At 47.1% G+C, this 64,307-nt stretch overlaps 2 protein-coding genes across 2 annotated transcripts in view; one reads left to right on the top strand and one right to left on the bottom strand.

The window, feature by feature from the left end:
* Positions 1 to 7,235: 7,235 nt before the first annotated feature.
* Positions 7,236 to 58,255, bottom strand: LOC121554516 (condensin complex subunit 3; the record flags this gene model as incomplete). The annotated part of the gene is given in 19 exon segments (XM_045213914.1): positions 7,236 to 7,403; positions 7,534 to 7,696; positions 7,991 to 8,172; positions 11,375 to 11,611; positions 13,433 to 13,552; positions 29,125 to 29,235; positions 30,424 to 30,618; positions 36,944 to 37,033; positions 39,066 to 39,189; positions 39,586 to 39,726; positions 41,358 to 41,507; positions 43,397 to 43,589; positions 48,559 to 48,643; positions 48,744 to 48,889; positions 50,416 to 50,548; positions 50,550 to 50,645; positions 56,516 to 56,740; positions 57,341 to 57,458; positions 58,122 to 58,255. Coding segments are annotated over 19 exon segments (2,796 nt in total), but the record flags the coding sequence as incomplete, so codon positions are not given.
* Positions 58,256 to 61,319: 3,064 nt separating this feature from the next.
* Positions 61,320 to 64,307, top strand: part of LOC121562754 (protein FAM184B) — a gene marked incomplete at its 3' end in the record, with an annotated part of 42,957 nt that continues 39,969 nt past the window's right edge. The window contains exon 1 of the mRNA XM_045213917.1: positions 61,320 to 61,836. Within this exon, the coding sequence (XP_045069852.1) occupies positions 61,681 to 61,836 (156 nt within the window). The remainder of the gene's footprint in view (positions 61,837 to 64,307) is intronic.

Genomic DNA, 64,307 nt, shown 5'->3' with positions numbered 1-64,307 from the left:
TTTTTAAACTTTTATTTCACCTTTATTTAACCAGGTAAACCAGTTGAGAACAAGTTCTCATTTACAACTGCGACCTGGCCAAGATAAAGCAAAGCAGTGCGATAAAAACAACAACACAGAGTTACATATGGGGTAAAACAAAACAAAAATCAAAAAAAATACAACAGAAATACAATTAATATACAGTGTGCAAATTTAGCAAGTTATGGAGGTAAGGCAATAAAATAGGCTATAGTGCAAAATAATTACAATTTAGTATTAACACTGGAATGATGTGCAAGAGATGATGTGCAAATAGAGATACTGGGGTACAGATGAGCAAAATAAATAACAATATAGGGATGAGGTAGTTGGGCGGGCTAATTTCAGATGGGCTGTGTACAGGTGCAGTGATCGGTAAGGTGCTCTGACAACTGATGCTTAAAGTTAGTGAGGGAGATAAGTGTCTCCAGCTTCAGAGATTTTTGCAATTTGTTCCAGTCATTGGCAGCAGAGAACTGGAAGGAATTGCGGCCAAAGGAGGTGTTGGCTTTGGGGATGACCAGTGAGACCTGCTGGAGCGCATACTACGGGTGGGTGTTGCTATGGTGACCAATGAGCTAAGATAAGGCGGGGATTTGCCTAGCAGTGATTTATAGATGGCCTGGAGCCAGTGGGTTTGGCGACGAATATGTAGTGAGGACCAGCCAACAAGAGCGTACAGGTCACAGTGGTGGGTATTATATGGGGCTTTGGAGACAAAACGGATGGCACTGTGATAGACAACATCCAATTTGCTGAGTAGAGTGTTGGAGGCTATTTTGTAAATGACATCGCCGAAGTCAAGGATCGGTAGGATAGTCAGTTTTACGAGGGCATGTTTGGCAGCATGAGTGAAGGAGGCTTTGTTGCGAAATAGGAAACCGATTCTAGATTTAACTTTGGATTGGAGATTCTTAATGTGAGTCTGGAAGGAGAGTTTACAGTCTAACCAGACACCTAGATATTTGTAGTTGTCCACGTACTCTAGGTCAGACCCGTCTAGAGTAGTGATTCTAGTCGGGTGGGCGGGTGCAAGCAGCGTTCGGTTGAAGAGCATGCATTTTGTTTTACTAGTGTTTAAGAGCAGTTGGAGGCTACTGAAGGAGTGTTGTATGGAATTGAAGCTCGTTTGGAGGTTTGTTAACACAGTGTCCAATGAAGGGCCAGATGTATACAAAATGGTGTCGTCTGCGTAGAGGTGGATCTGAGAGTCACCAGCAGCAAGAGCGACGTCATTGATATACACAGAGAAAAGAGTTGGCCCAAGAATTGAACCCTGTGGCACCCCCATAGAGACTGCCATAGGTCCAGACAACAGGCCCTCCGATTTGACACATTGAACTCTATCTGAGAAGTAGTTGGTGAACCAGGTGAGGCAGTCATTTGAGAAACCAAGGCTATTTAGTCTGCCAATAAGAATGCGGTGGTTGACAGAGTCGAAAGCCTTGGCCAGGTCAATGAAAACGGCTGCACAGTACTGTCTATTATCGATCGCGGTTATAATATCATTTAGGACCTTGAGCGTGGCTGAAGTGCACCCATGACCAGCTCGGAAACCTAATTGCATAGCGGAGAAGGTACGGTGGGATTCGAAATGGTTGGTGATCTGTTTGTTGACTTGGCTTTCAAAAACTTTTGAAAGGCAGGGCAGGATGGATATGGGTCTGTAACAGTTTGGATCTAGAGTGTCACCTCTTTGAAGAGGGGGATGACCGCGGCAGCTTTCCAATCTCTGGGGATCTCAGACGTTACGAAAGAGAGGTTGAACAGGCTAGTAATAGGGGTTGCGACAATTTCGGCGGCTAGTTTTAGAAAGAAAGGGTCCAGATTGTCTAGTCCAGATGATTTGTAGGGGTCCAGATTTTGCAGCTCTTTTAGAACATCAGCTGTCTGGATTTGTGTGAAGGAGAAGCGGGGGGGGCATGGGCAAGTTGCAGCGGAGGGTGCAGAGCTGGTGGCCGGGGTAGTGGTAGCCAGGTGGAAAGCATGGCCAGCCGTAGCAAAATGCTTGTTGAAATTCTCGATTATTGTAGATTTATCGGTGGTGATAGTGTTTCCTAGCCTCAGTGCAGTGGGCAGCTGGGAGGAAGTGCTCTTATTTTCCATGGACTTTACAGTGTCCCAAAACTTTTTGGAGTTAGTGCTACAGGATGCAAATTTCTGTTTGAAAAAGTTAGCCTTTGCTTTCCTAACTGCTTGTGTATATTGGTTCCTAACTTCCCTGAAAAGTTGCATATCACGGGGGCTATTTGATGCTAATGCAGTACGCCACAGGATGTTTTTGTGCTGGTCAAGGGCAGTCAAGTCTGAGGAGAACCAGGGGCTATATCTGTTCTTAGTTCTGTATTTTTTGAATGGGGCATGTCTATTTAAGATTGAGAGGAAATTACTTTTAAAGAACAACCAGGCATCCTCTACTGACGGAATGAGATCTATATCCATCCAGGATACCTGGGCCAGGTCAATTAGGAAGGCCTGCTCGCTGAAGTGTTTTTGGGAGCGTTTGACAGTGATGAGGGGTGGTCGTTTGACCGCGGACCCGTTACGGACGCAGGCAATAAGGCAGTGATCGCTGAGATCCTGGTTGAAGACAGCGGAGGTGTATTTAGAGGGTAAGTTAGTCAGGATGATATCTATGAGGGTACCCATGTTTACGGATTTAGGGTTGTACCTGGTAGGTTCGTTGATAATTTGCGTGAGGTTGAGGGCATCTAGCTTGGATTGTAGGATGGCTGGGGTATTAAGCATATCCCAATTTAGGTCACCAAGCAGTACGAACTCTGAGGATAGATGGGGGGCAATCAATTCACATATGGTGTCCAGGGCACAGCTGGGGGCTGAGGGGGGTCTGTAGCAAGCGGCAACAGTGAGAGATTTATTTCTGGAAAGGTGGATTTTTAGAAGTAAAAGCTCAAACTGTTTGGGCACAGACCTGGATAGTATGATGGAGCTCTGCAGGCTATCTCTACAGTAGATTGCAACTCCACCCCCTTTGGCAGTTCTATCTAGACGGAAAATGTTATAGTTGGGGATGGAAATTTCAGAATTTTTGGTGGCCTTCCTAAGCCAGGATTCAGACACTGCTAGAACATCAGGGTTGGCGGAGTGTGCTAACGCAGTGAATAACTCAAACTTAGGAAGGAGGCTTCTGATATTTATGTGCAGAAAACCAAGACTTTTACGGTTACAGAAGTCAACAAATGATAGCTCCTGGGGAGTAGGAGTGATACTGGGGGCTGCAGGGCCTGGGTTAGCCTCTACATCACCAGAGGAACAGAGGAGGACTAGAATAAGGATACGACTAAAGGCTTTAAGAACTGGTCTTCTAGTGCGTTGGGTACATAGAATAAAGGGGGCAGTTCTCCGGGCGTTGTAGAAAAGATTCAGGGCATTATGTACAGAAAAGGATATGGAAGGATATGAGTACAGTTCAGGTAATCCTAAGTGTTGGGTAACAATGAAAGAGATAGCGTCATTGGAGGCATCGATTGAGCCGGTCTCGGCGTGTATGGGGGGAGGAACAAAGGAACTATATGAGACAGTTTGAGAGGGACTAGGGGTTCTACATTGAAATTGTATAATAAGAACTAACCCAAACAGCAATAGGCAAGGCATAATTGACATGGGAGAGAGGCATAAAGCAGTCACGTGTTATTAGAGAGAGCTAAGACACAACTGGAAATAGCGATAACGTTTGGGCTAAGACTAAACAGAATAAACAGGACAGAGTACCGTGTAAAGGAACAGTCCAGCAGGCATCAGCTGTGCAGCTGAGTGATCATAAGGTCCAGTGAACAGCAATATGTGAGTCCGAGAGCAGTTCAAATTGGTGCTTCAGCACAGCTAGCAGGGAGCTAGCAGGCTAGCTCAAGGCTAACTGGTGCTTGCTATATGGCAATGGTAATGGTAATCAGCCAACAACAGGTTGCAGCTAGCTAGCTGGTTGTGATGATCCGGCGCTAGGGTCCAGTGATTCCGGCAGAAAGTCCAATAAGCTATGGGTCGATAGCACGCTGGGTCGATAGCACGCTGTGCAGACTGGCCGACGAATTGTCCAGGCTAGCTAGAGCTGGCTGGTGGATAGTGTAGGCCACGGACAATGGTGAAGACGCTAACGGTGACTAATAACAGGTAGCCATTTAGTTGCAGCTAGCTAGCTGGTTGTGATGATCCGGCGCTAGGGTCCAGTGATTCCGGCAGAAAGTCCAATAAGCTATGGGTCGATAGCACGCTGGGTCGATAGCACGCTGTGCAGACTGGCCGACGAATTGTCCAGGCTAGCTAGAGCTGGCTGGTGGATAGTGTAGGCCACGGACAGTGGTGAAGACGCTAACGGTAACTAATAGCAGGTAGCCAATTCAGATTGCGGCTACACACGTTTCAGCTTACGGTTCTTGATGAAAGTTATAAAGAAATAATAGAATCCTTTCCACGTTGGGTGAGGCGGGTTGCAGGAGAGTATATTTAGTTAAAGAATGAAAGTAAAAAAATTGAGAAATATAGACAAAAAAACAAGAAACGGGATATTTACACAGGACGAAAAAATAAAAGCGACCGTACTGCTACGCCATCTTGGAATGTAGCAGTGGGTCTGTTGCCGTCAGTACTGACCTCCGGACTGTACCTGTGTAATGTGTTGTAGCAGTGGGTCTGTTGCCGTCAGTACTGACCTCCGGACTGTACCTGTGTAATGTGTTGTAGCAGTGGGTCTGTTGCCGTCAGTACTGACCTCCGGACTGTACCTGTGTAATGTGTTGTAGCAGTGGGTCTGTTGCCGTCAGTACTGACCTCCGGACTGTACCTGTGTAATGTGTTGTAGCAGTGGGTCTGTTGCCGTCAGTACTGACCTCCGGACTGTACCTGTGTAATGTGTTGTAGCAGTGGGTCTGTTGCTGTCAGTACTGACCTCGGACTGTACCTGTGTAATGTGTTGTAGCAGTGGGTCTGTTGCCGTCAGTACTGACCTCCGGACTGTACCTGTGTAATGTGTTGTAGCAGTGGGTCTGTTGCTGTCAGTACTGACCTCCGGACTGTACCTGTGTAATGTGTTGTAGCAGTGGGTCTGTTGCTGTCAGTACTGACCTCCAGACTGTACCTGTGTAATGTGTTGTAGCAGTGGGTCTGTTGCTGTCAGTACTGACCTCCAGACTGTACCTGTGTAATGTGTTGTAGCAGTGGGTCTGTTGCTGTCAGTACTGACCTCGGACTGTACCTGTGTAATGTGTTGTAGCAGTGGGTCTGTTGCCGTCAGTACTGACCTCCGGACTGTACCTGTGTAATGTGTTGTAGCAGTGGGTCTGTTGCCGTCAGTACTGACCTCGGACTGTACCTGTGTAATGTGTTGTAGCAGTGGGTCTGTTGCCGTCAGTACTGACCTCCGGACTGTACCTGTGTAATGTGTTGTAGCAGTGGGTCTGTTGCCGTCAGTACTGACCTCCGGACTGTACCTGTGTAATGTGTTGTAGCAGTGGGTCTGTTGCTGTCAGTACTGACCTCCGGACTGTACCTGTGTAATGTGTTGTAGCAGTGGGTCTGTTGCTGTCAGTACTGACCTCCGGACTGTACCTGTGTAATGTGTTGTAGCAGTGGGTCTGTTGCTGTCAGTACTGACCTCCGGACTGTACCTGTGTAATGTGTTGTAGCAGTGGGTCTGTTGCTGTCAGTACTGACCTCCGGACTGTACCTGTGTAATGTGTTGTAGCAGTGGGTCTGTTGCTGTCAGTACTGACCTCCGGACTGTACCTGTGTAATGTGTTGTAGCAGTGGGTCTGTTGCCGTCAGTACTGACCTCGGACTGTACCTGTGTAATGTGTTGTAGCAGTGGGTCTGTTGCCGTCAGTACTGACCTCCGGACTGTACCTGTGTAATGTGTTGTAGCAGTGGGTCTGTTGCCGTCAGTACTGACCTCCGGACTGTACCTGTGTAATGTGTTGTAGCAGTGGGTCTGTTGCCGTCAGTACTGACCTCCGGACTGTACCTGTGTAATGTGTTGTAGCAGTGGGTCTGTTGCCGTCAGTACTGACCTCGGACTGTACCTGTGTAATGTGTTGTAGCAGTGGGTCTGTTGCCGTCAGTACTGACCTCCGGACTGTACCTGTGTAATGTGTTGTAGCAGTGGGTCTGTTGCCGTCAGTACTGACCTCCGGACTGTACCTGTGTAATGTGTTGTAGCAGTGGGTCTGTTGCCGTCAGTACTGACCTCCGGACTGTACCTGTGTAATGTGTTGTAGCAGTGGGTCTGTTGCTGTCAGTACTGACCTCCAGACTGTACCTGTGTAATGTGTTGTAGCAGTGGGTCTGTTGCTGTCAGTACTGACCTCCAGACTGTACCTGTGTAATGTGTTGTAGCAGTGGGTCTGTTGCTGTCAGTACTGACCTCCGGACTGTACCTGTGTAATGTGTTGTAGCAGTGGGTCTGTTGCTGTCAGTACTGACCTCCGGACTGTACCTGTGTAATGTGTTGTAGCAGTGGGTCTGTTGCTGTCAGTACTGACCTCCGGACTGTACCTGTGTAATGTGTTGTAGCAGTGGGTCTGTTGCTGTCAGTACTGACCTCCGGACTGTACCTGTGTAATGTGTTGTAGCAGTGGGTCTGTTGCTGTCAGTACTGACCTCCGGACTGTACCTGTGTAATGTGTTGTAGCAGTGGGTCTGTTGCCGTCAGTACTGACCTCCGGACTGTACCTGTGTAATGTGTTGTAGCAGTGGGTCTGTTGCCGTCAGTACTGACCTCCGGACTGTACCTGTGTAATGTGTTGTAGCAGTGGGTCTGTTGCTGTCAGTACTGACCTCCGGACTGTACCTGTGTAATGTGTTGTAGCAGTGGGTCTGTTGCTGTCAGTACTGACCTCCGGACTGTACCTGTGTAATGTGTTGTAGCAGTGGGTCTGTTGCTGTCAGTACTGACCTCGGACTGTACCTGTGTAATGTGTTGTAGCAGTGGGTCTGTTGCTGTCAGTACTGACCTCCGGACTGTACCTGTGTAATGTGTTGTAGCAGTGGGTCTGTTGCCGTCAGTACTGACCTCCGGACTGTACCTGTGTAATGTGTTGTAGCAGTGGGTCTGTTGCTGTCAGTACTGACCTCCGGACTGTACCTGTGTAATGTGTTGTAGCAGTGGGTCTGTTGCCGTCAGTACTGACCTCCGGACTGTACCTGTGTAATGTGTTGTAGCAGTGGGTCTGTTGCTGTCAGTACTGACCTCCGGACTGTACCTGTGTAATGTGTTGTAGCAGTGTCACCAGGTCTCTTCTCGTGTTGCCGTCAGTGCTGAGCTCCAGGCTGCTCAGCGTTTTGGCGTAGAGACGGACTTCAGGAGCTGACGGGTCCTTCAGCATCTCACCACACACACGCACCGCCAGGTAGTCATGGACACACACGTCCTACACACACACACACACACACACGCACACCGGAGTGGTTAAAAAACGAGTTTTAATGACTACAACCTAAGTGTATGTAAACTTCCGACTGTATTGTATAGATGTTGTAATGAAGTTCTGTTCATGTTACCTGTGGGTCTCCAGGCTTTATGAGAGAGCTGGGCCGGGTCAGCTCGACGAGCAGCTCCGCTACATTACCGACGTCCACCTCAGCCAGCGGAGACGTAGCCGGAGCATTCAGCAGGGTCTGTAGGGTCGGCAGGAAACACTCCTCCACACACTCCTGGTGGGCCCTGAACACACACACACACACACACACACACACACACAGTCAGGACACACACACACACACACAGTCAGGACACACACACACAACGGCACATCAGAGTACAGTGGGGGAAAAAAGTATTTAGTCAGCCACCAATTGTGCAAGTTCTCCCACTTAAAAAGATGAGAGAGGCCTGTAATTTTCATCATAGGTACACGTCCGTGTAAAGGAAAGAATGAATGGGTCCATGTATCGTGAGATTTTGAGTGAAAACCTCCTTCCTTCAACCGCAGTGCGGCTAGGTGTGTGTGTGTCGTACCGGCTCTCCCGGGCGTACAGCTGGAAGAACACGCCGAGGCAGTGGCGTAGTCTGGTGTCGTCCTCGGTGACGGGGTTGTACCATAGCAACACCAATCGGGAGAGGAGCTTGGCGCTGGAGATCCGCCCGGAATACATCAACTTGGCCAGACCCTCCGCTGCCTCTGTACGTAGCTCAGACACCTGATACAATACAGAGTCACAGATACACACAGAGTCACAGATACACACAGAGTCACAGATACACACAGAGTCACAGATACACACAGAGTCACAGATACACACAGAGTCACAGATACACACAGAGTCACAGATACACACAGAGTCATAAATACACACACACAGAATCATAAATACACACACACAGAATCATAAATACACACACACAGAATCATAAATACACACACACAGAATCATAAATACACACACACAGAATCATAAATACACACACACAGAATCATAAATACACACACACAGAATCACAAATACACACAGAGTCACAGATACACACAGAGTCACAGATACACACAGAGTCACAGATACACACAGAGTCACAGATACACACAGAGTCACATACACACACAGAGTCACAGATACACACAGAGTCACAGATACACACAGAGTCACAGATACACACAGAGTCACAGATACACACAGAGTCACAGATACACAGAGTCACAGATACACAGAGTCACAGATACACACAGAGTCATAAATACACACAGAATCATAAATACACACACACAGAATCATAAATACACACAGAATCATAAATACACACACACAGAATCATAAATACACACAGAATCATAAATACACACAGAATCATAAATACACACAGAATCATAAATACACACACAGACACAATCATAAATACACACACACACAGACACAATCATAAATACACACACACACAGACACAATCATAAATACACACACAGTCATAAATACACACACAGTCATAAATACACACACACACTGCAGGCTCTAGTTTGATCTTATCTTGGTTATTGTCCAGTCATGTGGTCCAGTGCTGCAAAGAAATACCTAGTTAAGCCGCAGCTGGTCCAGAACAGAGCAGGACCTAGTTAAGCTGCAGCTGGTCCAGAACAGAGCAGGACCTAGTTAAGCTGCAGCTGGCCCAGAATAGAGCAGGACCTAGTTAAGCTGCAGCTGGTCCAGAATAGAGCAGGACCTAGTTAAGCTGCAGCTGGCCAAGAACAGAGCAGGACCTAGTTAAGCTGCAGCTGGTCCAGAACAGAGCAGGACCTAGTTAAGCTGCAGCTGGTCCAGAACAGAGCAGGACCTAGTTAAGCTGCAGCTGGTCCAGAACAGAGCAGGACCTAGTTAAGCCGCAGCTGGCCCAGAACAGAGCAGGACCTAGTTAAGCTGCAGCTGGCCCAGAACAGAGCAGGACCTAGTTAAGCTGCAGCTGGCCCAGAACAGAGCAGGACCTAGTTAAGCTGCAGCTGGCCCAGAACAGAGCAGGACCTAGTTAAGCTGCAGCTGGCCCAGAACAGAGCAGGACCTAGTTAAGCTGCAGCTGGCCCAGAACAGAGCAGGACCTAGTTAAGCTGCAGCTGGCCAAGAACAGAGCAGGACCTAGTTAAGCTGCAGCTGGCCCAGAACAGAGCAGGACCTAGTTAAGCTGCAGCTGGTCCAGAACAGAGCAGGACCTAGTTAAGCTGCAGCTGGTCCAGAACAGAGCAGGACCTAGTTAAGCTGCAGCTGGTCCAGAACAGAGCAGGACCTAGTTAAGCTGCAGCTGGTCCAGAACAGAGCAGGACCTAGTTAAGCTGCAGCTGGTCCAGAACAGAGCAGGACCTAGTTAAGCTGCAGCTGGTCCAGAACAGAGCAGGACCTAGTTAAGCTGCAGCTGGCCCAGAATAGAGCAGGACCTAGTTAAGCTGCAGCTGGTCCAGAATAGAGCAGGACCTAGTTAAGCTGCAGCTGGCCAAGAACAGAGCAGGACCTAGTTAAGCTGCAGCTGGTCCAGAACAGAGCAGGACCTAGTTAAGCTGCAGCTGGTCCAGAACAGAGCAGGACCTAGTTAAGCTGCAGCTGGTCCAGAACAGAGCAGGACCTAGTTAAGCTGCAGCTGGCCCAGAACAGAGCAGGACCTAGTTAAGCTGCAGCTGGCCCAGAACAGAGCAGGACCTAGTTAAGCTGCAGCTGGCCCAGAACAGAGCAGGACCTAGTTAAGCTGCAGCTGGTCAAGAACAGAGCAGGACCTAGTTAAGCTGCAGCTGCCCCAGAACAGAGCAGGACCTAGTTAAGCTGCAGCTGGTCAAGAACAGAGCAGGACCTAGTTAAGCTGCAGCTGCCCCAGAACAGAGCAGGACCTAGTTAAGCTGCAGCTGGCCCAGAACAGAGCAGGACCTAGTTAAGCTGCAGCTGGCCCAGAACAGAGCAGGACCTAGTTAAGCTGCAGCTGGCCCAGAACAGAGCGGCACGTCTTGCTCTTCATTGTAATCAGAGGGCTGATATAAATACTATGCATGCCCGTCTCTCTTGGCTAAGAGTTGAGGAGAGACTGACTGTGTCACTTCTTCTTTTTATAAGAAACATGAATGTGTTGGAAATTCCTAATTGTTTGCGAAGTCAGCTTACACACAGCACTGACACACACACTTACCCCAGCAGACATGCCACCAGGGGTCTTTTCACAGCACTGACACACACACTTACCCCACCAGACATGCCACCAGGGGTCTTTTCACAGTCCCCAGGTCCAGAACAAATTCAAGGAAACTTACAGTATTATACAGAGCCATGAGTGCATGGATCTCCCTTCCATCTTATATAGACCAAGTGAACAGAAAACCTGGTTTCAAATAAACAAATAAAGCAACACCTCACGGCACAACTCCTCTCCCCCATGTGACCTTGTTGTGTGTATGTACTGACATGTATGTGGAACTGATAGATGCACCCACACACTACATGTACATGTTTTTAAATGTATGTCAATTGTAAAGTATTTTGTCTGTAAAGTATTTCTCATTATGTGTCGGACCCCTGTAAGACTAGCTGTCTCCATTGGCGTCAGCTAATGGGGCTCCTAATAAATCACATCATAAACACACACACACACACTCATAAACACACACACACACACTCATAAATACACACACAAACTCGTAAATACACACACTCATAAACACACACACTCATAAACACACACACTCATAAACACACACACACACACACACACACACACACACACACACACACACACACACACTCATAAATACACACACAAACTCGTAAATACACACACTCATAAATACACACACACACTCATAAATTACACACACACACAAATTACACACACGAGGAGTGTGTCTTCCTAACACAATTGTCCAACACTTTCTCTCAAACACACCTCGCTGTCCAGGAAGTCAGACAGCATCATCAGGATGGACTGAGCGGTGCTGCTCCCTTCCTCCGGCTCCTCCCCCTTCTCCTGGTCTTCCTGGTTGGCGGGCGAATGGGAGGGCTGTGCTGTCTGGGGGGCGGAGCTGGGGCGTTCAGCCAGCAGTGTGAAGCCGTAGAGCAACAGCAGGTCGATGACTGACCTCAGAGCACTGATACGGATCTTAGTCTCATCTAGCTGGGCTATCTACAGAGACAGAGACAGCAGGTCGATGACTGACCTCAGAGCAGTGATACGGACCTTAGTCTCATCTAGCTGGGCTATCTACAGAGACAGAGACAGCAGGTCGATGACTGACCTCAGAGCAGTGATACGGACCTTAGTCTCATCTAGCTGGGCTATCTACAGAGACAGCAGGTCGATGACTGACCTCAGAGCAGTGATACGGATCTTAGTCTCATCTAGCTGGGCTATCTACAGAGACAGCAGGTGGATGACTGACCTCAGAGCACTGATACGGATCTTAGTCTCATCTAGCTGGGCTATCTACAGAGACAGAGACAGCAGGTCGATGACTGACCTCAGAGCAGTGATACGGATCTTAGTCTCATCTAGCTGGGCTATCTACAGAGACAGCAGGTGGATGACTGACCTCAGAGCACTGATACGGATCTTAGTCTCATCTAGCTGGGCTATCTACAGAGACAGAGACAGCAGGTCGATGACTGACCTCAGAGCAGTGATACGGATCTTAGTCTCATCTAGCTGGGCTATCTACAGAGACAGAGACAGAGACAGCAGGTCGATGACTGACCTCAGAGCAGTGATAAGGATCTTAGTCTCATCTAGCTGGGCTATCTACAGAGACAGCAGGTCGATGACTGACCTCAGAGCACTGATACGGATCTTAGTCTCATCTAGCTGGGCTATCTACAGAGACAGAGACAGCAGGTCGATGACTGACCTCAGAGCAGTGATACGGATCTTAGTCTCATCTAGCTGGGCTATCTACAGAGACAGCAGGTGGATGACTGACCTCAGAGCAGTGATACGGATCTTAGTCTCATCTAGCTGGGCTATCTACAGAGACAGCAGGTGGATGACTGACCCCAGAGCAGTGATACGGATCTTAGTCTCATCTAGCTGGGCTATCTACAGAGACAGAGACAGCAGGTCGATGACTGACCTCAGAGCACCGATACGGATCTTAGTCTCATCTAGCTGGGCTATCTACAGAGACAGCAGGTCGATGACTGACCTCAGAGCAGTGATACGGATCTTAGTCTCATCTAGCTGGGCTATCTACAGAGACAGAGACAGCAGGTGGATGACTGACCCCAGAGCAGTGATACGGATCTTAGTCTCATCTAGCTGGGCTATCTACAGAGACAGAGACAGCAGGTCGATGACTGACCTCAGAGCAGTGATACGGATCTTAGTCTCATCTAGCTGGGCTATCTACAGAGACAGCAGGTCGATGACTGACCTCAGAGCAGTAATACAGATCTTAGTCTCATCTAGCTGGGCTATCTACAGAGACAGAGACAGCAGGTCGATGACTGACCTCAGAGCAGTGATACAGATCTTAGTCTCATCTAGCTGGGCTATCTACAGAGACAGCAGGTGGATGACTGACCTCAGAGCAGTGATACGGATCTTAGTCTCATCTAGCTGGGCTATCTACAGAGACAGAGACAGCAGGTCGATGACTGACCTCAGAGCAGTGATACGGATCTTAGTCTCATCTAGCTGGGCTATCTACAGAGACAGCAGGTCGATGACTGACCTCAGAGCAGTGATACGGATCTTAGTCTCATCTAGCTGGGCTATCTACAGAGACAGAGACAGCAGGTCGATGACTGACCTCAGAGCAGTGATACGGATCTTAGTCTCATCTAGCTGGGCTATCTACAGAGACAGCAGGTCGATGACTGACCTCAGAGCAGTGATACGGATCTTAGTCTCATCTAGCTAGGCTATCTACAGAGACAGCAGGTCGATGACTGACCCCAGAGCAGTGATACGGATCTTAGTCTCATCTAGCTGAGTGTTTTATTATGGTGGTACCTGCAGCAGCAGCACCAGATGTGTGTTGACCAGGTCTTTGCTGTGCAGAGCGCAGGTCCCCAGACACACTACTGCCATGTTCCTCACCGCTGGCTGGGCGTTAGATATACTGGGCAGGATCTGACAGGTGACGAGAGAGAGAGAGAGAGAGACACAGAGACAGAGACAGAGAGAGAGACGGAGAGAGAGAGAGAGAGACAGAGAGAGACAGAGAGAGAGACAGAGACAGAGACAGAGACAGAGACAGAGACAGAGACAGAGAGAGACAGAGAGAGAGAGAGAGAGAGAGAGAGAGAGAGAGAGAGAGAGAGAGAGAGAGAGAGAGAGAGAGAGAGAGAGAGAGAGAGAGAGAGACAGAGACAGAGACAGAGACAGAGACAGAGACAGAGACAGAGACAGAGACAGAGAGAGCAGAGACAGAGACAGAGACAGAGACAGAGACAGAGACAGAGAGAGAGAGAGAGAGAGAGAGAGAGAGAGAGAGAGAGAGAGAGACAGAGAGCAGAGACAGAGACAGAGACAGAGACAGAGACAGAGACAGAGACAGAGACAGAGACAGAGACAGAGACAGAGACAGAGACAGAGACAGAGACAGAGACAGAGACAGAGACAGAGAGAGAGAGAGAGAGAGAGAGAGAGAGAGACAGAGACAGAGACAGAGACAGAGACAGAGACAGAGACAGAGACAGAGACAGAGAGCAGAGACAGAGACAGAGACAGAGACAGAGACAGAGAGCAGAGAGAGAGAGAGAGAGAGAGAGAGAGAGAGAGACAGAGAGAGACAGAGAGAGAGACAGAGACAGAGACAGAGACAGAGACAGAGACAGAGAGACAGAGACAGAGACAGAGACAGAGACAGAGAGAGAGAGAGAGAGAGAGAGAGAGAGAGAGAGAGAGAGAGAGAGAGAGAGAGAGAGAGAGAGAGAGACAGAGAGAGAGAGAGAGACAGAGCAGAGACAGAGACAGAGACAGAGACAGAGACAGAGACAGAGACAGAGACAGAGACAGAGACAGAGACAGAGACAGAGAGAGAGAGAGAGAGAGAGAGAGAGAGAGAGAGAGAGACAGAGACAGAGACAGAGACAGAGACAGAGACAGAGACAGAGACAGAGAGAGAGAGGGCCCCAGAGTACAGCCCTCAGTTAAACTGTTAAGAAAATGTCTTGACATTTCCTGAGATATTAGATGGTTAGAAGGAGACAAGAGAACATCATGACCGGAGAGGAGAGGATAACTGACATGGTGGGTCCTCTACGTTAGGTTAGACAGTATAGTACCATAGAGGATAACTGACATGGTGGGTCCTATACGTTAGGTTAGACAGTATAGTACCATAGAGGATAACTGACATGGTGGGTCCTATACGTTAGGTTAGACAGTATAGTACCATAGAGGATAACTGACATGGTGGGTCCTATACGTTAGGTTAGACAGTATAGTACCAGAGAGGAGAGGATAACTGACATGGTGGGTCCTATACGTTAGGTTAGACAGTATAGTACCATAGAGGATAACTGACATGGTGGGTCCTATACGTTAGGTTAGACAGTATAGTACCATAGAGGATAACTGACACGGTGGGTCCTATACGTTAGGTTAGACAGTATAGTACCATAGAGGATAACTGACATGGTGGGTCCTATACGTTAGGTTAGACAGTATAGTACCATAGAGGATAACTGACATGGTGGGTCCTATACGTTAGGTTAGACAGTATAGTACCATAGAGGATAACTGACATGGTGGGTCCTATACGTTAGGTTAGACAGTATAGTACCATAGAGGAGAGGATAACTGACATGGTGGGTCCTATACGTTAGGTTAGACAGTATAGTACCATAGAGGATAACTGACATGGTGGGTCCTATACGTTAGGTTAGACAGTATAGTACCATAGAGGATAACTGACATGGTGGGTCCTATACGTTAGGTTAGACAGTATAGTACCATAGAGGATAACTGACATGGTGGGTCCTATACGTTAGGTTAGACAGTATAGTACCATAGAGGAGAGGATAACTGACATGGTGGGTCCTATACGTTAGGTTAGACAGTATAGTACCATAGAGGATAACTGACATGGTGGGTCCTATACGTTAGGTTAGACAGTATAGTACCATAGAGGATAACTGACATGGTGGGTCCTATACGTTAGGTTAGACAGTATAGTACCATAGAGGATAACTGACATGGTGGGTCCTATACGTTAGGTTAGACAGTATAGTACCATAGAGGATAACTGACATGGTGGGTCCTATACGTTAGGTTAGACAGTATAGTACCATAGAGGATAACTGACACGGTGGGTCCTATACGTTAGGTTAGACAGTATAGTACCATAGAGGATAACTGACACGGTGGGTCCTATCGTTAGGTTAGACAGTATAGTACCAGAGAGGAGAGTAGAGCTGACATGGTGGGTCCTATACGTTAGGTTAGACAGTATAGTACCATAGAGGATAACTGACATGGTGGGTCCTATACTGTTAGGTTAGACAGTATAGTACCATAGAGGATAACTGACATGGTGGGTCCTATACGTTAGGTTAGACAGTATAGTACCATAGAGGAGAGGATAACTGACATGGTGGGTCCTATACGTTAGGTTAGACAGTATAGTACCATAGAGGATAACTGACATGGTGGGTCCTATACGTTAGGTTAGACAGTATAGTACCATAGAGGATAACTGACATGGTGGGTCCTATACGTTAGGTTAGACAGTATAGTACCATAGAGGATAACTGACATGGTGGGTCCTATACGTTAGGTTAGACAGTATAGTACCATAGAGGATAACTGACATGGTGGGTCCTATACGTTAGGTTAGACAGTATAGTACCATAGAGGATAACTGACATGGTGGGTCCTATACGTTAGGTTAGACAGTATAGTACCATAGAGGATAACTGACATGGTGGGTCCTATACGTTAGGTTAGACAGTATAGTACCATAGAGGATAACTGACATGGTGGGTCCTATACGTTAGGTTAGACAGTATAGTACCATAGAGGAGAGTAACTGACATGGTGGGTCCTATACGTTAGGTTAGACAGTATAGTACCATAGAGGATAACTGACATGGTGGGTCCTATACGTTAGGTTAGACAGTATAGTACCATAGAGGATAACTGACATGGTGGGTCCTATACGTTAGGTTAGACAGTATAGTACCATAGAGGAGAGCTGACATGGTGGGTCCGATACGTTAGGTTAGACAGTATAGTACCATAGAGGATAACTGACATGGTGGGTCCGATACGTTAGGTTAGACAGTATAGTACCATAGAGGAGAGGAGAGCTGACACGGTGGGTCCTATACGTTAGGTTAGACAGTATAGTACCATAGAGGAGATAACTGACATGGTGGGTCCTATACGTTAGGTTAGACAGTATAGTACCATAGAGGATAACTGACACGGTGGGTCCTATACGTTAGGTTAGACAGTATAGTACCATAGAGGATAACTGACATGGTGGGTCCTATACGTTAGGTTAGACAGTATAGTACCATAGAGGATAACTGACATGGTGGGTCCTATCGTTAGGTTAGACAGTATAGTACCATAGAGGATAACTGACATGGTGGGTCCGATACGTTAGGGTAGACAGTATAGTACCATAGAGGAGAGGATAACTGACATGGTGGGTCCTATACGTTAGGTTAGACAGTATGGTACCATAGAGGATAACTGACATGGTGGGTCCTATACGTTAGGTTAGACAGTATGGTACCATAGAGGATAACTGACATGGTGGGTCCTATACGTTAGGTTAGACAGTATAGTACCATAGAGGATAACTGACATGGTGGGTCCTATACGTTAGGTTAGACAGTATAGTACCATAGAGGATAACTGACATGGTGGGTCCTATACGTTAGGTTAGACAGTATAGTACCATAGAGGATAACTGACATGGTGGGTCCTATACGTTAGGTTAGACAGTATGGTACCATAGAGGATAACTGACATGGTGGGTCCTATACGTTAGGTTAGACAGTATAGTACCATAGAGGATAACTGACATGGTGGGTCCTATACGTTAGGTTAGACAGTATAGTACCATAGAGGATAACTGACATGGTGGGTCCTATACGTTAGGTTAGACAGTATAGTACCATAGAGGATAACTGACATGGTGGGTCCTATACGTTAGGTTAGACAGTATAGTACCATAGAGGAGTAACTGACATGGTGGGTCCTATACGTTAGGTTAGACAGTATAGTACCATAGAGGATAACTGACATGGTGGGTCCTATACGTTAGGTTAGACAGTATAGTACCATAGAGGATAACTGACATGGTGGGTCCTATACGTTAGGTTAGACAGTATAGTACCATAGAGGATAACTGACATGGTGGGTCCTATACGTTAGGTTAGACAGTATAGTACCATAGAGGATAACTGACATGGTGGGTCCTATACGTTAGGTTAGACAGTATAGTACCATAGAGGATAACTGACATGGTGGGTCCTATACGTTAGGTTAGACAGTATAGTACCATAGAGGATAACTGACATGGTGGGTCCTATCGTTAGGTTAGACAGTATAGTACCATAGAGGATAACTGACATGGTGGGTCCTATACGTTAGGTTAGACAGTATAGTACCATAGAGGATAACTGACATGGTGGGTCCTATACGTTAGGTTAGACAGTATAGTACCATAGAGGATAACTGACATGGTGGGTCCTATACGTTAGGTTAGACAGTATAGTACCATAGAGGATAACTGACATGGTGGGTCCGATACGTTAGGTTAGACAGTATAGTACCATAGAGGATAACTGACATGGTGGGTCCTATACGTTAGGTTAGACAGTATAGTACCATAGAGGATAACTGACATGGTGGGTCCTATACGTTAGGTTAGACAGTATAGTACCATAGAGGATAACTGACATGGTGGGTCCTATACGTTAGGTTAGACAGTATAGTACCATAGAGGATAACTGACATGGTGGGTCCTATACGTTAGGTTAGACAGTATAGTACCATAGAGGAGAGGATAACTGACATGGTGGGTCCTATACGTTAGGTTAGACAGTATAGTACCATAGAGGAATAACTGACACGGTGGGTCCTATACGTTAGGTTAGACAGTATAGTACCATAGAGGATAACTGACACGGTGGGTCCTATACGTTAGGTTAGACAGTATAGTACCATAGAGGAGAGGATAACTGACATGGTGGGTCCTATACGTTAGGTTAGACAGTATAGTACCATAGAGGAGAGGATAACTGACATGGTGGGTCCTATACGTTAGGTTAGACAGTATAGTACCATAGAGGATAACTGACATGGTGGGTCCTATACGTTAGGTTAGACAGTATAGTACCATAGAGGATAACTGACATGGTGGGTCCTATACGTTAGGTTAGACAGTATAGTACCATAGAGGATAACTGACATGGTGGGTCCTATACGTTAGGTTAGACAGTATAGTACCATAGAGGATAACTGACATGGTGGGTCCTATACGTTAGGTTAGACAGTATAGTACCATAGAGGATAACTGACATGGTGGGTCCTATACGTTAGGTTAGACAGTATAGTACCACAGAGGATAACTGACATGGTGGGTCCTATACGTTAGGTTAGACAGTATAGTACCATAGAGGATAACTGACATGGTGGGTCCTATACGTTAGGTTAGACAGTATAGTACCATAGAGGATAACTGACATGGTGGGTCCTATACGTTAGGTTAGACAGTATAGTACCATAGAGGATAACTGACATGGTGGGTCCTATACGTTAGGTTAGACAGTATAGTACCATAGAGGATAACTGACATGGTGGGTCCTATACGTTAGGTTAGACAGTATAGTACCATAGAGGATAACTGACATGGTGGGTCCTATACGTTAGGTTAGACAGTATAGTACCATAGAGGATAACTGACATGGTGGGTCCTATACGTTAGGTTAGACAGTATAGTACCATAGAGGATAACTGACATGGTGGGTCCTATACGTTAGGTTAGACAGTATAGTACCATAGAGGATAACTGACATGGTGGGTCCTATACGTTAGGTTAGACAGTATAGTACCATAGAGGAGAGGATAACTGACATGGTGGGTCCTATACGTTAGGTTAGACAGTATAGTACCAGAGAGGAGAGGATAACTGACATGGTGGGTCCTATACGTTAGGTTAGACAGTATAGTACCATAGAGGATAACTGACATGGTGGGTCCTATACGTTAGGTTAGACAGTATAGTACCATAGAGGATAACTGACATGGTGGGTCCGATACGTTAGGTTAGACAGTATAGTACCATAGAGGATAACTGACATGGTGGGTCCTATACGTTAGGTTAGACAGTATAGTACCATAGAGGAGAGGATAACTGACATGGTGGGTCCTATACGTTAGGTTAGACAGTATAGTACCATAGAGGATAACTGACATGGTGGGTCCTATACGTTAGGTTAGACAGTATAGTACCATAGAGGATAACTGACATGGTGGGTCCTATACGTTAGGTTAGACAGTATAGTACCATAGAGGAGAGGATAACTGACATGGTGGGTCCTATACGTTAGGTTAGACAGTATGGTACCAGAGAGGAGAGGATAACTGACATGGTGGGTCCTATACGTTAGGTTAGACAGTATAGTACCATAGAGGATAACTGACATGGTGGGTCCTATACGTTAGGTTAGACAGTATGGTACCAGAGAGGAGAGGATAACTGACATGGTGGGTCCTATACGTTAGGTTAGACAGTATAGTACCATAGAGGATAACTGACATGGTGGGTCCTATACGTTAGGTTAGACAGTATAGTACCATAGAGGAGAGGATAACTGACATGGTGGGTCCTATACGTTAGGTTAGACAGTATAGTACCATAGAGGAGAGGATAACTGACATGGTGGGTCCTATACGTTAGGTTAGACAGTATAGTACCATAGAGGATAACTGACATGGTGGGTCCTATACTTTAGGTTAGACAGTATAGTACCATAGAGGATAACTGACATGGTGGGTCCTATACGTTAGGTTAGACAGTATAGTACCATAGAGGAGAGGATAACTGACATGGTGGGTCCTATACGTTAGGTTAGACAGTATAGTACCATAGAGGAGAGGATAACTGACATGGTGGGTCCTATACGTTAGGTTAGACAGTATAGTACCATAGAGGATAACTGACATGGTGGGTCCTATACGTTAGGTTAGACAGTATAGTACCATAGAGGATAACTGACATGGTGGGTCCTATACGTTAGGTTAGACAGTATGGTACCAGAGAGGATAACTGACATGGTGGGTCCTATACGTTAGGTTAGACAGTATAGTACCATAGAGGATAACTGACATGGTGGGTCCTATACGTTAGGTTAGACAGTATAGTACCATAGAGGAGAGGATAACTGACATGGTGGGTCCTATACGTTAGGTTAGACAGTATAGTACCATAGAGGATAACTGACATGGTGGGTCCTATACGTTAGGTTAGACAGTATAGTACCATAGAGGATAACTGACATGGTGGGTCCTATACGTTAGGTTAGACAGTATAGTACCATAGAGGATAACTGACATGGTGGGTCCTATACGTTAGGTTAGACAGTATAGTACCATAGAGGATAACTGACATGGTGGGTCCTATACGTTAGGTTAGACAGTATAGTACCATAGAGGAGAGCTGACATGGTGGGTCCGATACGTTAGGTTAGACAGTATAGTACCATAGAGGAGAGGAGAGCTGACACGGTGGGTCCTATACGTTAGGTTAGACAGTATAGTACCATAGAGGATAACTGACATGGTGGGTCCGATACGTTAGGTTAGACAGTATGGTACCAGAGAGGATAACTGACATGGTGGGTCCTATACGTTAGGTTAGACAGTATAGTACCATAGAGGAGAGGATAACTGACATGGTGGGTCCTATACGTTAGGTTAGACAGTATAGTACCATAGAGGATAACTGACATGGTGGGTCCTATACGTTAGGTTAGACAGTATAGTACCATAGAGGATAACTGACATGGTGGGTCCTATACGTTAGGTTAGACAGTATAGTACCATAGAGGATAACTGACATGGTGGGTCCTATACGTTAGGTTAGACAGTATAGTACCATAGAGGATAACTGACATGGTGGGTCCTATACGTTAGGTTAGACAGTATGGTACCAGAGAGGAGAGGAGAGCTGACATGGTGGGTCCTATACGTTAGGTTAGACAGTATAGTACCATAGAGGATAACTGACATGGTGGGTCCTATACGTTAGGTTAGACAGTATAGTACCATAGAGGATAACTGACATGGTGGGTCCTATACGTTAGGTTAGACAGTATGGTACCAGAGAGGAGAGGAGAGCTGACATGGTGGGTCCTATACGTTAGGTTAGACAGTATAGTACCATAGAGGAGAGGATAACTGACATGGTGGGTCCTATACGTTAGGTTAGACAGTATAGTACCATAGAGGATAACTGACATGGTGGGTCCTATACGTTAGGTTAGACAGTATAGTACCATAGAGGATAACTGACATGGTGGGTCCTATACGTTAGGTTAGACAGTATAGTACCATAGAGGATAACTGACATGGTGGGTCCTATACGTTAGGTTAGACAGTATAGTACCATAGAGGATAACTGACATGGTGGGTCCTATACGTTAGGTTAGACAGTATAGTACCATAGAGGATAACTGACATGGTGGGTCCGATACGTTAGGTTAGACAGTATAGTACCATAGAGGATAACTGACATGGTGGGTCCTATACGTTAGGTTAGACAGTATAGTACCATAGAGGAGAGGATAACTGACATGGTGGGTCCTATACGTTAGGTTAGACAGTATAGTACCATAGAGGATAACTGACATGGTGGGTCCTATACGTTAGGTTAGACAGTATAGTACCATAGAGGATAACTGACATGGTGGGTCCTATACGTTAGGTTAGACAGTATAGTACCATAGAGGATAACTGACATGGTGGGTCCTATACGTTAGGTTAGACAGTATAGTACCATAGAGGATAACTGACATGGTGGGTCCGATACGTTAGGTTAGACAGTATAGTACCATAGAGGATAACTGACATGGTGGGTCCTATACGTTAGGTTAGACAGTATAGTACCATAGAGGAGAGGATAACTGACATGGTGGGTCCTATACGTTAGGTTAGACAGTATAGTACCATAGAGGATAACTGACATGGTGGGTCCTATACGTTAGGTTAGACAGTATAGTACCATAGAGGAGAGGATAACTGACATGGTGGGTCCTATACGTTAGGTTAGACAGTATAGTACCATAGAGGAGAGGATAACTGACATGGTGGGTCCTATACGTTAGGTTAGACAGTATAGTACCATAGAGGATAACTGACATGGTGGGTCCTATACGTTAGGTTAGACAGTATAGTACCATAGAGGATAACTGACATGGTGGGTCCTATACGTTAGGTTAGACAGTATAGTACCATAGAGGAGAGGATAACTGACATGGTGGGTCCTATACGTTAGGTTAGACAGTATAGTACCATAGAGGATAACTGACATGGTGGGTCCTATACGTTAGGTTAGACAGTATAGTACCATAGAGGATAACTGACATGGTGGGTCCTATACGTTAGGTTAGACAGTATAGTACCATAGAGGATAACTGACATGGTGGGTCCTATACGTTAGGTTAGACAGTATAGTACCATAGAGGAGAGGATAACTGACATGGTGGGTCCTATACGTTAGGTTAGACAGTATAGTACCATAGAGGATAACTGACATGGTGGGTCCTATACGTTAGGTTAGACAGTATAGTACCATAGAGGAGAGGATAACTGACATGGTGGGTCCTATACGTTAGGTTAGACAGTATAGTACCATAGAGGAGAGTAACTGACATGGTGGGTCCTATACGTTAGGTTAGACAGTATAGTACCATAGAGGATAACTGACATGGTGGGTCCTATACGTTAGGTTAGACAGTATAGTACCATAGAGGAGAGGATAACTGACATGGTGGGTCCTATACGTTAGGTTAGACAGTATAGTACCATAGAGGATAACTGACATGGTGGGTCCTATACGTTAGGTTAGACAGTATAGTACCATAGAGGATAACTGACATGGTGGGTCCTATACGTTAGGTTAGACAGTATAGTACCATAGAGGATAACTGACATGGTGGGTCCTATACGTTAGGTTAGACAGTATAGTACCATAGAGGATAACTGACATGGTGGGTCCTATACGTTAGGTTAGACAGTATAGTACCATAGAGGATAACTGACATGGTGGGTCCTATACGTTAGGTTAGACAGTATGGTACCAGAGAGGATAACTGACATGGTGGGTCCTATACGTTAGGTTAGACAGTATAGTACCATAGAGGAGAGGATAACTGACATGGTGGGTCCTATACGTTAGGTTAGACAGTATAGTACCATAGAGGATAACTGACATGGTGGGTCCTATACGTTAGGTTAGACAGTATAGTACCATAGAGGATAACTGACATGGTGGGTCCTATACGTTAGGTTAGACAGTATAGTACCATAGAGGATAACTGACATGGTGGGTCCTATACGTTAGGTTAGACAGTATAGTACCATAGAGGAGAGGATAACTGACATGGTGGGTCCTATACGTTAGGTTAGACAGTATAGTACCATAGAGGATAACTGACATGGTGGGTCCTATACGTTAGGTTAGACAGTATAGTACCATAGAGGAGAGGATAACTGACATGGTGGGTCCTATACGTTAGGTTAGACAGTATAGTACCATAGAGGATAACTGACATGGTGGGTCCTATACGTTAGGTTAGACAGTATAGTACCATAGAGGATAACTGACATGGTGGGTCCTATACGTTAGGTTAGACAGTATAGTACCATAGAGGATAACTGACATGGTGGGTCCTATACGTTAGGTTAGACAGTATAGTACCATAGAGGATAACTGACATGGTGGGTCCTATACGTTAGGTTAGACAGTATAGTACCATAGAGGATAACTGACATGGTGGGTCCTATACGTTAGGTTAGACAGTATAGTACCATAGAGGATAACTGACATGGTGGGTCCTATACGTTAGGTTAGACAGTATAGTACCATAGAGGATAACTGACATGGTGGGTCCTATACGTTAGGTTAGACAGTATAGTACCAAGAGGATAACTGACATGGTGGGTCCTATACGTTAGGTTAGACAGTATAGTACCATAGAGGATAACTGACATGGTGGGTCCTATACGTTAGGTTAGACAGTATAGTACCATAGAGGATAACTGACATGGTGGGTCCTATACGTTAGGTTAGACAGTATAGTACCATAGAGGATAACTGACATGGTGGGTCCTATACGTTAGGTTAGACAGTATAGTACCATAGAGGATAACTGACATGGTGGGTCCTATACGTTAGGTTAGACAGTATAGTACCATAGAGGGATAACTGACATGGTGGGTCCTATACGTTAGGTTAGACAGTATAGTACCATAGAGGATAACTGACATGGTGGGTCCTATACGTTAGGTTAGACAGTATAGTACCATAGAGGATAACTGACATGGTGGGTCCTATACGTTAGGTTAGACAGTATAGTACCATAGAGGATAACTGACATGGTGGGTCCTATACGTTAGGTTAGACAGTATAGTACCATAGAGAGGATAACTGACATGGTGGGTCCTATACGTTAGGTTAGACAGTATAGTACCATAGAGGAGAGGATAACTGACATGGTGGGTCCTATACGTTAGGTTAGACAGTATAGTACCAGAGAGGAGAGGATAACTGACATGGTGGGTCCTATACGTTAGGTTAGACAGTATAGTACCATAGAGGAGAGGAGAGCTGACACGGTGGGTCCGATACATTAGGTTAGACAGTATGGTACCAGAGAGGAGAGGATAACTGACATGGTGGGTCCTATACGTTAGGTTAGACAGTATAGTACCATAGAGGATAACTGACATGGTGGGTCCTATACGTTAGGTTAGACAGTATAGTACCATAGAGGAGAGGATAACTGACATGGTGGGTCCTATACGTTAGGTTAGACAGTATGGTACCAGAGAGGATAACTGACATGGTGGGTCCTATACGTTAGGTTAGACAGTATAGTACCATAGAGGAGAGGATAACTGACATGGTGGGTCCTATACGTTAGGTTAGACAGTATAGTACCATAGAGGATAACTGACATGGTGGGTCCTATACGTTAGGTTAGACAGTATAGTACCATAGAGGATAACTGACATGGTGGGTCCTATACGTTAGGTTAGACAGTATAGTACCATAGAGGATAACTGACACGGTGGGTCCTATACGTTAGGTTAGACAGTATAGTACCATAGAGGATAACTGACACGGTGGGTCCTATACGTTAGGTTAGACAGTATAGTACCATAGAGGATAACTGACATGGTGGGTCCTATACGTTAGGTTAGACAGTATAGTACCATAGAGGATAACTGACACGGTGGGTCCTATACGTTAGGTTAGACAGTATAGTACCATAGAGGATAACTGACACGGTGGGTCCTATACGTTAGGTTAGACAGTATAGTACCATAGAGGATAACTGACACGGTGGGTCCTATACGTTAGGTTAGACAGTATAGTACCATAGAGGATAACTGACATGGTGGGTCCTATACGTTAGGTTAGACAGTATAGTACCATAGAGGATAACTGACATGGTGGGTCCTATACGTTAGGTTAGACAGTATAGTACCATAGAGGATAACTGACATGGTGGGTCCTATACGTTAGGTTAGACAGTATAGTACCATAGAGGATAACTGACATGGTGGGTCCTATACGTTAGGTTAGACAGTATAGTACCATAGAGGATAACTGACATGGTGGGTCCTATACGTTAGGTTAGACAGTATAGTACCATAGAGGATAACTGACATGGTGGGTCCTATACGTTAGGTTAGACAGTATAGTACCATAGAGGATAACTGACATGGTGGGTCCTATACGTTAGGTTAGACAGTATAGTACCATAGAGGATAACTGACATGGTGGGTCCTATACGTTAGGTTAGACAGTATAGTACCATAGAGGATAACTGACATGGTGGGTCCTATACGTTAGGTTAGACAGTATAGTACCATAGAGGAGAGGATAACTGACATGGTGGGTCCTATACGTTAGGTTAGACAGTATAGTACCATAGAGGAGAGGATAACTGACATGGTGGGTCCTATACGTTAGGTTAGACAGTATAGTACCATAGAGGAGAGGATAACTGACATGGTGGGTCCTATACGTTAGGTTAGACAGTATAGTACCATAGAGGATAACTGACATGGTGGTTCCTATACGTTAGGTTAGACAGTATAGTACCATAGAGGAGAGGACAGCTGACACGGTGGGTCCTATACGTTAGGTTAGACAGTATGGTACCATAGAGGAGAGGATAACTGACACGGTGGGTCCTATACGTTAGGTTAGACAGTATAGTACCATAGAGGATAACTGACATGGTGGGTCCTATACGTTAGGTTAGACAGTATAGTACCATAGAGGATAACTGACATGGTGGGTCCTATACGTTAGGTTAGACAGTATAGTACCATAGAGGATAACTGACATGGTGGGTCCTATACGTTAGGTTAGACAGTATAGTACCATAGAGGATAACTGACATGGTGGGTCCTATACGTTAGGTTAGACAGTATAGTACCATAGAGGATAACTGACATGGTGGGTCCTATACGTTAGGTTAGACAGTATAGTACCATAGAGGATAACTGACATGGTGGGTCCTATACGTTAGGTTAGACAGTATAGTACCATAGAGGATAACTGACATGGTGGGTCCTATACGTTAGGTTAGACAGTATAGTACCATAGAGGATAACTGACATGGTGGGTCCTATACGTTAGGTTAGACAGTATAGTACCATAGAGGAGAGGAGAGCTGACATGGTGGGTCCTATACGTTAGGTTAGACAGTATAGTACCATAGAGGATAACTGACATGGTGGGTCCTATACGTTAGGTTAGACAGTATAGTACCATAGAGGATAACTGACATGGTGGGTCCTATACGTTAGGTTAGACAGTATAGTACCATAGAGGATAACTGACATGGTGGGTCCTATACGTTAGGTTAGACAGTATAGTACCATAGAGGATAACTGACATGGTGGGTCCTATACGTTAGGTTAGACAGTATAGTACCATAGAGGATAACTGACATGGTGGGTCCTATACGTTAGGTTAGACAGTATAGTACCATAGAGGATAACTGACATGGTGGGTCCTATACGTTAGGTTAGACAGTATAGTACCATAGAGGATAACTGACATGGTGGGTCCTATACGTTAGGTTAGACAGTATAGTACCATAGAGGATAACTGACACGGTGGGTCCTATACGTTAGGTTAGACAGTATAGTACCATAGAGGAGAGGATAACTGACATGGTGGGTCCTATACGTTAGGTTAGACAGTATAGTACCATAGAGGAGAGGATAACTGACATGGTGGGTCCTATACGTTAGGTTAGACAGTATAGTACCATAGAGGATAACTGACATGGTGGGTCCTATACGTTAGGTTAGACAGTATAGTACCATAGAGGAGAGGATAACTGACATGGTGGGTCCTATACGTTAGGTTAGACAGTATAGTACCATAGAGGATAACTGACATGGTGGGTCCTATACGTTAGGTTAGACAGTATAGTACCATAGAGGATAACTGACATGGTGGGTCCTATACGTTAGGTTAGACAGTATAGTACCATAGAGGATAACTGACATGGTGGGTCCTATACGTTAGGTTAGACAGTATAGTACCATAGAGGATAACTGACATGGTGGGTCCTATACGTTAGGTTAGACAGTATAGTACCATAGAGGATAACTGACATGGTGGGTCCTATACGTTAGGTTAGACAGTATAGTACCATAGAGGATAACTGACATGGTGGGTCCTATACGTTAGGTTAGACAGTATAGTACCATAGAGGAGAGGATAACTGACATGGTGGGTCCTATACGTTAGGTTAGACAGTATAGTACCATAGAGGATAACTGACATGGTGGGTCCTATACGTTAGGTTAGACAGTATAGTACCATAGAGGATAACTGACACGGTGGGTCCTATACGTTAGGTTAGACAGTATAGTACCATAGAGGATAACTGACATGGTGGGTCCTATACGTTAGGTTAGACAGTATAGTACCATAGAGGATAACTGACATGGTGGGTCCTATACGTTAGGTTAGACAGTATAGTACCATAGAGGATAACTGACATGGTGGGTCCTATACGTTAGGTTAGACAGTATAGTACCATAGAGGATAACTGACATGGTGGGTCCTATACGTTAGGTTAGACAGTATAGTACCATAGAGGAGAGGATAACTGACATGGTGGGTCCTATACGTTAGGTTAGACAGTATAGTACCATAGAGGATAACTGACATGGTGGGTCCTATACGTTAGGTTAGACAGTATAGTACCATAGAGGATAACTGACATGGTGGGTCCTATACGTTAGGTTAGACAGTATAGTACCATAGAGGATAACTGACACGGTGGGTCCTATACGTTAGGTTAGACAGTATAGTACCATAGAGGATAACTGACATGGTGGGTCCTATACGTTAGGTTAGACAGTATAGTACCATAGAGGATAACTGACATGGTGGGTCCTATACGTTAGGTTAGACAGTATAGTACCAGAGAGGAGAGGAGAGCTGACACGGTGGGTCCGATCCTGGTCTTGATGTTCATCTGTTTCAGCAGCTCAACACACATGGTCAGACAGCGCAGGAGGGTCTCTTGGTCCGTCTGACAGGAAGAACAAGACAGCATTTACAAATGGAGACAAGAACCCAGGGGGTGTGTGTGTACATGGTCAGACAGCGCAGGAGGGTCTCTGGGTCCGTCTGACAGGAAGAACAAGACAGCATTTACAAATGGAGACAAGGACCCAGGGGGTGTGTGTGTTCCTTCTCCATGCCTGTCTGTCTCCCTGTCGTCCTGTTGTGTGTCGGTGGTGTGTGTGTGTGTGTGTGTGTGTGTGTCGGTGGTGTGTGTGTGTGTGTGGGTGTGTGTCGGTGGTGTGTGTGTGTGTGTGTGTGTGTACCTTCTCCATGCCTGTGTCTGTCTCCGTGTCATCCTGCTGTGTGTCGGTGGTGTGTGTGTGTGTGTGTGTGTGTCGGTGGTGTGTGTGTGTGTGTGTGTGTGGGTGTGTGTCGGTGGTGTGTGTGTGTGTGTGTGTGTACCTTCTCCATGCGTGTGTCTGTCTCCCTGTCATCCTGCTGTGTGTGTGTGTGTGTGTGTATACCTTCTCCATGCGTGTGTCTGTCTCCCTGTCATCCTGCTGTGTGTCTGTGGTGTGTGTGTGTGTGTCTGTACCTTCTCCATGCGTGTGTCTGTCTCCTTGTCGTCCTGCTGTGTGTCTGTGGTGTGTGTGTGTGTGTGTGTGTGTGTATACCTTCTCCATGCGTGTGTCTGTCTCCTTGTCATCCTGCTGTGTGTCTGTGGTGTGTGTGTGTGTGTCTGTACCTTCTCCATGCGTGTGTCTGTCTCCTTGTCGTCCTGCTGTGTGTCTGTGGTGTGTGTGTGTGTGTGTGTGTGTGTGTGTGTGTGTGTGTGTGGGTGTGTGGGTGTGTGTCTGTGGTGTGTGTGTGTGTCTGTACCTTCTCCATGCGTGTGTCTGTCTCCTTGTCGTCCTGCTGTGTGTCTGTGGTGTGTGTGTGTGTGTGTGTGTGTGTGTGTGTGTGTGGGTGTGTGTCTGTGGTGTGTGTGTGTGTCTGTACCTTCTCCATGCGTGTGTCTGTCTCCTTGTCGTCCTGCTGTGTGTGTGTACCTTCTCCATGCCAGTGTCTGTCTCCTTGTCGTCCTGCTGTGTGTCTGTGGTGTGTTTGTGTACCTTCTCCATGCGTGTGTCTGTCTCCTTGTCGTCCTGCTGTGTGTCGGTGGTGTGTGTGTGTGTGTGTGTGTGTGGGGTGTGTCTGTGGTGTGTTTGTGTACCTTCTCCATGCGTGTGTCTGTCTCCTTGTCGTCCTGCTGTGTGTCTGTGGTCTCCTCCTGCAGGATGTTGTTCCTCAGAATCTCCAGGTCAGTTATAGAATCCTTCAGCTCTGCTGCTCTACTGAACTCCTGGTTACTGATACACTCCTCCAACGCCTGTTTAGCCTCTAGGATGCTAACCTTCACCTCCGCTAGCTGGAAGGAGAGAGGAGAGAGAGAGGTTACTGACCCACTCCTCTAACGCCTGTTTAGCCTCTAGGATGCTAACCTTCACCTCCGCTAGCTGGAAGGAGAGAGGAGAGAGAGAGGTTACTGACCCACTCCTCTAACGCCTGTTTAGCCTCTAGGATGCTAACCTTCACCTCCGCTAGCTGGAAGGAGAGAGGAGAGAGAGAGGTTACTGACCCACTCCTCTAACGCCTGTTTAGCCTCTAGGATGCTAACCTTCACCTCCGCTAGCTGGAAGGAGAGAGGAGAGAGAGAGAGGTTACTGACCCACTCCTCTAACGCCTGTTTAGCCTCTAGGATGCTAACCTTCACCTCCGCTAGCTGGAAGGAGAGAGGAGAGAGAGAGAGAGGTTACTGACCCACTCCTCTAACGCCTGTTTAGCCTCTAGGATGCTAACCTTCACCTCCGCTAGCTGGAAGGAGAGAGGAGAGAGAGAGGTTACTGACCCACTCCTCTAACGCCTGTTTAGCCTCTAGGATGCTAACCTTCACCTCCGCTAGCTGGAAGGGAGAGAGGAGAGAGAGAGAGGTTACTGACCCACTCCTCTAACGCCTGTTTAGCCTCTAGGATGCTAACCTTCACCTCCGCTAGCTGGAAGGAGAGAGGAGAGAGAGAGAGGTTACTGACCCACTCCTCTAACGCCTGTTTAGCCTCTAGGATGCTAACCTTCACCTCCGCTAGCTGGAAGGAGAGAGGAGAGAGAGAGAGGTTACTGACCCACTCCTCTAACGCCTGTTTAGCCTCTAGGATGCTAACCTTCACCTCCGCTAGCTGGAAGGAGAGAGGAGAGAGAGAGGTTACTGACCCACTCCTCTAACGCCTGTTTAGCCTCTAGGATGCTAACCTTCACCTCCGCTAGCTGGAAGGAGAGAGGAGAGAGAGAGAGGTTACTGATACACTCCTCCAACGCCTGTTTAGCCTCTAGGATGCTAACCTTCACCTCCGCTAGCTGGAAGGAGAGAGGCGAGAGAGAGAGGTTACTGATGCACTCCTCTAACGCCTGTTTAGCCTCTAGGATGCTAACCTTCACCTCCGCTAGCTGGAAGGAGAGAGGAGAGAGAGAGAGAGGTTACTGACCCACTCCTCTAACGCCTGTTTAGCCTCTAGGATGCTAACCTTCACCTCCGCTAGCTGGAAGGAGAGAGGAGACAGAGAGGTTACTGACCCACTCCTCTAACACCTGTTTAGCCTCTAGGATGCTAACCTTCACCTCCGCTAGCTGGAAGGAGAGAGGAGAGAGAGAGGTTACTGATACACTCCTCTAACGCCTGTTTAGCCTCTAGGATGCTAACCTTCACCTCCGCTAGCTGGAAGGAGAGAGGAGAGAGAGAGGTTACTGATGCACTCCTCTAACACCTGTTTAGCCTCTAGGATGCTAACCTTCACCTCCGCTAGCTGGAAGGAGAGAGGAGACAGAGAGGTTACTGACCCACTCCTCTAACACCTGTTTAGCCTCTAGGATGCTAACCTTCACCTCCGCTAGCTGGAAGGAGAGAGGAGAGAGAGAGGTTACTGATACACTCCTCTAACGCCTGTTTAGCCTCTAGGATGCTAACCTTCACCTCCGCTAGCTGGAAGGAGAGAGGAGAGAGAGAGGTTACTGATGCACTCCTCTAACGCCTGTTTAGCCTCTAGGATGCTAACCTTCACCTCCGCTAGCTGGAAGGAGAGAGGAGAGAGAGGTTACTGATACACTCCTCTAACGCCTGTTTAGCCTCTAGGATGCTAACCTTCACCTCCGCTAGCTGGAAGGAGAGAGGAGAGAGAGAGGTTACTGATCCACTCCTCTAACGCCTGTTTAGCCTCTAGGATGCTAACCTTCACCTCCGCTAGCTGGAAGGAGAGAGGAGAGAGGTTACTGATACACTCCTCTAACGCCTGTTTAGCCTCTAGGATGCTAACCTTCACCTCCGCTAGCTGGAAGGAGAGAGGAGAGAGAGGTTACTGACCCACTCCTCTAACACCTGTTTAGCCTCTAGGATGCTAACCTTCACCTCCGCTAGCTGGAAGGAGAGAGAGGTTACTGACCCACTCCTCTAACGCCTGTTTAGCCTCTAGGATGCTAACCTTCACCTCCGCTAGCTGGAAGGAGAGAGGAGAGAGAGGTTACTGACCCACTCCTCTAACGCCTGTTTAGCCTCTAGGATGCTAACCTTCACCTCCGCTAGCTGGAAGGAGAGAGGAGAGAGAGAGAGAGGTTACTGACCCACTCCTCTAACGCCTGTTTAGCCTCTAGGATGCTAACCTTCACCTCCGCTAGCTGGAAGGAGAGAGAGAGAGAGAGAGAGGTTACTGACCCACTCCTCTAACGCCTGTTTAGCCTCTAGGATGCTAACCTTCACCTCCGCTAGCTGGAAGGAGAGAGGAGAGAGAGAGAGAGGTTACTGACCCACTCCTCTAACGCCTGTTTAGCCTCTAGGATGCTAACCTTCACCTCCGCTAGCTGGAAGGAGAGAGGAGAGAGAGAGAGAGGTTACTGACCCACTCCTCTAACGCCTGTTTAGCCTCTAAGATGCTAACCTTCACCTCCGCTAGCTGGAAGGAGAGAGAGAGAGGTTACTGACCCACTCCTCTAACGAAAGCATAATGGCGCTGGAGGGAACAGCGGACGTTTTACAGGCTCCTGACCAGTTGTGCTATTTTACCAACTTTTTTGTACGTAATCATTATCCTATGACCGAAAAGCGCTTCTGGACATCGGAACAGCGACCACTAACCTCCATCAATGAGTCGGAAGCTAAAATACATTTTTGATTATCGTGGACCAGGAAGGAGGAGACGACGCTATAGAGGCCGGCGTGCGGGACACCTGACGAGACTACGTCAGAGACTGTATAAATCACCTCTACCCTCCGTTCTATTGGCCAACGTGCAATCACTGGAGAACAAACAGGATGAGCTCCGTTAGAATAGTCTCCATCAACGGAACCTGAAGAACTGTTAATATCACGCTGTGTTTCTCCAAGTCGTGGCTGAACAAGGACATGGTAAATATAAATCTAGCTGGTTTTCTATACAACTGGTGTGTGATCTCTGATATCAAGGAAGTCTGGAGGTTCTGCTCTCCTGAGGTAGAGTATCTCATGATAAGCTGTAGACCACACTATTTACCAAGAGAGTTTTCATCTATATTTTTCGTGGCTGGTGACTTTAAAGTAGGAAAACTGAAATCTGTTTTACCCAATTTCTACCTGCATATCACCTGTGCAACTAGAAGCGAAAAAAAACTCTAGATCACCTTTACTCCACACACAGAGACGCATACAAAGCTCTCCTCGCCCTCCATTTGGCAAATCTGACCATAGCTCAGTTGGTAGAGCACAGCATTTGCAGCGCCAGGGTTGTGGGTTCGATTCCAGTATGAAAAAATAAATAATATATGCCCTCACTAACTGTAAGTCGCTCTGGATAAGAGTGTCTGCTAAAATGACTAAAATGTAAGATGTATAACCCTATCCTCCTGATTCCTGCTTACAAGCTAAAACTAAAAAACAGGAAGTAACAGTGATGCGCTCAATACGGAAGTGGTCAGATGAAGCGGATGCTACGCTACAGGACTGAGGCACTAGCACAGACTGCAATATGTTCCGGGATTCATCTGATAACATTCAGGAGTATTCCACATCAGTCACCAGCTTCATTAGAGGCAACATCCGGACTGAGCTAAAAGCTAGAGCTGCAGGTTCAGTGAGCGTTACAATAATCTGGACGCTTATAAGAAATCCCGCTACGCCCTCCGACGAACCATCAAACAGGCAAAGCGTCAATACAGGACTAAGATTGAATCATACTACACCGGCTCTGACGATTGTCCGATGTGGCAGGGCTATCACAGATTACAAAAGGGAAACCCAACCGTGAGCTGTCCAGTGACGGGAGCCTAACAGACGAGCTAAATGCCTTCTATGTTCAATTTGAGGCAAGCAACACTGAACCATGCGTGAGAGCACCAGTTGTTCCCAGACAACTGTGTGATCACGCTCTTCATAGCCAATGTAAGACCTTTAAACAGGTTAACATTCTCGTACTCAGAGCATGTGCTGACCAGCTGGCAAGTGTCTTCAGTGATACAAAGGGAAGCCCAGCCGCGAGCTGTCTAGTGACTACCAGACGAGCTAAACACCTTCTACGCGCGCTTCGAGGCAAGCAACACTGAACTACGCATGAGAGCACTAGCGGTTTCGGACGACTGTGTGATCACGCTCTCCGTAGCCGATGTGAGTAAGACCTTTACACAGGTCAACATTCACAAGGCCGCAGGGCCAGACGGATTACCAGGACGTGTAATCCGAGCATGCGCTGACCAACTGGCAAGTGTCTTCACTGACATTTTCAACATGTCCATGACAGTCTGTAATATCAACATGTTTCAAGCAGACCACCATAGTCCCCGTGCCCAAGGACACTAAGATAACCTGCCTAAATGACTACCGACCCGTAGCACTCACGTCTGTAGTCATGAAGTGCTTTGAAAGGCTGGTCATGGCTCACATCAACACCATTATCCCAGAAACCCTAGACCCACTCCAATTTGCATACCACCCCAACAGATTCAGAGATGACGCAATCTCTATTGCACTCCACACTGCCCTTTCCCACCTGGACACGTGAGAATGCTGTTCATTGACTACAGCTCAGCGTTCAACACCATTTTTCCCTCCAAGCTCATCACAAAGCTAAGGACCCTGGGACTAAACACCTCTCTCTTCAACTGGATCCTGGACTTCCTGACGGGCCGCCCCCAGGTGGCTAGGGTAAAAACACATCCGCCACGCTGACCCTCAACACAGGAGCCTCTCAGAGGTGCATGTTCAGTCCCCTCCTGTACTCCCTGTTCACCCACGATTGCGTGGCCGCGCAGAACTCCAACACCATCATTAATTTTGCAGACGACACGACGGTTGTAGGCCTGACCACGATGAGACAGCCTACAGGAAGGCGGTCAGAAACCTTGCAGAGTGGTGGCAAGAACAAAAACCTCTCCCTCAACATCAGCAAGACAAAAGGAGCTGATCGTGGACTACAGGAGCACACCCCCCCCATCCACATCAATGGGCTGTTGTGGAACAGGTCGAGAGCTTCAAATTCCTCTGTATTTACATTTACATTTTAGTCATTTAGCAGACGCTCTTATCCAGAGCGACTTACAGGAGCAATTAGGGTTAAGTGCCTTGCTCAAGGGCACAGACAGATTTTACCTAGTCGGCTCGGATTAGAACCAGCGACCTTTCGGTTACTGGCACAACGCTCTTAACCACCTTAACTACCTGCCTATCCACATCACTAAAGGAACTATCAAGTTCCACACACATGAACACATTTTTTACTATTTTCTACATTGTAGAATAATAGTGAAGACATCAAAACTATGAAATAACACATGGAATCATGTAATAACCAAAAAGTGTTAAACAAATCAAAATATATTTTATATTTGAGATTCTTCAAAGTAGCCACCCTTTGCCTTGATGACAGCTTTGCACACTCTTGGCATTCTCTCAACCAGCTTCATGAGGTAGTCACCTGGAATGCATTTCAATTAACAGGTGTACCTTCTTAAAAGTGAATTTGTGGAATGTATTTCCTTCTTAATGCGTTTGAGCCAATCAGTTGTGTTGTGACAAGGTAGGGGGGTATACAGAAGATAGACCTATTTGGTAAAAGACCAAGTCCATATTATGGCAAGAACAGCTCAAATAAACAAAGAGAAACGACAGTCCATCATTACTTTAAGACATGAAGGTAAAGAGAGAGGTAAAGGAGAGAGAGAGAGGTAAAGGAGAGAGAGAGAGGTAAAGGAGAGAGAGAGAGTGGTAAAGGAGAGAGAGAGGGGTAAAGGAGAGAGAGAGGTAAAGGAGAGAGAGAGAGGTAAAGGAGAGAGAGAGAGGTAAAGGAGAGAGAGAGGTAAAGGAGAGAGAGAGAGAGAGGTAAAGGAGAGAGAGAGGTAAAGGAGAGAGAGAGAGAGAGGTAAAGGAGAGAGAGAGGTAAAGGAGAGAGAGAGAGGTAAAGGAGAGAGAGAGGTAAAGGAGAGAGAGAGAGAGGTAAAGGAGAGAGAGAGGTAAAGGAGAGAGAGAGAGGTAAAGGAGAGAGAGAGAGGTAAAGGAGAGAGAGAGAGTGGTAAAGGAGAGAGAGAGGGGTAAAGGAGAGAGAGAGGTAAAGGAGAGAGAGAGAGGTAAAGGAGAGAGAGAGAGAGAGGTAAAGGAGAGAGAGAGAGAGAGGTAAAGGAGAGAGAGAGGTAAAGCAGAGAGAGAGAGGTAAAGCAGAGAGAGAGAGGTAAAGTAGTGTGGGCACCTTAACTTGTTTCTTGCGGTTCTCGTTCTCATCCAGCGGCTGTCTGACGACTACGATTGGCTCACGCACCTCCGAGATCACCTCCGCCACCTGGTTGCGCACACACACACACACACACACACACACACCCCCAGGTTAACACTTTCACTACACCTTTATACATCCTTTTATGGTCGTCAAGTAAATAACCGGAGAATGTGTGGAACCTACGTCTGAGTGAGTCTGTAGTCGTCAGGTAAATAATCTGAGAATGTGTGGAACCTACGGTCTGAGTGCGTCTGTGGTCGTCAGGTATTAGGGTCAGTCGTTTCTCTGTGGTGTGTGTGTGTAACCTACGGTCTGAGTGCGTCTGTGGTCGTCAGGTATTAGGGTCAGTCGTTTCTCTGTGGTGTGTGTGTGTAACCTACGGTCTGAGTGCGTCTGTGGTCGTCAGGTATTAGGGTCAGTCGTTTCTCTGTGGTGTGTGTGTGTAACCTACGGTCTGAGTGCGTCTGTGGTCGTCAGGTATTAGGGTCAGTAGTTTCTCTGTGGTGTGTGTGTGCAACCTACGGTCTGAGTGCGTCTGTGGTCGTCAGGTATTAGGGTCAGTCGTTTCTCTGTGGTGTGTGTGTGTAACCTACGGTCTGAGTGCGTCTGTGGTCGTCAGGTATTAGGGTCAGTCGTTTCTCTGTGGTGTGTGTGTGCAACCTACGGTCTGAGTGCGTCTGTGGTCGTCAGGTATTAGGGTCAGTCGTTTCTCTGTGGTGTGTGTGTGTATAACCTACGGTCTGAGTGCGTCTGTGGTCGTCAGGTATTAGGGTCAGTCGTTTCTCTGTGGTGTGTGTGTGGAACCTACGGTCTGAGTGCGTCTGTGGTCGTCAGGTATTAGGGTCAGTCGTTTCTCTGTGGTGTGTGTGTGTAACCTACGGTCTGAGTGCGTCTGTGGTCGTCAGGTATTAGGGTCAGTCGTTTCTCTGTGGTGTGTGTGTGTAACCTACGGTCTGAGTGCGTCTGTGGTCGTCAGGTATTAGGGTCAGTCGTTTCTCTGTGGTGTGTGTGTGGAACCTACGGTCTGAGTGCGTCTGTGGTCGTCAGGTATTAGGGTCAGTCGTTTCTCTGTGGTGTGTGTGTGTAACCTACGGTCTGAGTGCGTCTGTGGTCGTCAGGTATTAGGGTCAGTCGTTTCTCTGTGGTGTGTGTGTGTGTGTAACCTACGGTCTGAGTGCGTCTGTGGTCGTCAGGTATTAGGGTCAGTCGTTTCTCTGTGGTGTGTGTGTGTAACCTACGGTCTGAGTGCGTCTGTGGTCGTCAGGTATTAGGGTCAGTCGTTTCTCTGTGGTGTGTGTGTGTAACCTACGGTCTGAGTGCGTCTGTGGTCGTCAGGTATTAGGGTCAGTCGTTTCTCTGTGGTGTGTGTGTGTAACCTACGGTCTGAGTGCGTCTGTGGTCGTCAGGTATTAGGGTCAGTCGTTTCTCTGTGGTGTGTGTGTGTAACCTACGGTCTGAGTGCGTCTGTGGTCGTCAGGTATTAGGGTCAGTCGTTTCTCTGTGGTGTGTGTGTGTAACCTACGGTCTGAGTGCGTCTGTGGTCGTCAGGTATTAGGGTCAGTCGTTTCTCTGTGGTGTGTGTGTGTAACCTACGGTCTGAGTGCGTCTGTGGTCGTCAGGTATTAGGGTCAGTCGTTTCTCTGTGGTGTGTGTGTGTAACCTACGGTCTGAGTGCGTCTGTGGTCGTCAGGTATTAGGGTCAGTCGTTTCTCTGTGGTGTGTGTGTGTAACCTACGGTCTGAGTGCGTCTGTGGTCGTCAGGTATTAGGGTCAGTCGTTTCTCTGTGGTGTGTGTGTGTGTGTAACCTACGGTCTGAGTGCGTCTGTGGTCGTCAGGTATTAGGGTCAGTAGTTTCTCTGTGGTGTGTGTGTGTAACCCTACGGTCTGAGTGCGTCTGTGGTCGTCAGGTATTAGGGTCAGTCGTTTCTCTGTGGTGTGTGTGTGTAACCTACGGTCTGAGTGCGTCTGTGGTCGTCAGGTATTAGGGTCAGTCGTTTCTCTGTGGTGTGTGTGTGTAACCTACGGTCTGAGTGCGTCTGTGGTCGTCAGGTATTTGGGTCAGTCGTTTCTCTGTGGTGTGTGTGTGTAACCTACGGTCTGAGTGCGTCTGTGGTCGTCAGGTATTAGGGTCAGTAGTTTCTCTGTCAGCAGAGAGACCAGAGAGGGAGGAGTCTGCGGTAGGACCAACATCTCCTGAAGCACAGCCACCACACGCTTCCTACACACAGAGAGAGATTTACATTAACACTTCCTGTAGCACCATATAAAAGACAGAAAGATGAGCCTGATTGACTTCCTGCTCGACTAGATGCACTGGCGTTGCATCAACCAATATGATAAGCTGATATGTTAAATATATCATCAGATAACTATGTCATATGATGTGGTTAGCTGATATGTTAAATACCTATCCAGGCGTCTGCAATGTAGTCAGGCAGGAACTCAATCACTGATGGCTACATCTCCTCCTCACCCCCCCCCCACCCATCCTCCCTCCTCCTCTCACCTCCCTCCCTCCTCCCCCACCGCCTGCCACCCATCCTCCCTCCCTCCTCTCCCCCCCCTCCTCCTCTCCCCCCCCCTCCTCCTCTCCCCCCTCCCTCCCTCCTCTCACCTCCCTCCCTCCTCATTGGTATCCAGACAGCCGGTGAGGTGGATGAGTTGTTGACAGATGAACTCTTTAGTCATCACCAGTTCCAGCTGAGCAAAGTCTCCTTTCTGCGCTTCCGACAGCACCGGGACACCCTTCACATACCTGGTATTACACGTTAATAACAGTTACAACCCTTCACATACCTGGTATTACACGTTAATAACAGTTACAACCCTTCACATACCTGGTATTACACGTTATAACCCTTCACATACCTGGTATTACACGTTAATAACAGTTATAACCCTTCACATACCTGGTATTACACGTTAATAACAGTTACAACCCTTCACATACCTGGTATTACACGTTAATAATAGTTACAACCCTTCACATACCTGGTATTACACGTTAATAACAGTTATAACCCTTCACATACCTGGTATTACACGTTAATAACAGTTACAACCCTTCACATACCTGGTATTACACGTTAATAACAGTTATAACCCTTCACATACCTGGTATTACACGTTAATAACAGTTAAACCCTTCACATACCTGGTATTACACGTTAATAACAGTTATAACCCTTCACATACCTGGTATTACACGTTAATAACAGTTATAACCCTTCACATACCTGGTATTACACATTAATAACAGTTACAACCCTTCACATACCTGGTATTACACGTTAATAACAGTTATAACCCTTCACATACCTGGTATTACACGTTAATGACAGTTATAACCCTTCACATACCTGGTATTACACGTTAATAACAGTTATAACCCTTCACATACCTGGTATTACACGTTAATAACAGTTATAACCCTTCACATACCTGGTATTACACGTTATAACCCTTCACATACCTGGTATTACACGTTAATAACAGTTACAACCCTTCACATACCTGGTATTACACGTTAATAACAGTTACAACCCTTCACATACCTGGTATTACACGTTAATAATAGTTACAACCCTTCACATACCTGGTATAGGAGAGGATTAGGGGTACTGGCTGGAGGTACTCCAGGAGAGGGTTAGGGGTACTGGCTGGAGGTACTCCAGGAGAGGGTTAGGGGGTACTGGCTGGAGGTACTCCAGGAGAGGGTTAGGGGTACTGGCTGGAGGTACTCCAGGAGAGGGTTAGGGGTACTGGCTGGAGGTACTCCAGAAGAGGGTTGGGGGTACTGGCTGGAGGTACTCCAGGAGAGGGTTAGGGGGTACTGGCTGGAGGTACTCCAGGAGAGGGTTAGGGGGTACTGGCTGGAGGTACTCCAGGAGAGGGTTATGGGGTACTGGCTGGAGGTACTCCAGGAGAGGGTTAGGGGTACTGGCTGGAGGTACTCCAGGAGAGGGTTAGGGGGTACTGGCTGGAGGTACTCCAGGAGAGGGTTAGGGGGTACTGCCTGGAGGTACTCCAGGAGAGGGTTAGGGGGTACTGGCTGGAGGTACTCCAGGAGAGGGTTAGGGGTACTGGCTGGAGGTACTCCAGGAGAGGGTTATGGGTACTGGCTGGAGGTACTCCAGGAGAGGGTTAGGGGTACTGGCTGGAGGTACTCCAGGAGAGGGTTAGGGGGTACTGGCTGGAGGTACTCCAGGAGAGGGTTAGGGGGTACTGGCTGGAGGTACTCCAGGAGAGGGTTAGGGGTACTGGCTGGAGGTACTCCAGGAGAGGGTTATGGGGTACTGGCTGGAGGTACTCCAGGAGAGGGTTATGGGGTACTGGCTGGAGGTACTCCAGGAGAGGTTAGGGATATTGATGTATTGATAGGCTTACCCGTAGAGGTATTCAGCGAAGAGAGCAGCCTCTGGCAGCAGCTGTTCCAGCATCTCTTCCCCTTCATCACCTTTAGCCTTAATGAACTCACACAGAGCTCTCCAGTACAACACACTCTCACAGGACAGAGACTCAGCCGGGACCAGCATCCTGCAGAGACACACACAGGGGGTGGACAGGTCAGGGGGTGGACAGGTCAGGGGGTGGACAGGTCAGGGGGTGGACAGGTCAGGGGGTGGACAGGACAGGGGGTGGACAGGTCAGGGGGTGGACAGGACAGGGGGTGGACAGGTCAGGGGGTGGACAGGACAGGGGGTGGACAGGTCAGGGGGTGGACAGGTCAGGGGTGGACAGGTCAGGGGTGGACAGGTCAGGGGGTGGACAGGTCAGTGTGTGGACAGGACAGGGGGTGGACAGGTCAGGGGGTGGACAGGTCAGGGGGTGGACAGGACAGGGGGTGGACAGGTCAGGGGGTGGACAGGACAGGGGTGGACAGGTCAGTGGTGTGGACAGGACAGGGGTGGACAGGTCAGGGGTGGACAGGACAGGGGGTGGACAGGTCAGGGGGTGGACAGGTCAGGGGGTGGACAGGTCAGGGGGTGGACAGGTCAGGGGGTGGACAGGTCAGTGTGTGTGTATAGGTCAGTGTGTGTATGTGTGTGTACAGGTCAGTGTGTGTGTGTGTGTGTGTGTATGTGTGTGTACAGGTCAGTGTGTGTGTGTGTGTGTGTGTGTGTCCAGGTCAGTGTGTGTGTGTGTGTGTGTGTGTTCCAGGTCAGTGTGTGTGTGTGTGTGTGTGTGTGTGTGTGTGTGTACAGGTCAGTGTGTGTACAGGTCAGTGTGTGTGTGTGTGTGTGTGTGTACAGGTCAGTGTGTGTGTGTGTGTGTCCAGGTCAGTGTGTGTGTGTGTGTGTGTGTGTGTCCAGGTCAGTGTGTGTGTGTGTGTGTGTGTGTGTGTGTGTGTGTCCAGGTCAGTGTGTGTACCTGTTGTCCATCTGAAGACAGTGCTGTAGCAGCTGGTCCTGAGGTGTGTGTGTGTGTGTGTGTGTCCAGGTCAGTGTGTGTGTGTGTGTGTGTGTGTGTGTGTGTGTGTGTGTGTGTGTGTGTGTGTGTGTGTGTGTACCTGTTGTCCAGCTGTAGACAGTGCTGTAGCAGCTGGTCCTGAGGTGTGTGTGTGTCCAGGTCAGTGTGTGTGTGTGTGTGTGTGTGTGTGTGTGTGTGTGTGTGTCCAGGTCAGTGTGTGTGTGTGTGTGTGTGTGTGTGTGTGTACAGGTCAGTGTGTGTGTGTGTGTGTGTGTGTGTGTGTGTGTGTACAGAGCGGTCAGTGTGTGTGTGTGTGTGTGTGTGTGTGTCCAGGTCAGTGTGTGTGTGTGTGTGTGTGTGTGTGTGTGTGTGTGTACAGGTCAGTGTGTGTGTGTGTGTGTGTGTGTGTGTGTGTGTGTGTGTGTGTGTGTACAGAGCGGTCAGTGTGTGTGTGTGTGTGTGTGTGTGTGTGTGTGTGTGTACCTGTTGTCCAGCTGAAGACAGTGCTGTAGCGGCTGGTCCTGAGGTGTGTGTGTGTACAGAGCGGTCAGTGTGTGTGTGTGTGTGTGTGTGTGTGTGTGTGTGTGTGTGTGTGTGTGTGTGTGTGTGTGTACCTGTTGTCCAGCTGGAGACAGTCCTTCAGCAGCTGGTCCTGAGGTGTGTGTGTGAACAGAGCGGTCAGTGTGTGTGTGTGTGTGTGTGTGTGTACCTGTTGTCCAGCTGGAGACAGTGCTGTAGCAGCTGGTCCTGAGGTGTGTGTGTGAGCAGAGCGGTCAGTGTGTGTGTGTGTGTGTGTGTGTGTACCTGTTGTCCAGCTGGAGACAGTCCTTCAGCAGCTGGTCCTGAGGTGTGTGTGTGAACAGAGCGGTCAGTGTGTGTGTGTGTGTGTGTGTGTGTGTGTGTGTACCTGTTGTCCAGCTGAAGACAGTGCTGCAGCAGCTGGTCCTGAGGTGTGTGTGTGAACAGAGCGGTCAGTGTGTGTGTGTGTGTGTGTGTGTGTGTGTGTGTGTGTGTACCTGTTGTCCAGCTGAAGACAGTGCTGTAGCGGCTGGTCCTGAGGTGTGTGTGTGAACAGAGCCGTCAGTGTGTCCAGGGCCGTCTGAGAACAGTTCTCTACATCCAGTTTGTGTAACAGCTCCAACACATCACCCTGGAGGAGACTGAGCCAGGCTGGGAGGAGACGGACCTGGACCACCTGCCTCACTGGTTCTACACACACACAGTTATACACACACAGTTACACACACACATCACCCTGGAGGAGACTGAGCCAGGCTGGGAGGAGACGGACCTGGACCACCTGCCTCACTGGTTCTACACACACACAGTTATACACACACACACAGTTCACACACATCACCCTGGAGGAGACGAGCCAGGCTGGGAGGAGACGGACCTGGACCACCTGCCTCACTGGTTCTACACACACACGTTCACACGTTTCCACACATCACCCTGGAGAGACGAGCCGGCTAGAGACGACCTGGACCACCTGCCTCACTGGTTCTACACACACACAGTTATACACACACACACAGTTATACACACACATCACCCTGGAGGAGACGGAGCCAGGCTGGGAGGAGACGGACCTGGACCACCTGCCTCACTGGTTCTACACACACACAGTTATACACACACACACAGTTATACACACACATCACCCTGGAGGAGACTGAGCCAGGCTGGGAGGAGACGGACCTGGACCACCTGCCTCACTGGTTCTACACACACAGTTACACACACACACACAGTTATACACACACACACACAGTTACACACACACACAGTTATAGACACAGTTATACACACACAGTTATACACACACAGTTATACACACACAGTTAGACACACACACACACACACACAGTTAGACACACACACAGTTATAGACACAGTTATACACACACAGTTATACACACACAGTTAGACACACACAGTTAGACACACACACACACACACACAGTTAGACACACACACACACACACACAGTTATAGACACACACACACACAGTTCTAGACACACACACACACACACACACAGTTCTAGACACACACACACACACACACAGTTCTAGACACACACAGTTCTAGACACACAGAGTTATAGACACACAGAGAGTGACAGAGTGACAGAGTAACAGAGTGACAGAGTGACAGAGTGACAGAGTGACAGAGTGACAGAGTGACAGAGTAACAGAGTGGCAGAGTGGCAGAGTGACAGAGTGACAGAGTGACAGAGTGACAGAGTGACAGAGTAACAGAGTGACAGAGTAACAGAGTGACAGAGTAACAGAGTGACAGTAAAATAGTGACAGAGTAACAGAGTAACAGAGTAACAGAGTGACAGAGTGACAGAGTGACAGAGTGACAGAGTAACAGAGTGACAGTAAAATAGTGACAGAGTAACAGAGTAACAGAGTGACAAAGTGACAGAGTAACAGAGTGACAGTAAAATAGTGACAGAGTGACAGAGTGACAGAGTAACAGAGTGGCAGAGTGACAGAGTGACAGAGTGACAGAGTGACAGAGTAACAGAGTGACAGAGTAACAGAGTGACAGAGTAACAGAGTGACAGTAAAATAGTGACAGAGTAACAGAGTAACAGAGTAACAGAGTGACAGAGTGACAGAGTGACAGAGTGACAGAGTAACAGAGTGACAGTAAAATAGTGACAGAGTAACAGAGTAACAGAGTGACAAAGTGACAGAGTAACAGAGTGACAGTAAAATAGTGACAGAGTGACAGAGTGACAGAGTAACAGAGTGACAGAGTGACAGAGTGACAGAGTAACAGAGTGACAGAGTGACAGAGTGACAGTAAAATAGTGACAGAGTAACAGAGTGACAGTAACAGAGTGACAGAGTAACAGAGTGACAGAGTGACAGAGTGACAGAGTAACAGAGTAACAGAGTGACAGAGTGACAGAGTGACAGAGTGACAGAGTAACAGAGTGACAGAGTGACAGAGTGACAGAGTAACAGAGTGACAGAGTGACAGAGTAACAGAGTGACAGTAAAATAGTAACAGAGTGACAGTAACAGAGTGACAGAGTAACAGAGTGACAGTAACAGAGTGACAGAGTAACAGAGTAACAGAGTGACAGAGTGACAGAGTGACAGAGTGACAGAGTGACAGAGTAACAGAGTGACAAAGTGAAGAGTAACAGAGTGACAGTAAAATAGTGACAGAGTGACAGAGTGACAGAGTAACAGAGTGACAGAGTGACAGAGTGACAGAGTAACAGAGTGACAGAGTGACAGAGTGACAGAGTGTAACAGAGTGACAGAGTAACAGAGTGACAGTAAAATAGTGACAGAGTAACAGAGTAACAGAGTAACAGAGTGACAGAGTGACAGAGTGACAGAGTGACAGAGTAACAGAGTGACAGTAAAATAGTGACAGAGTAACAGAGTAACAGAGTGACAAAGTGACAGAGTAACAGAGTGACAGTAAAATAGTGACAGAGTGACAGAGTGACAGAGTAACAGAGTGACAGAGTGACAGAGTGACAGAGTAACAGAGTGACAGAGTGACAGAGTGACAGTAAAATAGTGACAGAGTAACAGAGTGACAGTAACAGAGTGACAGAGTAACAGAGTGACAGAGTGACAGAGTGACAGAGTAACAGAGTGACAGAGTGACAGAGTAACAGAGTGACAGAGTGACAGAGTGACAGAGTGACAGAGTAACAGAGTAACAGAGTGACAAAGTGACAGAGTAACAGAGTGACAGTAAAATAGTGACAGAGTGACAGAGTGACAGAGTAACAGAGTGACAGAGTGACAGAGTGACAGAGTAACAGAGTGACAGAGTGACAGAGTGACAGTAAAATAGTGACAGAGTAACAGAGTGACAGTAACAGAGTGACAGAGTGACAGAGTGACAGAGTAACAGAGTGACAGAGTAACAGAGTGACAGAGTAACAGAGTGACAGTAAAATAGTGACAGAGTAACAGAGTAACAGAGTAACAGAGTGACAGAGTGACAGAGTGACAGAGTGACAGAGTAACAGAGTGACAGTAAAATAGTGACAGAGTAACAGAGTAACAGAGTGACAAAGTGACAGAGTAACAGAGTGACAGTAAAATAGTGACAGAGTGACAGAGTGACAGAGTAACAGAGTGGCAGAGTGACAGAGTGACAGAGTGACAGAGTGACAGAGTGACAGAGTAACAGAGTGACAGAGTAACAGAGTGACAGAGTAACAGAGTGACAGTAAAATAGTGACAGAGTAACAGAGTAACAGAGTAACAGAGTGACAGAGTGACAGAGTGACAGAGTGACAGAGTAACAGAGTGACAGTAAAATAGTGACAGAGTAACAGAGTAACAGAGTGACAAAGTGACAGAGTAACAGAGTGACAGTAAAATAGTGACAGAGTGACAGAGTGACAGAGTAACAGAGTGACAGAGTGACAGAGTGACAGAGTAACAGAGTGACAGAGTGACAGAGTGACAGTAAAATAGTGACAGAGTAACAGAGTGACAGTAACAGAGTGACAGAGTAACAGAGTGACAGAGTGACAGAGTGACAGAGTAACAGAGTAACAGAGTGACAGAGTGACAGAGTGACAGAGTAACAGAGTAACAGAGTGACAGAGTAACAGAGTGACAGTAAAATAGTGACAGAGTAACAGAGTAACAGAGTGACAGAGTGACAGAGTGACAGAGTAACAGAGTAACAGAGTGACAGAGTGACAGAGTGACAGAGTAACAGAGTAACAGAGTGACAGAGTAACAGAGTGACAGAGTGACAGAGTAACAGAGTAACAGAGTGACAGAGTAACAGAGTAACAGAGTGACAGAGTGACAGAGTAACAGAGTAACAGAGTGACAGAGTAACAGAGTAACAGAGTGACAGAGTGACAGAGTAACAGAGTAACAGAGTGACAGAGTGACAGAGTGACAGAGTAACAGAGTAACAGAGTGACAGAGTAACAGAGTGACAGAGTGACAGAGTAACAGAGTGACAGAGTGACAGAGTGACAGAGTAACAGAGTAACAGAGTGACAGAGTGACAGTAAAATAGTGACAGAGTGACAGAGTAACAGAGTGACAGAGTGACAGAGTGACAGAGTAACAGAGTGACAGAGTGACAGAGTGACAGAGTAACAGAGTGACAGAGTGACAGAGTGACAGAGTGACAGAGTAACAGAGTAACAGAGTGACAGAGTGACAGAGTGACAGAGTGACAGAGTAACAGAGTGACAGAGTGACAGAGTGACAGAGTAACAGAGTGACAGAGTGACAGAGTAACAGAGTGACAGTAAAATAGTAACAGAGTGACAGTAACAGAGTGACAGAGTAACAGAGTGACAGTAACAGAGTGACAGAGTAACAGAGTAACAGAGTAACAGAGTGACAGAGTGACAGAGTGACAGAGTAACAGAGTGACAGTAAAATAGTGACAGAGTAACAGAGTAACAGAGTGACAAAGTGACAGAGTAACAGAGTGACAGTAAAATAGTGACAGAGTGACAGAGTGACAGAGTAACAGAGTGACAGAGTGACAGAGTGACAGAGTAACAGAGTGACAGAGTGACAGAGTGACAGTAAAATAGTGACAGAGTAACAGAGTGACAGTAACAGAGTGACAGAGTAACAGAGTGACAGAGTGACAGAGTGACAGAGTAACAGAGTAACAGAGTGACAGAGTGACAGAGTGACAGAGTAACAGAGTAACAGAGTGACAGTAAAATAGTGACAGAGTAACAGAGTAACAGAGTGACAGAGTGACAGAGTGACAGAGTAACAGAGTAACAGAGTAACAGAGTGACAGAGTGACAGAGTAACAGAGTGACAGAGTGACAGAGTGACAGAGTAACAGAGTGACAGAGTAACAGAGTGACAGTAAAATAGTAACAGAGTGACAGTAACAGAGTGACAGAGTAACAGAGTGACAGTAACAGAGTGACAGAGTAACAGAGTGACAGTAAAATAGTGACAGAGTAACAGAGTGACAGAGTAACAGAGTGACAGAGTGACAGAGTTACAGAGTAACAGAGTGACAGTAAAATAGTGACAGAGTAACAGAGTGACAGTAACAGAGTGACAGAGTAACAGAGTAACAGAGTAACAGAGTGACAGAGTGACAGAGTAACAGAGTGACAGAGTAACAGAGTAACAGAGAGACAGAGTGACAGAGTAACAGAGTAACAGAGTAATAGAGTGTGTACCTGCGGCGTCGTGGAGACCCTGCTGCAGTAGATTGACTCTCTGGGCGATACTCAGAGCTCTGATGTGGACCTTGTCTGCCAGAACCTGACACACACACACACACACACAGTCATTAAAAACGTCCTGTTTAAGCTGGGTTAAGGTTTGTAAGGCCAGTTTAGTGTGTGTGTGTGTGTGTGTGTACCTGGTAAGCCAGTTTGCGGACGCTCTCCTTGACGTCCCTGGTGCGTTTCAGTATCTTGGGGAGGGTGACAGAGGAGGGGGCGATGCAGGACAGAACGGCTCGACGAACCTCCGGATTGGAATCATTCTCCAAGATCAACAGATAGGCTGGAGGAGGGGAGAGGGAGAGGGAGAGGGAGAGGGAGAGGGAGAGGAGAGGAGAGGAGAGGAGAGGAGAGGAGAGGAGAGGAGAGGAGAGGAGAGGAGAGGAGAGGAGAGGAGAGGAGAGAGAGGAGAGGAGAGAGGAGAGAGGAGAGGAGAGGAGAGGAGAGGAGAGGAGAGGAGAGGAGAGGAGAGGAGAGGAGAGGTGTGTTGTGACCGGGACCTTTAACACCGCTGGTTCTGTGGATCCCGTTTGTCTCGCCATGGCCAGAGAGGTCTGGATCCTGACAGTGTGTGGTGGTATCAGTACCTTTAACAGTGGGACAGTGCTGGTTCTGTGGGTCCTGCAGTCTCGCCATGGCCAGAGAGGCCTGGACCCTGACAGTGTGTGGTGGTATCAGTACCTTTAACAGTGGGACAGTGCTGGTTCTGTGGGTCCTGCAGTCTCGCCATGGCCAGAGAGGCCTGGACCCTGACAGTGTGTGGTGGTATCAGTACCTTTAACAGTGGGACAGTGCTGGTTCTGTGGGTCCTGCAGTCTCACCATGGCCAGAGAGGCCTGGACCCTGACAGTGTGTGGTGGTATCAGTACCTTTAACAGTGGGACAGTGCTGGTTCTGTGGGTCCTGCAGTCTCGCCATGGCCAGAGAGGTCTGGACCCTGACAGTGTGTGGTGGTATCAGTACCTTTAACAGTGGGACAGTGCTGGTTCTGTGGGTCCTGCAGTCTCGCCATGGCCAGAGAGGTCTGGACCCTGACAGTGTGTGGTGGTATCAGTACCTTTAACAGTGGGACAGTGCTGGTTCTGTGGATCCTGCAGTCTCGCCATGGCCAGAGAGGCCTGGACCCTGACAGTGTGTGGTGGTATCAGTACCTTTAACAGTGGGACAGTGCTGGTTCTGTGGTTCCTGCAGTCTCGCCATGGCCAGAGAGGTCTGGACCCTGACAGTGTGTGGTGGTATCAGTACCTTTAACAGTGGGACAGTGCTGGTTCTGTGGTTCCTGCAGTCTCGCCATGGCCAGAGAGGTCTGGACCCTGACAGTGTGTGGTGGTATCAGTACCTTTAACAGTGGGACAGTGCTGGTTCTGTGGTTCCTGCAGTCTCGCCATGGCCAGAGAGGCCTGGACCCTGACAGTGTGTGGTGGTATCAGTACCTTTAACAGTGGGACAGTGCTGGTTCTGTGGTTCCTGCAGTCTCGCCATGGCCAGAGAGGTCTGGACCCTGACAGTGTGTGGTGGTATCAGTACCTTTAACAGTGGGACAGTGCTGGTTCTGTGGGTCCTGCAGTCTCGCCATGGCCAGAGAGGCCTGGACCCTGACAGTGTGTGGTGGTATCAGTACCTTTAACAGTGGGACAGTGCTGGTTCTGTGGTTCCTGCAGTCTCGCCATGGCCAGAGAGGCCTGGACCCTGACAGTGTGTGGTGGTATCAGTACCTTTAACAGTGGGACAGTGCTGGTTCTGTGGTTCCTGCAGTCTCGCCATGGCCAGAGAGGTCTGGACCCTGACAGTGTGTGGTGGTATCAGTACCTTTAACAGTGGGACAGTGCTGGTTCTGTGGGTCCTGCAGTCTCGCCATGGCCAGAGAGGCCTGGATCCTGACGTTGGGGAACTTGTCTGTGACTCGGACCAGCATGGCCTGGTGGATCCCGTCAAACAGGTCAGTCGTCTATCTGGGCGTTTTCCGCCATGCTGCCTAGCAACTTGTTGATCAGCTGACACACGCGGAACCTCACGGCGTGGCTGTTGGCCTTGTGGGACTGAGGGGGGAGAAAGACACTGGGGTTAGAGCAGAGACGTAGCATCAATACCTAGACTACTGTCCCCGTCTCTGTCCACTGATACCATCAGAGTAGTGTTGGAGATGTCCTGATCAGATATACTGTCCCTGTCCACTGATACCATCAGAGTAGTGTTGGAGATGTCCTGATCAGATATACTGTCCCTGTCTCTGTCCACTGATACCATCAGAGTAGTGTTGGAGATGTCCTGATCAGATATACTGTCCCTGTCTCTGTCCACTGATACCATCAGAGTAGTGTTGGAGATGTCCTGATCAGATATACTGTCCCTGTCCACTGATACCATCAGAGTAGTGTTGGAGATGTCCTGATCAGATATACTGTCCCTGTCCCTGTCCACTGATACCATCAGAGTAGTGTTGGAGATGTCCTGATCAGATATACTGTCCCTGTCTCTGTCCACTGATACCATCAGAGTAGTGTTGGAGATGTCCTGATCAGATATACTGTCCCTGTCTCTGTCCACTGATACCATCAGAGTAGTGTTGGAGATGTCCTGATCAGATATACTGTCTCTGTCCACTGATACCATCAGAGTAGTGTTGGAGATGTCCTGATCAGATATACTGTCCCTGTCTCTGTCCACTGATACCATCAGAGTAGTGTTGGAGATGTCCTGATCAGATATACTGTCCCTGTCTCTGTCCACTGATACCATCAGAGTAGTGTTGGAGATGTCCTGATCAGATATACTGTCCCTGTCTCTGTCCACTGATACCATCAGAGTAGTGTTGGAGATGTCCTGATCAGATATACTGTCCCTGTCTCTGTCCACTGATACCATCAGAGTAGTGTTGGAGATGTCCTGATCAGATATACTGTCCCTGTCTCTGTCCACTGATACCATCAGAGTAGTGTTGGAGATGTCCTGATCAGATATACTGTCCCTGTCTCTGTCCACTGATACCATCAGAGTAGTGTTGGAGATGTCCTGATCAGATATACTGTCCCTGTCTCTGTCCACTGATACCATCAGAGTAGTGTTGGAGATGTCCTGATCAGATATACTGTCCCTGTCTCTGTCCACTGATACCATCAGAGTAGTGTTGGAGATGTCCTGATCAGATATACTGTCCCTGTCTCTGTCCACTGATACCATCAGAGTAGTGTTGGAGATGTCCTGATCAGATATACTGTCCCTGTCTCTGTCCACTGATACCATCAGAGTAGTGTTGGAGATGTCCTGATCAGATATACTGTCCCTGTCTCTGTCCACTGATACCATCAGAGTAGTGTTGGAGATGTCCTGATCAGATATACTGTCCCTGTCTCTGGTAAATCTCATAAATATATAATAATCTCTCCTAAATAAATCTGGACATCAACCTGACCAGACCAGACATCTTTAACCATTATCACGTCACACTGTGTGATGTCACCTAAATAAATCTGGATATCAAACTGGCCAGATTGTACAATTTGCTTCAGTTTCTACGATTGGCTTGTGAGGCTACGTCAGCTGACATAGGCTACATCAACTGCAGCAGTGTGTCTGACCTAAGCATGCGAGGCTACGTCAGGCATTCCCAGCACCAACAGCATAAGCATCTCTCTATGCTTTATGCACGAGTTCGGAAAAAGTATGTGTAGTTTTCACATACAAACTATATATGCCCCAACTCAGGATCAAATAGGCTTCCCCAAAATAACATGGTCACTGTGATGCCCCAACTCAGGATCCAATAGGCTTCCCCAACTCAGGATCCAATAGGCTTCCCCAACTCAGGATCCAATAGGCTTCCCCAAAATAACATGGTCACTGTGATGCCCCAACTCAGGATCCAATAGGCTTCCCCAAAATAACATGGTCACTGTGATGCCCCCAACTCAGGATCCAATAGGCTTCCCCAAAATAACATGGTCACTGTGATGCCCCAACTCAGGATCCAATAGGCTTCCCCAAAATAACATGGTCACTGTGATGCCCCAACTCAGGATCCAATAGGCTTCCCCAAAATAACATGGTCACTGTGATGCCCCAACTCAGGATCCAATAGGCTTCCCCAAAATAACATGGTCACTGTGATGCCCCAACTCAGGATCCAATAGGCTTCCCCAACTCAGGATCAAATAGGCTTCCCCAAAATAACATGGTCACTGTGATGCCCCAACTCAGGATCCAATAGGCTTCCCCAAAATAACATGGTCACTGTGATGCCCCCAACTCAGGATCCAATAGGCTTCCCCAAAATAACATGGTCACTGTGATGCCCCAACTCAGGATCCAATAGGCTTCCCCCAACTCAGGATCCAATAGGCTTCCCCAACTCAGGATCCAATAGGCTTCCCCAACTCAGGATCCAATAGGCTTCCCAACTCAGGATCCAATAGGCTTCCCCAAAATAACATGGTCACTGTGATGCCCCAACTCAGGATCCTATAGGCTTCCCCAAAATAACATGGTCACTGTCATGCCCCAACTCAGGATCCAATAGGCTTCCCCAAAATAACATGGTCACTGTGATGCCCCAACTCAGGATCCAATAGGCTTCCCAAAATAACATGGTCACTGTGCTGCCCCAACTCAGGATCCAATAGGCTTCCCCAAAATAACATGGTCACTGTGATGCCCCCAACTCAGGATCCAATAGGCTTCCCCAAAATAACATGGTCACTGTGATGCCCCCAACTCAGGATCCAATAGGCTTCCCCAAAAATAACATGGTCACTGTGATGCCCCAACTCAGGATCCAATAGGCTTCCCCAAAATAACATGGTCACTGTGATGCCCCAACTCAGGATCCAATAGGCTTCCCCAAAATAACATGGTCACTGTGATGCCCCAACTCAGGATCCAATAGGCTTCCCCAAAAATAACATGGTCACTGTGATGCCCCAACTCAGGATCCAATAGGCTTCCCCAAAATAACATGGTCACTGTGATGCCCCAACTCAGGATCCAATAGGCTTCCCCAAAATAACATGGTCACTGTGATGCCCCAACTCAGGATCCAATAGGCTTCCCCAAAATAACATGGTCACTGTGATGCCCCAACTCAGGATCCAATAGGCTTCCCCAAAATAACATGGTCACTGTGATGCCCCAACTCAGGATCCAATAGGCTTCCCCAAAATAACATGGTCACTGTGATGCCCCAACTCAGGATCCAATAGGCTTCCCCAAAATAACATGGTCACTGTGATGCCCCAACTCAGGATCCAATAGGCTTCCCCAAAATAACATGGTCACTGTGATGCCCCAACTCAGGATCCAATAGGCTTCCCCAAAATAACATGGTCACTGTGATGCCCCAACTCAGGATCCAATAGGCTTCCCCAACTCAGGATCCAATAGGCTTCCCCAACTCAGGATCCAATAGGCTTCCCCAACTCAGGATCCAATAGGCTTCCCCAACTCAGGATCCAATAGGCTTCCCCAAAATAACATGGTCACTGTGATGCCCCAACTCAGGATCCTATAGGCTTCCCCAAAATAACATGGTCACTGTCATGCCCCAACTCAGGATCCAATAGGCTTCCCCAAAATAACATGGTCACTGTGATGCCCCAACTCAGGATCCAATAGGCTTCCCCAAAATAACATGGTCACTGTGCTGCCCCAACTCAGGATCCAATAGGCTTCCCCAAAATAACATGGTCACTGTGATGCCCCAACTCAGGATCCAATAGGCTTCCCCCAAAATAACATGGTCACTGTGATGCCCCAACTCAGGATCCAATAGGCTTCCCCAAAATAACATGGTCACTGTGATGCCCCAACTCAGGATCCAATAGGCTTCCCCAAAAATAACATGGTCACTGTGATGCCCCAACTCAGGATCCAATAGGCTTCCCCAAAATAACATGGTCACTGTGATGCCCCAACTCAGGATCCAATAGGCTTCCCCAAAATAACATGGTCACTGTGATGCCCCCAACTCAGGATCCAATAGGCTTCCCCAAAATAACATGGTCACTGTGATGCCCCAACTCAGGATCCAATAGGCTTCCCCAAAATAACATGGTCACTGTGATGCCCCAACTCAGGATCCAATAGGCTTCCCCAAAATAACATGGTCACTGTGATGCCCCAACTCAGGATCCAATAGGCTTCCCCAAAATAACATGGTCACTGTGATGCCCCAACTCAGGATCCAATAGGCTTCCCCCAAAATAACATGGTCACTGTGATGCCCCAACTCAGGATCCAATAGGCTTCCCCAAAATAACATGGTCACTGTGATGCCCCAACTCAGGATCCAATAGGCTTCCCCAAAATAACATGGTCACTGTGCTAGAACTTTGGATTGGCGATTTTGTGCATTTTATCAAAATCCCATCAGGTAGCCTGATTTCAGGGATTATTAGGGTAATCGTTCTTCTTGCACAGCATGTAAACGTTTTAAATCAAACTATTATATTAAATCTGACTATTCCCAATAAAAAAAAAGTGAATTAACTATTAATTAACTTAATAGTTCTAAGATATCTAGCTGGAAAACATTTAGTGGTGAATTCCATACTGTAACTAGATCACCAGGCTAACATGCTGAACAACAGTGACTCCCAAGGCTCCGGTCTCTCCTCGTTGTATTCCCTACTGTAACTAGATCACCAGGCTAACATGCTGAACAACAGTGACTCACAAGGCTCCGGTCTCTCCTCGTTGTATTCCCTACTGTAACTAGATCACCAGGCTAACATGCTGCACAACAGTGACTCACAAGGCTCCGGTCTCTCCTCGTTGTATTCCCTACTGTAACTAGATCACCAGGCTAACATGCTGAACAACAGTGACTCACAAGGCTCCGGTCTCTCCTCGTTGTATTCCCTACTGTAACTAGATCACCAGGCTAACATGCTGAACAACAGTGACTCACAAGGCTCCGGTCTCTCCTCGTTGTATTCCCTACTGTAACTAGATCACCAGGCTAACATGCTGAACAACAGTGACTCACAAGGCTCCGGTCTCTCCTCGTTGTATTCCCTACTGTAACTAGATCACCAGGCTAACATGCTGAACAACAGTGACTCACAAGGCTCCGGTCTCTCCTCGTTGTATTCCCTACTGTAACTAGATCACCAGGCTAACATGCTGAACAACAGTGACTCACAAGGCTCCGGTCTCTCCTCGTTGTATTCCCTACTGTAACTAGATCACCAGGCTAACATGCTGAACAACAGTGACTCACAAGGCTCCGGTCTCTCCTCGTTGTATTCCCTACTGTAACTAGATCACCAGGCTAACATGCTGAACAACAGTGACTCACAAGGCTCCGGTCTCTCCCTCGTTGTATTCCCTACTGTAACTAGATCACCAGGCTAACATGCTGAACAACAGTGACTCACAAGGCTCCGGTCTCTCCTCGTTGTATTCCCTACTGTAACTAGATCACCAGGCTAACATGCTGAACAACAGTGACTCCCAAGGCTCCGGTCTCTCCTCGTTGTGTGCTTGTAAACAAGCGTGTGACTGGGGACTACCGGTAATGAAACATTATGCGACCGGTGAAATGAAGAAAGTGATCTGCTTTATCTCCTAATGTATTTCACAAGTCGAATGAAGATATTTACTTTAAAAAAGTACCTACAAATATTCAAATGTATAAATAAATTTTAAAAAACTCAAAAAGAAATTGGTTCAACGGTATTGAAAAACCACCCGGTGGGTGTACGGCCCTAGCCTTCCACCATAGGGCCCTGGTTATAAGTAGCGCTCTACATATAATAATATAATATATAATATGCCATTTAGCAGACGCTTTTATCCAAAGCGACTTACAGTCATGTGTGCATACATTTTTACGTATGGGTGGTCCCGCCATGCTCTACCAGCTGAGCTACAGAGGACCACATAAGGGATAGTTTGAGACTCAGAGTTCTAGTACCTCCAACAGGAAGTTGAACATGTAACTGAGGAAGGGGTTCTGGTCCTCTTCTTCATCCTCCTCCTCCTCTTCCTCTCCTCCCTCGGTGGAAGGAGTCTGGAAGCTGGTGGAGAACTTGGAGACGAACTCTATAATGTTCTCCACGGCCGGTTCTCGCTTGTACACGATCATGGCATGTTTCAGGCACTGGACAAACTCCTCATGGAACAATGTCTTGTCCTCCAACTAGAGACAGGACAGGCACACAGGACAGACAGGCACACAGGACAGACACACACACAGGACAGACACAGGACAGACACACACAGGACAGACACAGACACAGGACAGACACAGAGGACAGACAGGACAGGCACACACACACACACACAGGACAGACACACACAGGACAGACACACACACACACACACACACACAAAGGACAGGCACACACACACAGGACAGACACAGGACAGATAAGACAGGCACACAGGATAGACAGGCACACAGGACAGACAAGACAGGCACAAAGGACAGAGAGGAAACAGGTTGGGTCAGGATGGTGGTTCTCTTACTGGTATTAGAAAGAGAATGAACAGAATCATTGATTTAAACATATGTGTCACTGTTTGTGTGTCTGTACCCTGATGTACAGTATGTGTGTTTCCCTTGTATCTGTGTGTGTATACATGGGTGAGTGTATAAGTGTGTGTTCATAGGGTATGTGTACTTATAGGTATGTGTGTGTGTTTATAGGGGTGTGTGTGTGTTTATAGGGGTGTGTGCTTATAGGTATGTGTATGTGTTTACGGGGGGTTTACAGGCGTGGGTTTACAGGGTGTGTACCTTGTTGTACGTGTTCTTGAGACTGGCCACCAGTTTAGCCTTGTTGTTGTGTCCTTTCTGAGCGCGCTGAAACGCCTCCTTTATCGCCAACTCACTGTCCCCAGTCATCTTCTCTCTCCTGAAGAAAAACAATAATACAGCTAGCTATAACGTTATCATTCAAACCAACACAGGTATAGCTTTAAACTACTCTAGCTGGCTAGTTAGCTCCAAAAAAATACAATAAGCCAGGCTAACGTATTCTACAATGCAGGGAAGCAGCCGAGGTATGTGACTGGAAAATTGGGTTAAACATCCAACAACAAGCGATGTTTGCTAAGTGGCTATTCGGCGTGTATTTAGCTATCTAACTAGTAGTTAGCTACAGTATTAAGTGCTAACGACGTTGGCTATCTAACTCTAGTTAGCTACAGTAGGTCGTTTGCGAAACTTTTACGAATTTCTTCAAATGATCCATTTCACTATTCCAGACGAATATCTCACCCGTCCTCCTTGGCTAGAAAAGCTATCTCACATAAAGTAATCTATTATCCAATAATTAACCGTTTTAAAAAGCTAAAACATAGCTAGCTAGCTAGCTAACGTTTCTCTCCAGCCACTCCTCAAGCTCTCTACGGACACGCGAGGCAGAAAAACATCGTCTATCTCAGGGGTACCAAAGAGGTTGGAAACGAAAATTATATGTTTCACAAAAGGATTAATATTGCCAATATTGTTGATTCGTAAATAAATGAAATATAACACATAAATGAAAATGTAATTTCAGTTTTCTGTTCCTTACTTTCTCTTGACAACTCGAGCCGTTTGTCGTCTCTCCGTCTGCCGCCTGTTTTCAAACGTAACTGCCAGTCTCGCGAGAGGTGAGATCAGTCTCTCGAGATTAGCGTTGGCTACCACCATCTAACCCTAAATATACACGACTATCCCCAACAAACCCACCATCCCTTCCCACTACTTTTGGCCCTAACAGATCCTGCACCATTACATTTTTACATTTTAGTCATTTAGCAGACGCTCTTATCCAGAGCGACTTACAGTTAGTGAGTGCATACATTTTCATACATGCAGGCCGTTGGCCTGGGAGGATGGACACACTTCTCTCAAAACCCCCTGTAGATCTTCTGCACTATAATCTCTGACACCTCCAAAAAAATGTTCTGCTGCTGCTTTCACCAAATCAATCTTCTGGGATTTCAATTCCATCTGTGCAGTACAATTAATTACCATAGCAACGAACACATGATTTGGTTTGAATTTGAAGAAATCCTACCTTACTAAAACTCATCCTCTCTGGCTCTCTCTCTTCAGGCCTTCTCTCAAAAACCCCTGTAGATCTTCTGCACTAAATACAGACAGCTCAAGAGGTACTGTATGCTTAGATATGCAGAAAAAAATAGCTCAGTTGGTAGAGCATGGCGTTTGCAACGCCAGGGTTGTGTGTTCGTTTCCCACAGGGGGCCAATATGAAAAAAAAAAAAATGTATGCACTCAAGTCGATAAGAGCGTCTGCTAAATGACTAAAAATGTTTAAAAAAATGTAAACATCAGGCTAGAAAAGTGAATAAAAGAATACCATCCCATAACAGCCCTGACACCATAGCCCTATGGAGTCATAATAATAGCCAGAAAGACATGTTCATATTTACAATACATATGTAAATGTCATATTTCAATATTATTATTTTTTTAAATACATTTGCAAACGTTTCTAAAAACCTGTTCTTGTTTTGTCATTATGGTGTATTGTGTGTAGATTGATGAGGGGGGGGGAACAAATGTAATACATTTTTTAATAAGGCTGTAAAGTAACAAAATGTGTAAAAAAAAGTCAAGGGGTCTGAATACTTTCTAAATGCAGTGTATCTATATCTACTGTGCAGCCCAGGCCGTCTGGCCGTCTGTCTGTCTGCCTGTCTATATCTACTGTGCAGCCCAGGCCGTCTGTCTGTCTGTCTGCCTGTCTATATCTACTGTGCAGCCCAGGCCGTCTGTCTGTCTGCCTGTCTATATCTACTGTGCAGCCCAGGCTGTCTGTCTGTCTGCCCGTCTGTCTGTCTGCCTGTCTGTCTGCCTGTCTGTTGTTGTTTCCGGCCTGTGAAGGCCGCAGCTGTTCGGGTGCTGGCAGCTGTATGGTAAAGGAATGGAGGTCAGAACAGAACGCACCCGTGGGAAGGGCACGAGGCTCTGCTCTGTCTCTACTCACCACACCACTGTATTCCTTTATTTAGGTCAGCATCGGGAACTTGGGAGTGTATAGAATGATAGAATATTAATGGGCTACAAAGCGGCTTGTATGCATTTAGGCCAGTCTAGGATATTAATCTGCCACGCATGGGCGTCCTACATTTTTTACATTTTATTCATTTAGCAGACGCTCTTATCCAGAGTGACTTACAGGAGCAATTAGGGTTAAGTGCCTTGCTCAAGGGCACATCGACAGATTTTTCACCTAGTCGGCTCGGGGATTTGAACCAGCGACCTTTCGGTTACTGGCACAACGCTCTTAACCACTAGGCTACCTAAGCTACATCCTACAGATGTAGGATCTTAATTTGAGGCAGTTTGCTACAGCAGTAAAAATAATCTTGCAGCAACAGGAAATGTGAATTATTATGTGGATATATAATTAATGGACATGTTTTGTAGAGGTTGATACATTTTTCGTTAGGGCAAATCAAGTCTGACATTTTAAAATGGAAATTACAAAAGTTAGAAGCCTTTTTCAACCTTGAATATACTACAAGTTTGCATTTCCTGGAAAATTCTCAGCAACAAAAATAGTGATCAAATTAAGATTCCTACATCTGTATGTAGATCTAGATCTAGGATATTAATCCGCTGTGCATTGACGTCCTATAGGGCTAGATCTAGGATATTAACCCGCTGTGCATTGACGTCCTATAGGGCTAGATCTAGGATATTAACCCGCTGTGTATTGACGTCCTATAGGGCTAGATCTAGGATATTAACCCGCTGTGCATTGACGTCCTATAGGGCTAGATCTAGGATATTAACCCGCTGTGCATTGACGTCCTATAGGGCTAGATCTAGGATATTAACCCGCTGTGCATTGACGTCCTATAGGGCTAGATCTAGGATATTAACCCGCTGCGCATTGACGTCCTATAGGGCTAGATCTAGGATATTAACCCGCTGCGCATTGACGTCCTATAGGGCTAGATCTAGGATATTAATCCGCTGCGCATTGACGTCCTATAGGGCTAGATCTAGGATATTAATCCGCTGCGCATTGACGTCCTATAGGGCTAGATCTAGGATATTAATCCGCTGCGCATTGACGTCCTATAGGGCTAGATCTGGGATATAATGTGACATCCCTTGTTGTGAATTAAAAACTTAATAGAGGCTATACTGGGCCTAGTGAATAGGTCTAAAATAATACATATGGACTTATTAAAACAGACTCATCACTGGAAAAGGCAGGGAATTCACGTGTAAATACTCATGATGAATCCATGCAATAGTCAATTGATTAACTGACGCCTGTCGTAGCCGGCCGCGACCGGGAAACCCACGGGGCGGCGCACAATTGGCCCAGAGTCCTCCAGGGTAGGGGAGGGAATGGCCGGCAGGGATGTAGCTCAGTAGACCATGTCGTTTGCAACGCCAGGGTTGTGGGTTTCGATTCCCACGGGGGGCAGTATAAAAATAATGTATGCACTCACTAACTGTAAGTCGCTCTGGATAAGAGCGTCCGCTAAATGACTTAAATGTAAATTTAAATGTAATTTATTGAAAAGCCTTTCATCCTGTGTATGTGTGTGCATGTGCGTGAGTGAGTGCGTGTGGACCTACACTACAGCAGAACCGGGGAGGGGCGGACCTACACTACAGCAGAACCGGGGAGGGGCGGACCTACACTGCAGCAGTGCGCTCTGCTCAAGAGGGAGAGCGAGAGCTGTCTCCGGTAATGTTCCAACACGCCCTCTCCGCCCCTGCCGCTAGAGAGACAGGTGGTCATCCTCGAGCGCTCCCCGTTAAAAGAAGAAAACAAATCGGTTGACAGACAGACAGCGCGTCCCGGATGGAATTGGAGCCGGTGACCTCCGAGCAGCGAGCACTGGGCAGAGGAGAGAGAGGAGGGGGGGGGGAGAGCAACTTGGTGAGAGAACCTCACCGATTTACGTTTACGTTTCTCACCATGACTCTTGCGCTGGCTGCTTTTCCGCCACAGCGGAGGGGATTCTTATTCACGTACAGAAGAAAGAAACCGACAAACCTCTGAGGCAAACCAAAGAGAGAGCATTACCGGGAATTCCGCTCTGTTCCATTATTCGGTTGGATCCTAATAGCTGGTGGAAGTTGTCCCCGTGGGGGTTATGATGGCTTCGGGCACCGGTAAAGCCCCGCAGCCCCCCGGGCCAGGCTCCGGTAGCCTTAATGGGACTGCAGCAGACTTACCGAACATAGAACAGGAGCTGTACGATTATCAGATGCATGGCAAGATGTGCAAGAAGATAGCTCAGCTAACCAAGGTAAGAGACAGGGGAGATAGAAGATATAGCCCAGCTAACCAAGGTAAGAGACAGGGAGATAGTTAGGAGATATAGCCCAGCTAACCAAGGTAAGAGACAGGGGAGATAGGAGATATAGCCCAGCTAACCAAGGTAAGAGACAGGGGAGATAGGAGATATAGCCCAGCTAACCAAGGTAAGAGACAGGGGAGATAGGAGATATAGCTCAGCTAACCAAGGTAAGAGACAGGGGAGATAGTTAGGAGATATAGCCCAGCTAACCAAGGGAAGAGACAGGGGAGATAGGAGATTTAGCCCAGCTAACCAAGGTAAGAGACAGGGGAGATAGGAGATATAGCCCAGCTAACCAAGGTAAGAGACAGGGGAGATAGTTAGGAGATATAGCCCAGCTAACCAAGGTAAGAGACAGGGGAGATAGGAGATATAGCCCAGCTAACCAAGGTAAGAGACAGGGGGAGATAGGAGATATAGCCCAGCTAACCAAGGTAAGAGACAGGGGAGATAGGAGATATAGCCCAGCTAACCAAGGTAAGAGACAGGGGAGATAGGAGATATAGCCCAGCTAACCAAGGTAAGAGACAGGGGAGATAGGAGATATAGCCCAGCTAACCAAGGTAAGAGACAGGGGAGATAGGAGATATAGCCCAGCTAACCAAGGTAAGAGACAGTGGAGATAGGATATATAGCCCAGCTAACCAAGGTAAGAGACAGGGGAGATAGGAGATATAGCTCAGCTAACCAAGGTAAGAGACAGGGGAGATAGGAGATATAGCCCAGCTAACCAAGGTAAGAGACAGGGGAGATCGATAAAAGGTAAGACTGGACAGAAAGAGATACAGTGAGGGAAAAAAGTATTTGATCCCCTGCTGATTTTGTACGTTTGCCCACTGACAAAGAAATGATTAGTCTATAATTTTAATGGTAGGTTTATTTGAACAGTGAGAGACAGAATAACAACAACAAAATCCAGAAGAACGCATGTCAAAAATGTTATAAATTGATTTGCATTTTAATGAGGGAAATAAGTATTTGACCCCCTCTCAATCAGAAAGATTTCTGGCTCCCAGGTGTCTTTTATACAGGTTACGAGCTGAGATTAGGAGCACACTCTTAAAGGGAGTGCTCCTAATCTCAGTTTGTTACCTCTATAAAAGACACCTGTCCACAGAAGCAATCAATCAATCAGATTCCAAACTCTCCACCATGGCCAAGACCAAAGAGCTCTCCAAGGATGTCAGGGACAAGATTGTAGACCTACACAAGGCTGGAATGGGCTACAAGACCATCGCCAAGCAGCTTGGTGAGAAGGTTACAACAGTTGGTGCGATTATTCATCCCCTCGGCCTGGGGCTCCATGCAAGATCTCACCTCGTGGAGTTGCAATGATCATGAGAACGGTGAGGAATCAGCCCAGAACTACACGGGAGGATCTTGTCAATGATCTCAAGGCAGCTGGGACCATAGTCACCAAGAAAACAATTGGTAACACACTACGCCGTGAAGGACTGAAATCCTGCAGCGCCCGCAAGGTCCCCCTGCTCAAGAAAGCACATATACAGGCCTGTCTGAAGTTTGCCAATGAACATCGGAATGATTCAGAGGAGAACTGGGTGAAAGTGTTGTGGTCAGATGAGACTAAAATCGAGCTCTTTGGCATCAACTCAACTCGCCGTGTTTGGAGGAGGAGGAATGCTGCCTATGATCCCAAGAACACCATCCCCACCGTCAAACATGGAGGTGGAAACATTATGCTTTGGGGGTATTTTCTGCTAAGGGGACAGGACAACTTCACCGCATCAAAGGGACGATGGACGGGCCATGCACCGTCAAATGTTGGGTGAGAACCTCCTTCCCTCAGCCAGGGTATTGAAAATGGGTCGTGGATGGGTATTCCAGCATGACAATGACCCAAAACACACGGCCAAGGCAACAAAGGAGTGGCTCAAGAAGAAGCACATTAAGGTCCTGGAGTGGCCTAGCCAGTCTCCAGACCTTAATCCCATAGAAAATCTGTGGAGGGAGCTGAAGGTTCGAGTTGCCAAACGTCAGCCTCAAAACCTTAATGACTTGGAGAAGATCTGCAAAGAGGAGTGGGACAAAATCCCTCCTGAGATGTGTGCAAACCTGGTGGCCAACTACAAGAAACGTCTGACCTCTGTGATTGCCAACAACGGTTTTGCCACCAAGTACTAAGTCATATTTTGCAGAGGGGTCAAATATTTATTTCCCTCATTAAAATGCAAATCAATTTATAACATTTTTGACATGCGTTTTTCTGGATTTTTTGTTGTTATTCTGTCTCTCACTGTTCAAATAAACCTACCATTAAAATTATAGACTGATCATGTCTTTGTCAGTGGGCAAACATACAAAATCATCAGGGGATCAAATACTTTTTTCCCTCACTGTATATGGTAAGACTGGACAGAGAGATGGATAAAAGATAGCTCAGCTAGGTAAGGTAAGACTGG

The sequence above is a fragment of the Coregonus clupeaformis genome, unplaced genomic scaffold (genome assembly GCF_020615455.1).
Source record: "Coregonus clupeaformis isolate EN_2021a unplaced genomic scaffold, ASM2061545v1 scaf0170, whole genome shotgun sequence".
Taxonomy (NCBI): domain Eukaryota; kingdom Metazoa; phylum Chordata; class Actinopteri; order Salmoniformes; family Salmonidae; genus Coregonus; species Coregonus clupeaformis.
This window is presented reverse-complemented; position numbering and strand designations above follow the sequence as displayed.